A 72089-nucleotide genomic window follows, 5' to 3' on the forward strand; every position below is an offset into this window, starting at 1 on the left:
AGGCATAAGGTGTTATCTCAGAGTTGTTTTGATTTGCATTTCCCTGATGATTAGGGATGTTGAGCAATTCCTTAAATGTCTTTCAGACATTTGAGTTTCCTCTGTTGAGAATTCTCTGTTTAGTTCTATAGCCCGTTTCTTAATTGGACTGTTGGTCTTTTTGATGTCTAATTTCTTGAGTTCCTTATATATTCTGGATATCAGTCCTCTGTCACATGTGGGGTTGGTGAAGATCTTTTCCCATTCTGTAGGCTGTCGCTTTGCCTTGTTGACTGTATCCTTTGCTCTACAAAAGCTTCTCATTTTCAAGAGGTCCCATTGATTGATTGTTTCTCTCAGTGCCTGTGCTACTGGTGTTATATTTAGGAAGTGATCTCCTATGCCAATGTGTTCAAGACTACTTCCTACTTTCTCTTCTAGCAGGTTCAGAGTAGCTGGGTTTATGTTGAGGTCCTTGACCCACTTAGACTTAAGTTTTGTGCACAGTGACAGATAGGGATCTATTTGCACCTTCTACACGTTGATATCCAGTTATGCCAGCACCATTTGTTGAAGATGCATTCTTTTTTCCATTGTACACTTTTGGCTTCTTTGTCAAAAATTATATGTTCATAGGTGTGTGGGTTAATGTCAGGGTCTTCAATTCAATTCCATTGGTCCACATGTCAGTTTTTATGCCAATACCAAGCTGTTTTTATTACTGTAGCTCTATAGTAGAGCTTGAAGTCAGGGATTGTGATGCCTCCAGAGGTTGTTTTATTGTACAGGATTCTTTTGGCTATCCTGGGTTTTTTGTTTTTCCATATGAATTTGAGTATTATTCTTTCCAGGTCTGTGAAGAATTGTGTTGGTATTTTGATGGGGATTGCATTGAATCTGTAGATTGCTTTTGGTAAGATTGCCATTTTTACTATGTTGGTACTGCCTATCCATGAGCATGGGAGATCTTTCCATTTTCTGACATCATCTTCAATTTCTTTTTTTTAGTGACTTAAAGTTCTTGTCATATAGGTCCTTCACTTGCTTGGTTAGTGTTACCCCAAGCTATTTTATGTCATTTGTGGCTATTGTAAAGGGTGATGTGTCTCTGATTTCCTTCTCAGCTTCTTTGTCCATTGTATATAGGAGGGCTACTGATTTTTTTGAGTTGATCTTGTATCCTGCTATGTTGCTGAAGGTGTTTATGAGCTTTATCAGTTCCTGGGTGGAATCTTTGGGGTCACTCAAGTATACTATCATGTCATCTGCAAATAGGGAAAGCTTGACTTCTTCCTTTCCAATTTGTATCCCCTTAATCTCCTTATGTTGTCTTATTGCTCTGGCTAGAACTTCAAGTACTATATTGAATAAGTAAGGGGAGAGTGGACAGCCTTGCCTCGTTCCTGATTTTAGTGGAATTGCTTTGAGTTTTTCTCCATTTAATTAGATGTTGGCTGTTGGCTTGCTGTAAATTGCCTTCATTATGTTTAGGTATGTTCCCTGTATTCCTGATCACTCCAAGACTTTTATCATGAAGGGGTGTTGGATTTTGTCAAATGCCTTTTCTGCATCTAGTGAAATGATCATGTGGTTTTTTTCTTTGAGTTTGTTTATATGGTGTATTACATTGACAGACTTTCGTATGTTGAATCACCCTTGCATCCCTGGGATGAAGCCTACTTGATCATGGTGGATAATTGTTCTGATGTGTTCTTGGAGTCTGTTTGCCAGTATTTTATTGAGTATTTTTGCATCAATGTTCATGAGGGAGATCAGTCTGTAGTTCTCTTTCTTTGTTGTATCCTTGTTTGGTTTGGGAATCAGGGTTATTGTAGCCTCATAGAAGGAGTTTGGTATTGTGCCTTCTGTTTCTATTATGTGGAACAATTTAGAGAGTATTGGTATTAACTCTTCTTGTATGATCTGGTAGAATTCTGTGCTGAAACCATCTGGTCCTGGGCTTTTTTTGGTTGGGAGACTTTTAATGACTGTTTCTATTTCCTTAGGGGTTACTGGACTATTTAAATAGTTCATATGGTGTTGATTTAACTTAGGTATGTGGTACCTATCCAGAAAATTGTCCATTTCTTTTAGGTTTTCCAGTTTTGTGGAGTAGAGGTTTTTGAAATATGACCTGATAATTCTCTGGATTTCCTCAATGTCTGTTGTTATGTCCCCCTTTTCATTTCTGATTTTGTTGATTTGGATTCTCTCTCTCTGTCTTTTGGTTAGTTTGAATAAGGGCTTGTCTATCTTGTTAATTTTCTCAAAGAACCAACTCTTTGTTTCATTAATTTTTTTGTGTTATTCTCTTAGTTTCTATTTTATTAATTTCACCTCTCACTTTGATAATTTCCTGGTGTCTATTCCTCCTGGGAGACTTTGCTTCTTCTTGTTCTAGAGCTTTCAGGTGTGCTGTTAAGTCACTAGTGTGAGATTTCTCCAACTTCTTTATGTGGGAATTTAGTGCTATGAATTTCCCTCTTAGCCCTGCTTTCATAGTGTCCCATAAACTTGGGTATGTGGTGTCTTCATTTTCATTGATCTCTAGGAAGTCTTTAATTTCTTTTTTTATTTCTTCCTTAACCCATTGGTGATTCAGTTGAGCATTATTCAGTTTCCATGAGATTGTAGGTTTTCTGTAGTTTTTGTTGTTGTTGAAATCTAACTTTAAACCATGGTGGTCTGATAGAACACAGGAGGTTATTCCAATTGTTTTGTATCTGTTGAGATTTGCTTTGTGGCCAAGTATGTGGTCAGTTTTAGAGAAAGTTCCATGGGGTGCTGAGAAGAAGGTATATTCTTTTTTGTTAGGATAGAATGTTCTGTAGATATCTATTAGGTCCAATTGGGTCATGACATCAGTTAAGTCATTTATTTCTCTGTTAAGTTTCGATTTGGGAGATCTGTCCAGTGGTGAAAGTGGGGTGTTGAGATCTCCCACTATTAATGTGTGGGGTTTTACATGTGGTTTAAGCTTTAGTAATGTTTCTTTTACATATGTGGGTGCCCTTGTGTTTGGGGCATAAATGTTCAGAATTGAAACTTCATCTTGGTGGATCTTTCCTGTGATGAGTATGTAATGCCCTTCTTGATCTCTTTTGACTGATTTTAGTTTGAAGTCTATTTTGTTGGATATCAGGATGGCTACCCCTGCTTGTTTCTTAAGACCATTTGATTGGAAAGTCTTTCCCCAGCCTTTTGTTCTTAGGTAGTGTCTGTCTTTGAATTTGATATGTGTTTCTTGTATTCAGCAGAAAGATGGGATCTGCTTTCGTATCCATTCTGTAAGCCTATGTCTTTTTATAGGTGGATTAAGTCCATTGATATTAAGGGATATTAATGACCAGTAATTGTTCATCCCTGTTATTTTGGGTGGTAGCGTGCGTGTACTTCTCTTCTTTGGGGTTTACTGCTGTGGCTTTAATTATTGCCTGTGTTTTCGATTGTGTATCTGACTTCCTTTGGTTGGAATTTTCCTTCTAGTGCTTTCTGTAGGGCTGGGTTTGTGGATAAGTATTTTTTGAATCTGGCTTTGTCTGGGAATGTCTTGTTCACTCCATCTATGATAACTGAAAGTTTTGCTGGGTATATTAGTCTGGGCTGACATCCATGGTCTCTTAGTGTCTGCATTACATCTGTCTAGGTCCTTCTGGCTTTCAAAGTCTCCATTGAGAAATCAGCTGTTATTCTGATGGGTTTGCCTTTATAGGTCACTTGGCCTTTTTCCTTGGCTGCTCTTAATATTCTTTCTTTATTCTGTACATTTAGTTGTTTAATTATTATGTGTCGAGGGGACTTTTTTGGGGGGTCTAGTCTGTTTGGTGTTCTATAGGCTCCTTGTATCTTCATAGGCATTTCCTTCTTTAAGTTGGGAAAGTTTTCTTCTATGATTTTGTTGAACATATTTTCTGTGCCTTTGAGTTGGTATTCTTCACCTTCTTCTATCCCTATAATTCATAGGTTTGGTCTTTTCACGGTGTCCCAAATTTCGTGGACATTTTGGTTCATGACTTTGTTGACTTTAGTGTTTCCTTCGACTGATGAAACTATTTCTTCTACTGTATCCTCAGTGTCAGAGATCCTCTCTTCCATCTCTTGTATTCTGTTGGTTATACTTGCATCTGAAGTTCCCGATCTTTCACTCAGATTTTCTATTTCCAGCATTCCCTCTGTTTGTGTCTTCTTCATTTTTTCTATTTCCCTTTTCAGGTCTTGGACTGTTTCCTTTGTTTGTTCCATTGCTTTTTCATGATTTTCTTTCAGTGCTTTATTGTTTTCTTGCAGGACTTTATTGTTTTCTTCCAGGACTTTATTGTTTTCTTCTAATTTGTTTGCCCTTTCCTCTAGTTGTTTACAGTGTTAATCCCATTTTTTTTGTCTTTTCCTCTACACAAGCCTCTAACTTCTTCATCATGTTATTCATAAGGCTGTTTTTTTTCTGCTTCTTCCAATTTCTGATGTTCAGATCTAGATGTTGGAGGCGGGCTAGGTTCTGGTGATGCTGTATTGCTCTTCATTTTGTTGTATGTACTTTTGCCTTGATGTCTGCCCATCTCCTTGTGGTTCATTCTTGGCCTTATCTGTGCACTTGTTTCAGACAGAGCTGACAGATTCAGGAATTCTCTCTCTTGTCCAGATGGGAGCTCCCTTGTCCAAATGGGAACTCTGGGGCAGGATGGAAGCTCTTATCTGGATGGGAAACTGGGGCAGGATGGGAGCTTTTGTCCAGACAGGATGTCAGTGGTAGGATGGGTACTCTTATCCTGAAGGGAAGTCCAGGCAGGATGTGCGTTCTTGTCCAGAAGGGAAGTCCAGGTCAGGATGTGAGCTCTTGTCCAGATGGGAAGTCCCGGGCAGGATGGGAGCCCTCTCTGGTCTCTGGTCCAGAAGGGAAGTCGGGGGCAGGATCGGGTTAGATTCTTAGAAATAAAAAATTAAAAAAGAATATACAAATATTAGCACTCTTTTTAATTTTTCCTTTTAAAAAAACAAAAGAGAGAAGGTATTTAATTGGTTCATTAAATCATAATATTATAAAAAGACCTTGATATTACGCAGAGGTTTTAAAATATGTGACTGAAATCATAAAACTAATCTTAAGATTTGTTATCTTTGTATCCGACACATTGAAAATAACATCATTACAAACTGGCTTAGTTATTTATTTTTCCTTCAATTGTTTTGTTCACTTGTAGGCAGTAAAAGTAAAACAAAATAATTTAAATATGTTCCTGCTCAAAAGAAACAGTGAAGAAACATATGTTGATATACTACTGCTGGCAGGATGGATTCATTTGAATTATAATGGAATCTTGTATGCATGTGTAGGGTCCTGGCTTAACCACTCAGCCTTCGCTCAAGCTGGACAAATTCTCAGCCAACTTGATATATTTCCATGCTGTCATGACCTCAGTAGAGAGTTATTTACAGACCTGTCATAGAATTCAAGGCAAAATGATGAAGTATATGTCATCCTATTCTTCTTAATAATTATGGCTGAAAAATATTGAAAAAAAATTAAGCCCATCATGTCAAGGCTAAAAAAAGTTAGCAAAAGAAAGTTGAGTGGCCTTGGATTTGAGACATGAAAAATAGTGAGTTTCCTGTGGTTGTTTTTGCCATCAATATGTCTCAGCCTTCTTCACACCAAGAGAATCCTATGACTCAAACTCCTGAGTGTGCTGGGAACTGAGTGAAGGAAAGCCTTCACTCTCTTACCAAAGTACCAGAAACAGTGCAGACTTTGGATTAAATCCACCCACTTGAGGACAATGCCAGAAAGAAAGCAAGGCCTCTTCCCATGCATGTGCAGAGTGCTAGAGAGACCTGGGGGCTCAGCTCTTCTTTGTTCTTGCCAATGCCTTCTGTGTGGTGTTCTGGAGATCTTCTCACAGGCCTGACTCTTTTTAATAACTTTATCCCATACTAATTTTTTTCTTCCTTGCTTATGCCTTCAGTTCTCTTATAGTTCTTTTATTCTCATGTTTTCACTTATATTGAAATTTAATATATATATCACATAATTATGTTATGAAATAAAAACCAGTGCCTCTAAACCTCTAAACTCACCACACACTTAAAATACAAAATTCTTCCTGATTTTCCTGAAGTACCTAATATACTTTTATGGCCATCCTGGTCCCCATCTCTTCACTACCCTCAATCATTCATGTCTTCAGTAATGGAACCTATAGGATCTTTAACTGAGCTTTTGACACTAGAAGTCACTTATTTTAGAAAGAAGCCTGAGACATTCTAACGCTCTGTTAAAGTTGAGTATCAATTAGAGTAATGTTTCAGACTTCCACATGAATGATTTCCATCGATCAAAATTTCTCTCAAAATGTTTTTGTACTTTTTCCATTGTTAACACAGCATCTAATTAGAAATTAAAAGAAAAATAATTCCTCAATGTTTCCAAATTACTCTGCGACTAGCAGTTAAATATAAACTCTTTAGATGACATGCTTTACATAATTTGTGATCTTAATGTGGATAGAAGAAATGTATCGGAACATATATTCCAGCTTCATTAAGACATGAGTGGTATTCTTTCATTTTTAAGTTTCACAGTTGCCATGGCAACCAACCATCTGTATTTATAGTACTACTCTTGCTGCATCTAGCAGCATGTAGTATCTCACTTTCTCCTACACAGTCTATTCCTCTGGTTTTTTCTTTCTCTTCATCCTTCTTTCCTTTGCTCCATTTTTTTCTCAATAGTGGAGTCTAGGCACAACTGTTTAACTGTTCTGAATTATTCAAACTCAGGCAATGGGCTGCATGATAGCTCTACCTGTGAAGGTGTTTGCTGCCAAGCCAGGCAACCCCCGTTGCATTTCAAGGATCCAAATGATGAGAGAAGTAAGCACTGCAACTTGTTCTCTGATGTTCATAAGCACACCATGGCATGTGAATGCACACACACATGCATACACAGACATGCATACATTTTTAAATGTAATAAATAAAGCATGTGGCATAAATGGGCCAGCACTCCCAGGATTCTCCTAATGGTATGGGATGCTGTGAGATTACCAAGAAATACACAGGTAGGCATTAGGAAGAATTTGGAAGATCAAAACCTTGGCAAAGTTATGAAAGGTTAAGATCATAACAGCAAACATTTAGTAGTTACTGTTCATCAGTTATTGATAATAACTTACTTGTTTTATGTGGTATGCTAACAACAACCTGACATTGTGGAATCTATTTGAAGTTTACCCCAAATGAATAAGAATTAACACAGTGGAAAATTGTGAGTGGGGTAACAGACTTTGTAAGAGACTATAACAAGAACCAGGATCTTAGAAAACTTAGGATTAGTAAATAGAGCTATATACTGCTATATGTATAATGCAAATTCAGAAGGATATCTGGAATTGGGGTAAAGGGGAAGCCAGGAGCTACATCATAGTCATTATCTGGACTGGAAATGTGGCTCACAAATTAAGAGTGAATTCTGTTCTTACAGATGACTGGAGTTGGGTTACCTGCATATATGTTAGGCATTTCATAACTGCCTGTATCTATATCTCCAAATTCATGAGATACAACATCTCCTTCTTGTCTCTCTCAGTACTTGCACAAATGTGAACATAAACACACAAGAAATATATTTCTTAAGTAAAAATTAACAAATAAATAGACATTATCAGGAAATTATAAAGCATTACATTATTAGGATTTTTTTTCAGAGTTTGAAAGAATAACCTTTAATAAATTATGAAAATAAAAGACAAAATACAGGAGACAGAGTAATTTTTTTTTCATTTGGCAAATGTTCATCTTCTTTCAGTCCAAAACTACAATGTTTGCATTTCTTTGCTACTAAGCTTGGGACACTCAGAGTGTATTTCTGATTTTCCAGCTGGTTGCTCGTTAGGCTTGCTTGCACAGAAGGAGAGATTGGCAGGCTGAAGGAGGTTGAAAGGGGCTTGTTACTTCCTGCTTTGATCTTTCTGTATCCTCATCTCTCCCATGGCCCTTTACCCCAACACAGGCAGTTGATGATATTCTGCAGTTTTGTAATTCTGCTCCAAACCAGGCTCTTCATAAAGAAAATAAAATCAACAAAAGCAATAGTCAGTGTCAACTTTTAGGTAAAAATTATACCATTTCTCTTATAGTTTATTAAGAAAAGCAGCTAAGTTGTGTTGACTAGCATTTAAAATATATACATATATAGCATTTATTATAATAGCTTACAGGTTATGGTCCAACTATTTCAACATTGGCTATCTCCCAGTAGAAAGGCCAAAAATCCAATAGTTTTCAGTCCATGATGCTGAACCGTCTTAGCTGATCTTCAGTATGTGCCAGAATCCTAAAGTAGGCTCTAATGCCAGTGAAGGAAGACTAGACTTGTCATTGAGAGTGAGAGCAAGCAGGTAAAGAGCAAGAACTTTCTTCCTCTATGTCTTTTGTATAGGCAGACACCAAAAGGTGTGGCCCATATTTAAGATGTATCCTCCTACCAAAAAGATCTGGATTTCGGGTGAGTCTTCTCACTTCAAATGATTCAATCAAGAAAAAATCCCTCACAGGTGTATCTAGCTGCTTGGATTTTAGTTAATTCCAAATGTAGTCAGGTTGACAACAAAGAATAGACAGCACAGAGTGTGACCTGAGAGTTGTAAGCTGAATTAAACCCTTTTCCTAAGTTGCTTTGGGTTACATTGATTCATCTCAGCAACAGAAACCTTAATGCAGTTGCATAGGACATTGGAAGATAATTGGTTCCATGCTTGGACTTGTAACTCAGCAAGATCATTAAAATTCCTGCACTTGTAGTTTTTAGTTCCACCAGTCTTTGGTAAATTGGTCGTTGGTACTATCATGTGCCTACTGTGGCTGCACGGTGGGTCCCACACCTAAACACAACACATCGCCATAGCAAAGCAGGCAGCAGAAACAAAAACGGGGCCAGAAATGTAAGTCGGCATCTAAGGCTACTGAAAAGATGAATGTCTATAAATTTATGTCAGTATTTTTGTATGCGTATTTTAATATTGAGTGCATACACAGAAATATGTTTAAATTATCCTTTATCAATTTTCAGATAATTTATGTGATTCTTGGTCAACCATTGCCTGACAATTTTTCCCTCTAAAAGTTCATGTAAACAGTTGCTGAATCAGAGAATGGGCTATCTATAACTCTGAAAGACATGAGCACTGTACTATTCTCAGTATACAAGCTAGAAAATTTGACCAAGCCCCACATCCAACAACCCTCTTTCATGTAGAAGCTATTAACTGTAGGAGGCATGGTATCTACAGAAACATGGCTGTCTAATTTTGATTATCTGGATAACCTTGAATTACCAGGCTTAATATTTTTAGAAATGGGCATAGCCAGTCACTCTAGGGTTTTGTGTAATTTAATCACTAAATAATAAGTATAACTTCTTGAGATCTGTAAGCAAAGGATTTTAAGCAGATGCAAAATGTCATTATCAATAGAATCTTAACATCTCACTGAGCTATTAAAAAATGGCATCACAGAGGCCCTTTAAACACCCACAAGAATATACCTATACAGCAATGGTAGAATTTGTAGAGTATTTCATCATTTGGTGGAAAAAATATAAGGGCAAATAATTGAGGTGTCTGTATTACTAGCAGTATTAATTACTTCTGTTATAAAATTATAAAACAAAAATAATTTGTGGAAGAGAGGATACTTTTTATCTTACTGTTCCAGAGGGATAGAGTTTATCAGTAGTAAGAAAAGAAAGAAAATATATTACATTTCATCCACATGCATGGAGTAGAGGAAGGGAACAGGAAGCAGGGCAAGGCTATGAACTGCCTAGGCCCATCCAGGTGATACACTTCCTCTAGCAAGGCTATACCTCATGAAGTTTGTAAACCCTCTCCAAATAGCATCAACAACTGAGAACCAAGTATTCAAGAACATGAGCCTTTGGGGGACATTTCTCAATTTATCCACCATAGTATTGATTTCATTTTTCCTAATAATACAATTCAACTTTTGTTCTGGCAGTGGGTAATTTAAAAACATTTTGAATGTAGCGTTTATTTAGAAATAGCCTCATGGACACCAGTAATTCATTGAAAATATTGAAAAACACTGGGACATGTCCAGTTTGAATTACATTAGTTTTTATATATAAGCCTCTACATAAAATTGCATTTGTATTTATCTATACATATATGTCAGAATTATGAAAAGGTATTTATTAAGCTTCAACTTTATACACTTGAAAAATAAAAGGCTATAGTCTATTTTAATTGTTAGAATAGTCTAGCAAGTATTTTTCCATGGAAATTCTTAAAAGAAACCTCATAGTGGGGGAAGTGAGAATCTTTGTGGGAAGGGAAAGAAAATCTGTTGAATGGCGGCAGCTCCTTTTCCTGGCCGCAGACCAAATTGCTTCCTTGATCGCTATCAGCATTCATAATAATTCCTGTAGCCTTTGAAATCTTAAAAAGCAAGACTACAACCATATTTCTTGCCTATAGTGAGTAAGTAGTTTTATGTACACAGATGATTACAAATATATCTTTTCTAACCTCTATTTCCAGAGAAAAATATAACTTTCTCCCTGGCAATTTGAGGAGCTGTGTTGTGTAGTATCTTACAGTGAATTACAATAAAAAACAGAAGTACAAAAACATATCTCTTACTAATGTTCCCATGAACCATGGTGCTTCACAGTGAGTGTTTGACATTTATGTATCTATGGTACATAGATATTCTATATGCCTAGACACTAGGGAGAAATATACCCAGTGAGTGTGCATGTATATTCTCTATTCTGTTTATAAACAGAGACAACACATTACATGTTGCCATGGTATTCTTGGAAATACATATTCAGATCAGAATGTTCTGTTATGACCATCATTTGAAGATATAAACTGGCCAATTTTTTTGAGATAGAATTTCTCTATGTAACCATTGTTGTTCTGGAACTCGCTCTACAGACTAGGCTGGCCTCCCATCTCTGTCTCCTGAGTGCTGGGATCAAAGGCATGCCACCACCACCTGGCAACCTGTCAAATTTGGTTGATTCATTCGTAATGTATACATTACCTCATGTATCATGCACTGTGCAGACCTTGGGGGACTCAGGACAGTTAAGCTCAGAAAGCTTGCAATTTTCTGTAAAGAAAAATAATTCATTAGTTATTCATTGACACGTAAGGAATAGCCAAGGAAATGAGGGAAAGATACCAGGAATTTCAAAAGAATGAAAAAATATCAATATTTATGTATTTCTAAAATCATACCTCTCTATGAAATAAAGAAAATTTGTCCATCTGAGCACTATGCAAAACTCTTTCAACCAGAGAAAATGCTTCAAAGAAACATATAAGCTCATTACATGGGTCTATTTCACATGCTTTGCATCAGACTTCACATAACTTTTACCATTGAATTGCAGCTAGACCATCAGCATGCCTGGTTTCTTTTGCACTTCATTGTATAGCAATAGGAACTTTTCTCTTATTTACCAATAACAATCATCTAAAAGTATAACTTCAAGCTTCACTTCTCGGGCCAACTAAGCCAATATTTGCTATATCTCAATCTGATTGTATAGAATGCAACTGTCATGCACTTCTTGACATTATAAGAGCATCTACAGTCCTGTGCAGTGCATATTACCCTCCAACCCATAGCCTGATTCCTTCTACTCTTATATATGGGTTTTAGGGATACTAGAATTTGGGGCTTCTCATTTATAGGAATTGGAAACTGTTCCCTAGTTTTTCTCTCTGTTCCTTTCAACCCATGATCATTCACAAATAATAGGTGCAGTTATATCACAAGTTAAATTTTTATCAACTGGACACTGAAATTGAAATTTCATATAATTTTCATGTGACTCAAGATACTTCATTATTTGTAACCATTTGAAAATGTAAAAGTACATTATTTTTAAGATTTTATATTGATATCCTATAAGATTCTTCTGTTGAAACTCCAATAACCAAAGCAACTGTACTTAGAGGCAGATATTTGGGGAGGTAATTAAAGTTAAGAACACAGTGGTTCAAGAGGAGAAATACTGTCTTTCAAGGTAGAAAGAGATGCTCGCCAGAATCTGAATCATCCAGCACTTTGATCTTGAGCATCTAACATCCAGCATTACAATAAAGTATCTTGTATTGCTGCAGCCATCCAGTTTGTGTGATTTTGCTCAGGGAAGACACTGACAGCTCAGTGACCATAATAAAACAAGTGGTAGACTGATTTTGACATTCTCTTGATCCACATACTCATATTCTGTTTATATTACTGGGACCCATAAGAAGTAGTAATGGCCTCATTCTAATTTGAATTTAGAAAGTCAAATTTATCTAATGGTGTATATAGTCATAGTCATTGTGGAGCTGTGAGTGTGTGTGTGTGTGTGTGTGTGTGTGTGCGTGAGAGAGAGAGAGAGAGAGAGAGAGAGAGATAGAGAGAGACAGAGAGAGACAGAGAGACAGAGAGACAGAGAGAGACAGAGAGAGAGTGAACATTCAGATCTTTTTCCCCCTGAGAGCTCTAATTCTGTGGGTCATAACACACAACTTGAAAAATGAATAGGAAACTGTACAATCAGTGAAGTTGTTAAATGTTGTGTGGAAGATAAATGGACACAGAATCCTTACTAATACATAATTTTCAATCTTCTCATTCTCCTCCATCCCTTCTCCTCCAATCGCCATTTCAAGATATTTAGTTATTTCCCAGAGAAAAGACTTTTAAATCAATAATTCAACAAGATTCCCTTTGAAAATATGAACCATATTAGAAGACTGTCCACACATATTGCTACGTTTGGATTCCCTGAAAGCCTAGCCTTTACTGTTATTATTTCACCCACTTGCCCTGTGTGTGGGCATACATTGTTTGTTCCATCCTATATATGTAATAATCCTAGTTGAAGTGACCTGCTTACTATGGAATGCTTCTCTCTGGACGCCAGATTAGGCACAGACCACACCCAAACACCAGTTTCCAAACACAAACAGATCTCTTATTAAACAAGGCAAAGAGACAAGGTGACTGAATCTGAATAGGGCAGAAACAGCAGCAAATAGCTTTGTAAGTATTAATTTTATGAAGGAAAATGGGAAGTCTGTGTTAGAATGAGCTAGGGTGGGTTGGTAAGTTTTGATTGGGTGTGTTAGTTAATTAGGGTAGCCAAATGGAAATTTTTGATGTTGGACCTTGATGTTGTGTTACTTGGACCTTGATGATCAGTCTCAGGAATGAGGCTGTCATAAGAAAGTGTCCAAGTGAAGGAATAGACCTTGGTGGCTAGCTTTAGGAATGTAATCTATTGGTTTAGCAAGGGGGATGGAAAGGTAAGACCTGCCAGCACCATGTTTGCCATGCTCAGGACTGCTGGAGCTTTTCACTAGTCCCTGGACATAACCACTGGGAACCCTTCAGTGCTCTGTTCTTTTAATGAAACTCACTTAACAACACATCCTGCTTAATGATTAGGAAGACACCAACCAAGCTAGGCTCTTTGGTATGGTGTCATCAGTTTGCCCTTTAAACGGCACATCTGCTGTGTCACCAAGGAAATCATGCTTTCTTCAGTTTTGTTGTCATTATTACAAAGAATGATGTATTATGTGACTCTTTCACTTAGTACCCATAACCAATACCAATGGCCGGCAAACAAAACAACACAAAACTTAAAAAGGAATTCTTTTTGAAGTTTTATCTTTTAGCCTGCATTGAACCAGCTGGCCTGTCTAGTTTTCATAGGCAACCAGAAGGGATGAAATGTCCACTTCACTCATTAGCTCTGCTGTGTTGTTTTAACATTTGTAGAGGAATAGATTTCTTTTATCTTTCTCTCTTCCTAAGCACCACACCTCTTCATTCCCATGGGAGGAAAAAAAAAAGAACCTTTGTTAATTACAAAGTGACTAGCTTTGTCAGACTGTGAAAGCAGTTACATCATAATGGATATGAACCTCTTTGAAAGCAGTTATGTCACAATGAGAAAAATAATGAATTTTTATTTAAAACAAAAACAAATGAAAAACTTACAAAAATTTTCAAAGGCTACTTGTATGGCATCCTAGAATAGCCTCCTGTATGTGGACTCAGCTCATGTGTGACTCAAAGAAGAAACCAGAAAGCTGCTTTCAATAAAACACTCCAGGGTTAATTTCACTATAGTTGCTCAGAATTCTATGAAGTCTGCTCCAATTGTAAGAAGGTGGGCTACAGTTGAATGCAAAGGAACAGAATTGGTAGAATGGACTGCACTTGAAGATTAGAAATTGAGACTATGAGAAACACATTCGTATTGGTGAAGTGGAGCCTTACCCAGGTTTGTTTCATCAGAGTCTGTTCCCTTGAGAAACTTGCATTCAACACAGAAAGATTGCTTTCGTTCTGTCTCAAGACTGTTGCTTCCAACAGAAGCCTGTGGACATTGAAAAAAAAAAGATTTTCTCAAGTCTCTAATTAGCTGGTCCAGGAGAACTATAATACCTGTTCTGAATTCTTTGCAAACACCTAAACTATAGATGGCACAGAGTAACGAGAAATGATGGCCAATGAGTTATAACATCTTTGCCCATCAATACAAAAAGAATCATAAGCCATGTGCAGTCAGCTGAAGTAACACAGGAACAAAGAGAAGCTATATGGATGGATGGAGTGTTAAGAAAATTAAAGCAATAAATACATGACAAGATGAAATCAAGTGTGTATGATAGAATCCCATTTACTCATACACATGCTATTTTATATAAATACATATGAATGTATTTAAGTATATTCAATTGTGTAAGTATATATTTAAATAGTAATTCCATAATATAATTGATGAAAATCCACATGTACTCAATGATATAAACACAAATATTTGTATTGACAAGCTAATATCATACATATACAAGCGAGTTTTTGTGTGTAATGTAGATCACAATTGGTTGTTTAGAAGAAACAGGAGTGGAAAAGAGTCTGAAAAGAGACTTGCCTTTGAGACAGTGTTGAGACAGGATGGAGTAGCAAAGACAGATTCTTTTTCCACCTTATAGACTTGTGGGTTGTTTAATTTTTAGCTCAAATATGGATTTCGTTGGCAGTAAAGCCTCCTCCCAAGGTTTAAAACCACGAACAGTAGCTATTGCTCGTGTGCTGTTTAAAAAAACAGTGAATTCAAAGATACCCCCACAATAGACTGCTGGCAATGGTCGAGAGACAGCCCGAACTGACCTACTCTATTGATGGGATGGCCAAACACCCTAATTGTCGTGCTAGAAACCCCATCCAATGACTGAGGTATTTGGATGCAGAGATCCACGGCTAGGCCCTGGGTGGAGCTCTGGGAGTCTAATTATCGAGAAAGGGGAGGGTTTATATGAGTAAAAATTGTTGATACCAAGGTTGGATAAAGCACAGGGACAAATAGCCAAATGAATGGAAACACATGAACTATGAACCAATAGCCGAGGGGCCCCCAACTGGATCAGGCCCTCTGAATGGGTAAGATAGTCAATTGGCTTGATCTGTTTGGGAGGCATCCAGGCAGTCGGACCGGGTCCTGTACTCATTGCATGAGTTGGCTGTTTGAAAACTGGGGCTTATGCAGGGAGGGTCCCTTGGCTCAACCTGGGAGGAGGGAACTGGACCTGTCTGGACTGAGTCTACCAGGTTGATCTCAGTCCTCGGGGGAGGCTTTGCCCTGGAGGAGGTGGGAATGGGGGGTAGACTTCGGGGGAGGAGAGGGAGGAGGTGGGAATAGGGTGTAGGCTGGGGGAAAGGGGAGGGGGGCGGGAGAAGGGAAAACAAGGGAATCCGTGGCTGATATGTAGAACTGAATTGTATTGTAAAATAAAATTAAAAAAATAAAACAAATAAAAACAAAACAAAACAACAACAGTGAATTCCCAGCTGGAATGAACAGCCCCTAAATCTGAGTCACTTTGGGTCACTTCCTTAAGAGTTACAGAAGTGGCATTTGTTAATCCCCAGGGATGCTCTCTGTTCCTGGAACACAATGCTGTCCACCCTCTTGATCTGAGGTATCTGTCAAGTAACTATGTATTTTGCATGTGTAGTATTTGCTTATGTGTGGGTACGCATATGTGCAGGTGCACATGCGTGTGTGTCCATGTGTGTATGTATAGGTCAGGGCTTCATGTGAGGCGTATTCCTGATCACTCTCTACTGTATCATTGTGGGAAGGGTCTCTCAAGGAAACTTGAGCTTACCAATTCAGGCTAGTCCAGTTAGCTGGTTTACAGCAGATTTGCAACATTAAGATTATGAGATGACACCTCCTCAAGCTTTTCATGTGAGTATATGGGATCTGAAATTTGGTTCTCAAGTTTTTGCAACAAGTCCTTTATCACTGAGACACCTTCCCAGCTCCAATTAGGAATTTGAATGTGTATTCATTACATAGTAATTAAAATTAATTAATTATTAATTAAATTAAAATATACATTTAAGCTGTGTAATTTCCTTGAGAAGTAACCTACTTGCCCAAGTATCCACCTCAAATATATCTAAGCATGCTGAGTTTAAAAAAATAACATTTAAATTCTTACTGTGTGGTAAAACTCATAATGTGCAAAACAACAGTCTGCATTCTTTGAGCAAAGTAAGATCTCTATGGGGTTTTGTTTTCTTTGTCTTTTCACAAAGCCAGATAATTGTCTTTTCAATTTTCATGTGTGTGGGTTAGAAAAATATAAACCCATTCAAACCTGTTAAATTTGAAATTAATTATTAATGATTCAACCACAGCAATGGCAAACTGGGGTGGAAAGCATCCTTCATGATAGTGGATTAGACTGCCATAGCCTAACTAAATTGTAAATCTTAATCTCCCATTCCCAAGGCTGAAACTGACACAGAACTTTTGCAGATCTCCCAGCAATTGCAGCTAAATTCCTGAATCATATTTTTTCTCAGCTTAAGAATCAAAACTTTTTAAATGCCAAACTTAGCCTAGTATATGATAATTATTCAACCATCGAATGATAACTAGACATTTCTTAACTATGTTTTTAAAATGCACTTAGGCCTTTTAGTTATGACTGTGAGGTGTGATTTATCAAAAGCACAATGAAAGGTTATCAAACTCTCATTTTGGTTAAAGAAAGAGGAACATTACCCCCAAGAGATAAATCTTTCAGTAAACTTTACAAAGACCTTAAGCAGACTCTACCCCATTTATCATTCCCAGTTTACAGAATGCACCAGCTGCTTGGGTTTAGAAAGAAACATAGGGAATGCAGCTAAAATTGAGGTTGATGACTCGTGGAGTGGTTGAAACTTCTGTTCCACCTTTATATATTCACTCACCTTAGAAACTACTTTTAAAACTAGCCATGTTTGGGGCTAAAATTTGATGCTGTGTTGAACTATTGAATAAATAAGTAATATGATGTTTTTAACTTCAGGACTACTTCTCTATCATAAGACAAAAGCAAATTTCTTATATTATCTTAAAAAGTACATCTTGTCTGATGTCAGCATATTCTTCCTTTTTACTCCCACTGTATGCAGAAGCAAAAATTTACATTTGCTTATAACCAAAAGGCTGAGAAGCAATGAGCTATTTTTATTGTTTAATTAGTTTTGCTTTTTTCAGACATCATTTCACTGTGTTGATAGAGCTAGCCTGAAACTCACTATGTACTCCAGGCTTGCCTTAAATTTATGGTGATCATCTTTTGTTTGTTTTGTGAGTGCTGGGATTAAAAGCATAAGCTGTCATACCTGACCAAACCCTAGGCCACCACCACCATTACTCAAGGCTATATTCTTTGGATTAATCATTGGTCCTGTGTTACATTCTTTCACCTAGCATTGTGGTACATGCCTACAATACCAGTATTCAGGAGATAGAGATGGGAAAACCAATAGTTCAAGGTTATATTCTGCTATGTACCGAACTCAAAGTCAGCCTGGGCTACATGAAGTCTTGTTTCATAGAAAGAAGCAAATCTAGCGAAGTGGCGTGGTAAGAGATATTTGCTGTGTGAACATGGGGACCTGAGTCCAGATCCCCAGAAACCATGGAAGAAGGTGGGCATGACACCGTGTGGTCGTGCAGATGCTGGATATAGGGTGAGAGCAGGGACAGAAGAATTTCCGAAGCTCATTGGCCAACCAGTCTATCTATCTCAATAAACTTCAATTTGAGTAATAGAGCTTGTCTCAAAAATAAAAGTGGAAGGATAGATATCCAACGTTTGGCCTTCATACACACGTGCACGTGCAACCAACCACATGCAGATAGGCAGATTCATATACCATACAAATATAATACAGCACAAACATATTTTAATTGAAATTATTCTGTTTTCTATATCCTGGGATTCATAATCATTTCCCCCTTTAGAATATAAGGTTACTGAGAGCAGGGACTTCATCCTGTCTAATTCATCGTTACATTCTGAGCACCTAACGGAATGCATGGGTATTAACAGATATCTATCTCTGGGACCAAATACCTGATGTAAACAACTTCTTAGGAATAAAATTTTAAGTGGCTCATAGTTCCAGAGGTTCCTATTCATGTTGCACAGCTTTATGGCCTTGCATGCAAGATGTCACAGTGTATTGTAGTGAGGCATGTGGCAGAGAAAATCACACTTCATGTTGGCCAGGAATCAAAGAGAAAGAGAACCAGACCTATGGTTATAATATTCCCTGTCAGAGCATGCTCCCAGTGATCTGGCTTCCATCCATTGGACTCTATCACTTAGAGGTCCCACTTCCTCCTAGTAATGTCACACCCTGGCCAGAGCTTTAACATATGGGCTATTGAAGTCTAAGAACATAATGTATTTGGCCTGTGTGGAGCATTTAAGATTCAAACCATAAGCCCGGTGCATAGTATACATTCAACATAGATTTTTCAATAAATGAATGAATGCTTAGATGGATGAGTGGGTAAAATGCTTTAACTGCAATAGTTTCAAATACTGATTTATTGTTTTTATATGGTTTTTATAGCCAAGACAATAAATCATTCAAATCTGGGGATGTTTTTATGGATTTTTATTTCAAGGGTCATAAAATAAAAAATTAAGTACATATTGGATATTAAATTAGAAGTAGCACTCATTTTATTATTTTTACATGCTGAATTTATTTATTGAAGTTTTAAATAATTTCTGTAACTTTGGATTTTATTCTTTCCATTATCATTCAGAAACCTTATTCAGTATGAATATTTCACTAGTAGTAATTGCATTAGATACTAAAGTCCAAGATGGAAAAAAGTCTATGATCATACATCTAAGAGTTTCACTGAAGGATGGGGTAAAATACATGCAAAAAATCGCAAATGACTGAGATGTAGTGTTCAGACAATGGCAGATAAAGTGTGTTATTGGACATATGAGATAGAATATCACGAGTCCTTTGGTGGACCATTCTGGATTTTCCTGGGTCTTCCTATGAAAGCTATGATCAACAGTGCCATCGTCACTGTACCCTGTCTTTTATATCATTTCTGTGGAGAGTGAAATGGATGCTGCATGTGGGTGACATGATAATGACTGCTTTCAAGAGAAGCAAGTGGGAGCCAAGAGGGAAGGTCTGTCCTGCAGTAGTAATTTGACACTGAAAAGATAGGACATTTATTTACACTGGAGATAATGCAGGAGCTATAATAAACAATAAAGATGAAATGTTATGACATCATACAGTAGTAAAGGATTGTGTAGACTGGCAGCCTTTGCAGCCCAGGATTGCATTGAATACAGGAAACACCGCATGAGTCCACAGTGCACTTATAAAACACGATACACCTATAAATACCTATAAAGAGTGCTGTTAATAGTTTGGCTACTTTCCTTCCTGAATATTCAGTTTTTTTATTATTACTTAATTTATTTATTTTTACATCCTAACCACAGATTCCTATCTCTCCTTTCTTTACATTCCCTCCACCCACCTCCCCTTTGCCATGCCCTAATCCACTTCTCTGTTTTCTGTTCAGGAGGGCCAGACCTCTCATGGTCATCCACAAAACATGGAATATCAAGTTAAAGTCAGACTAAGCACTTCCCCTTGATTCCAATTGGGCAAGGCAAGCCAGTATGGGGAAAGAGCCAGACAAAGCATTAGGGACAGCTACTGCTCCCATGTCTAGGAGTCCTACAAGTAGACTAAGCTATACAACTGTCACATATATGTAGTGGGCCTAGGTCAGTCCTATGCGTGCTCCTTGGCTGCTGGTTCAAACTCTGCGAGTTCCTATGAACCAGGTTAGCTGTTTCTGTGGGTTGTTTTTTTTTTTTTTTTTTTTTTTTTTTTTTTTTTTTTTTTTTTTTTTTTTTTTTTTTTTTTTTTTTTTTTTTTTTTTTTTTTTTTTTTTTTTTTTTTTTTTTTTTAATGTCCTTGACTCCTCTGGCTCATGCAGTCCTTCTTAACCTCTCTTCAGCAGGAAAAAAGAGCGGGGAAGATTTCATGTCCTGGACTGATTTCCTTGTTCATTAGTGAACAAGTGAGTTCCAGAAACTATAAAAGGAAAAAGCTGGAGATATTTCTGCAAGAGGGGTTTTTAATTCCTTTTAATCTGGTTAATTTATATAATCAAATTTAAAGTGAAAAGAAATTTAAAGCAACAGCCTAGAAATTAGAGTGGCTTATCAAACAAAAACACCAAAAACCTGTTATATAAGGAAAATTATCATAAATATATGATTTTCTCTTCCATGTACATTGCATAAAATTAAAACAAACTGACTAAAGTCAGTACAGGTTATAAATTCAATAACTTAATTTTCTCCTTGCTATTTGTTCAATACTGGATTAATGTTTTGCTAATGTCTGTAACCCCTTTAATCGTCACTTTCTTTTTAAATATATTGAGAACATGTCATGCTTTGAAGCCCTCTCTGGCCCAGTTAAGACTCAAATTTACAGCAATCCCCCTTCCCTTATCTCCTGAATGCTGGGATTGCAGGCATGCTCCACACACCCAGCCTTTGTTTTTCAAGACAGTGTTTCTCTGTGTAGCTTTGAGTCTCAGGGGAGCCCTTGGACTTTTTTTTTTTTTTTTTTTTTTTTTGAGACAGGGTTTCTCATTGTAGCTATAGCTGTCCTGGAACTCACTCTGAAGCCCACGCTGGCCTTGAACTCACAGATATCCGCCTGCCTCTGCCTCCTGAGTGCTGGGATTAAAGGCATGTGCCACCACCGCCTGGCTTCACACCCAGCCTTTGAACTGAATTCTGTGAGCTGAGTTTTCTTATTCTTCACCTCTATCACTATTAGTGAAGAACTGAGGCTTCTAGGCACAGTTGGATACAAATGTGTATTTGAAATTGACATGGAAAGATTCTTTAATGGCATGATAGTTTCAGCAGTATTAAACAATGTAATTAAATTTGGTTTGAATGTTAACACAAAAATACGCCGAAGGCAAAAGGAGAAAGGATTTATAAACCTAGGATGATCTTGCTCCACAGATCTGCTCACAAACTAAGAGTGATGGCAATACTGAGACACCCCCAGTTCTTACTTGATTTCACCTCAGATTGTACTCAGACATTTGATCCGTTTCAACAATTAACACTATTTCTGCCATGCATAAACACATGTATAGTTAAAATTAGATGGCTCACTGGGTAAAGGGGTTAGCCACCAAGCCTGCTGATGTGAGTTCAACCCTCAGAACCCCCATGGTGGAAGAGAGGAACCAACTCTGACCTGCACATTCACACTTTAGCATACACACACCTAAACACACACACACACACACACACACACACACACACACACACACACACCTGACATTTACAAGTATTTCTAAATATCACCAAATTTTTAAAATAAACACAGAAAAATCAATATAATTAAAAAGCATGTAAGACAATATACTTTCCCAATTTTCCTCTTGGTGCACCCTGAAAAGTGACCAATAGAATCATTTTCACATGCCCAGTTTACCAGTCTTTGTATACACAGACATGAGATGTGTGTGTGTGTATGTGTCTGTATGATCTCAAAGATCATGCCACATATTTCACTCTGAAACATGCCTTTAGCACCAAATAGTGTTTCATTAAAAACTTTTGTCATATTTGATGTTAGTGGGCTGAACACAGACTTAGAAGGATCATAAATATTCAATCTTTGTGACTTGGATTTTTAAAAAAAATCAAGCATGCATTGTGGTTTGATCTATCTACTCTCCTCTTTTCAATTCTTTCATGTTGTCTCATATTCTGGATCTTCTGGCTGGAACACAACATTAAAGTTAGTTGATGAGAGAAATTTGGTCAAAGTATCTTAATCCTAAAGGGCTAATAAGATTGAAAATGGTTATTTTTTCTCTAGTGGGCAGACAGTCTTGCATTTACAAAGTGGGGTACAGCCTGCTTAGCTTTACTATAAATAAGAAGAGAAACGTCTATTAAATATGATTCTGTTATGTCTATTTGAGTAAAGGACAGACAAGTTATTGCCATGTAATAAACATAACTGTGCCAAAGAATCCTGTGAATTAATCTTGCTTATTGGACTGTGGCTACCAAAGAGCAATGACTATCAAATCCTCTCATGGAAAGTCATCAATATTTGTGCAGTGATTCAGCCGTTGTCTCTTCTGTCAGATATCATTCATGGATCATGTCATTTTCCCCTTATTTTTAATCAAAGCTCACAGTCCTCTCAAGATAGCCCTCTGAACAGCTGGAATCACTCAGCTGGAGTCTCACAGGAGATGGAATCCATTTTCCACACCCGGATCATTTGGTATCTTCTAAAGTGGCCAACATTTCCTTCCAACATTGTGTACACTCGTCCCTGGTTTAATGAGTTGCACTGAAGTGAAACAAAGAAAACTCAATACAATTACAGAAACTTTATAGCATCAAAAAAGAAGATATTCAGTACTCAAACATGTTTTTCTCAAGCCCAGTAATAAGAAGCCCATGTGGTTTGAATATAAATCCATAATTTGTAACTACACACTTTTATTCTGTTGCAAAGATCGTATTTGCCTCTTGAACCAAAGCAAAGAGATCAAGCTTGCCTATGCAAAGGTTGTTACCTAGGGCAGATTCACAAGTCTAGAAGAATAGAAAAGAGTATCAGTCACACTGCTCCATCAGTACTTAATTTAATGTTCTTTTCAAGACCTGCAAGAGACCGGACTTTACACAAATTGAAACTTAAAGAAGCATGGAAGAGCAACAACTTCATTTCCTTTCTTCAAAAAAGAGTCTGGCTTTTTTTTCTTTTTGGCTGCCAGCACTACTGACTTGTGTAGTGTATTCTTCCTCTGTGTGTGTGTGTGTGTGTGTGTGTATGCATTCATGAGTGCACATGTGTGCATTTGTATATGTATGTTTCAGGATTTTGAAAATAAAGAGTTGTCAGCGCTGTAAGGTAACAAGAGTAGCCCTTTGTAGGAATACCTACGTGAAATTTGTTTTGTACCTGCTTGATTTATAATAACGTTGTGTAGCATGAATCTTAAAAGTTCTTATTAATAAAAACAAATCCAGAACCAGGTATTGGGGTGAATGCTGGAAAATCAGAGAAGCAGAACAAGCCACAGCCACCTGACCTTGCCGATTCCTCAGCTGATCCTGTTTCCTCCGAGTCCTCATCCAGAATGAATCTCAGCTGAACTGTTGCTCAAAGCCTAAAAGTTTAACCAGCCTAGTTCCTGGTTTTCACACCTTATATACCTTTCTGCCTTCTGCCATTACTTCCTGGGATTAAAGGCAAGAGTCACCATGCCTGGCTGTTTTCAGTGTGTCTTTGAACTCACAGAGATCCATATGGATCTCTACCTCTGGAATGCTAGGATTAAAGGCATAAGTGCCACCATTTCCTGGCCTCTATGTCTGTCTAGTGTCTGTTCTGTTCTCTGAATCCAGATAAATTTATTAGGGTGCATGATATATTGGGGAACACAATATCACCACAACGCTGTTTATTATGTTCCATATACTATTCTTTTTACATATTGTGTTTAATTTAAAAGTTTATTTTATCTTTGTTGTAGATTATTATAGTCTTGTTTTGATTATATGTTATTATTCTATTACCAGCCTCTTTTACTCAGCATTGTATTTGTGTCAGGCAATGAGTTGAAAACATCAGAATTTTTTTTTATTTCTTGGTTCACAAATGGATATTTTATAAGTGATGATTTTCAGACTGTTGCAATACCACAAAGGTAAAGTGAGCATAAGAAAGCATTCTATTTTTTTCTTTAAGAAATTTTTTGTTCATTTACATACCAACCACAAATCCCCCTCTCATCCCTCCTCCCCTCCCCCAAAGCCACCCACCCCCATCCCCTTCTCCAAAAGAGGAAAACCTCCTATGGGGAGTCAGCAAAGTCTGGTACATTCAGTTGAGGCAGGACCAACACCCCCCACCCCCATCAAGGCTGAGCAAGGTGTTCTACCATAGGTAATGGGCTCCAAAAAGCCAGCTCAAGCACCAGGGATAGATCTTGATCCCACCTCCATGGTCCCCTCAAACAAACCAAGCTACACAATTGTCTCCTGTATGCAGAGGGCCTAGTCCGGTCCCATGTAGGTTCCACAGCTGTCGGTCTAAAGTTCACCCCAGCTTAGACTACTAGCAATAGTGGAGATGGTGCCTGAACTGGCCTACCCTGGTAACAGATTGGTGAATACCCTAACTGTCATCATAGAGCCTTCATACAGTAACTGATGGACGCAGATGCAGAGATCCACAGCCAAACACCAGGCTGATCTCTAGGAGTTCAGCTGAAGAGAGGGAAGAGGGATTATATGAGCAAGGTGGGAGGTTGGCAGTCAAGATCATGATGGGGAAATCTACAGAGACAACTGAACCAAGCTCATGGGAACTCAAGCATTCTTATAGAGTTTATATTCTGGTGGGGTAATAAAAATCGAGAACGGACAGTATGGTTTGAGTATATTCTCCAATGTATTATTTATCCTTTGGAAACTTGGTCTTAAGGTTGAAATTTTAAAGTGGGCTTAGTGGAAGGTTTTCCACTGGGAGTGTGACCCTAGAAGGCATTAATGTAGTGCTTATAGGGCCTTCTCATAAGAAACTCTTTGGCTTCTTAAATTGTGATGGGATCATTCCCTTTGGTATATCATATTGTGTGGGTCTCCCTTTTCCTCGTAGGTCATTGGCCACTGGTTCATGAGAGCAAAGGGAGCAGAAATTGTGAGCAGGGTTCAGACAGCTGTGAGCATGGTGGAAAGCACTTCCCAGAGTCCGCTTCAGAGATACAGCTCAGTTTATTGAAGCACTATATATAGCTTGAGTCGGGGAGAGGGAGGGCAAATGAACAAGGGAGGGAATACACCTAATTTGCATACACAGACCCAATTAAGGACAGACAAATATTAATGACACACCAATTCAAATACCAGACAGTGCTTGCAGGAATAAAGACAGAAACTTCGGTGCAGAGTAATACAGCCTTTGCAGGGAGCTCTGTGCAGAGTCATCTTCCAAATAAGGTCCTGCATCTGAGCTTAGAGACACACTCCAAATAAGGCTAGGCAGAAAAGGAGAGTTTTGATGAAAAACTTTTTGTTGCCAAGCTCACAGAGCTATGCAGACGTAGTGAACTACACCTTAAATGTAGGGTTCTCCAACAGTATTGTTGCCTCATTTTTATCTGGAGTACTCACTGTATCCAAACTAACACCTTGAATCTCAAGAAATGTCACACACATAAGACTCTTTTTATAACTAATCCAGATTTGTGTATTTTGTTACAATAAAGGAAAGCAAACTAATAAAATACACAAGAGATGAAAGTGATTTTTATAGGTAATGAGCAGGATAACAAAAAGGTAGACAGTTGAGATAGTTGAGATGGAAAGTAGATGAGCCAGTGTGTGTCCAGAAAAAGCCTCTATAGCGGGAAAGGATTGGTCTGGATGCTGAAGCATAAGTGATGGTGTGTGATTAGCAGAGTATTGGGGGAGCAGCCTGCAATCATATGACAACAGTGTTAGGAACTGAGTTGGAGACTGTGAGCAACAGAACACAGACCAGTGTGATGAATTCTGAATAAAGGCTAATGATAAGGGGTCCAAGATAAAGGAAGGATGTAGACAGTGACAAAATAACTTGAGGCTACGCAAACTGTGAATAAATGTTTTAATTTCAGTCCTTGCATTTTATGTATGCAAGCTGTTTGAAGGGAAGTTGACTGATGTGACTTTCATTTGAAGTGTTTCCTTCAAAGATCAAGGACATAAATGAGGATTAAATAGGAAGCTACTCCATTGAGACCTAAGATGAAGCATTGAACCAGGGTCACAGAAACAGGTGTTAAAAAATCATTGAGATTTAACTTTAGAGACAGAGATACTATCATTTGGATGTGTTAGAAATAAAGACAAATTAAGACAACAATATTGTAATATAAGTAAAAGAAATTAAAGATGGTACAGATATTGGCTTAAACATTTGTAGAAATGGGTATGACCGTCTGCTGACATGGGAAACACACTCAAGAAGTAGACTCTGGAGCTAAACAGTATGTTTTTAGATGTATGAATTCTGATATGCTCAGCATGCAATGGTGCACGTGAGGCTGGAGTCAAAGAGAAGCATCTGAGATACACTCAGAATCAAGAGCATCAAGTAAACATAAGAACGAGGACCTCAAAGGTAGACTCACTAACAAACAGGAGTGCAAGTTATTAAAGCTACATAAAGCTGATGTTGGATGACATCATTTATCAAGCAGAAGAGGACAGAGGACCAGGTCCTAGAGTGCTACAGTTAAATGTGATGGGTCTCCACGTGCCCTGAGAAAATGATGCTTATCACACACAGGTGAGGCACGGCATAAGTATAGGTTTGAAGGAGTCACTGGATCTTTGACCATCTTTTTTGTGACCTTCAAGAAAAGAGTAGAACACTGGCAGGTTGCTCTTCCAAACAACCCAGGTCCAATTTCCAACACCACATGACAGATCACAAACCATCTGTTGCATTGCATATAAATAAATCACCCATACACATAAAAATAAGAGTAAATAAATCCTTTTTAAGTGCCCTTAAAGTGGTCAAGGAGGGGTCCTAAGTTTGTAGTTCTTAAGTTGTTATTTTAAGGATTTTTGCTACATAATGGCACATGCTGTTATTATATAACTTGAGATAGACTTGGGCAAATCCATGGTTTGCTGACCCCTACTGCTACATGACAAGATGTGGTTCTATAGAAAAACCGAGGAGAAGAATCCCCATCTTTCTTGTGAGTCACTTTGGGTCACTACAATTAGTGCTATAATGAGACTATTGACTTACCAGGAGCAAAGGTTTATTTAACTCATAGCTTTTAGGGTTTTTTTTAAAACTGTTATTGATAGACCTTTACTGTTGTTTTGGAACCTTTCACAAGGTGATGATTATAGAGTTAAAAACTGTGCACCTCACATCTGATATGTGAAAGAGATGATAAAGACGATTCCAGAATCTTATTGTTTCCTTCAGAGGCATGGCTACAATAACCTGAAGCTTACCTATTAGACTTTACCCTTAAAATTTCCAAAAGTACCCAATAAAGTATCACTGAAAGTAACAAGGCTTCAACATATGGGCTTTGGTAGGACATTGAAGGTCTACAAATAGAAAAACCTTCACGGAAATGGTAACAAAATACTCAGGGGAAAGGGGGAGTTGTCCTCAGACAGTCACTCCTGACATGTCAAAGGGATGGAAAAGGGTGAGTTTATGACACAGATCTCAGTTACTTGGCAGATTTGGTTGGGGAAGGATGTGAATGTATTCTTCTAGCTTTTTCCTCTTTAGAGAGAAGTTAAATGAATGATTCTAGCTAAAAAAAATGAGTGGGTAGAAGATAGTGAAAGATGAAGAAGACAGAAGGGTTTATAGTGGAATTAATATTGAAGTGGGCAGTGAACTGATTAGGACAGTGTAAAACTTCAAGGTGAGTACTGAAAGCCAAATTGAGAATTTTTTTCAATGAATTTAAGGTGAGACATGTTGGCCTTGTTACTCCACCACTACCACCGCAGTGATTTGAAGCATAGATTTTAAATAACACAATCTTGGATTTGCCAAGAACAATGATGAAAGGTAAAGCCTAAGTGACGGGAGATTACTTGTAAGAAACTAATCATGGTGATTGGTCATGTGTTAGAACAGAAGTGAGACTACTTGGTGGCTCATGCCTGTAATCCCAGTATTTATGAGGCTGAGATAGGAAGATTACTATAAGTTCAAGGCCAACCTGAACTACAGAGAGATACCTGTGTCAGCAAACAAATAAACAAAGGGCATCAGAAGAGAGGTGGTGAGAATGTGATAAGACTAGTGGATGAAAAGTCAAAAGGTGCAAGAATGCCTAATTGGATGTCACTAGAGATGGAGAATATATGAAGCAAGGATTCCATAGTGATGAAATTAAAAGACAAGAGATAGTTTATTGGGAGAGGAATGTCTGAAATACAGATTAAAGAGCTTTGAAGTGTTTTTATTGTTAATGACAATACAAGTGGATAGTGAAGTGTGCAGCATGGAATTTCTGGGTCTAAATAGTTTAAGGAGCAGATAGAGGATTTGCAGAGACTAAGGCATTGGAATCTTCATCTATGTAAATGTCAAAGTCGGTAATGAGTGTGATGAAAGGGAATGATGGGACAGGAGGGAAAGCTGTCTTCTTCAAAGATTGAAGGCAGCTAAGTCTTAAAGGATTGCTCACTCAAGCACTTAACTTGAATGATAAATGGTAGTCACATAGTAAATGAAGCTCATATCTGTCACCACCAGAACATGCTTCTTCCCAAAAAGCTATGTATAGATGGCATAGCTTACAAATAGGGGAAAGGCAGAATATGTCTATTTAATACCAAACACCAGAGTATTTCCATTCAGTCACCCTACTTTGGTGTCACTTTGTGTACTGCGCCCAGCCATCCAGGGGTTAATCCTACTTCCTGACTACATTCTTTGTCACACATTAGCTCTTGAGCTTAGTTATTATTTTCCTGGAATTCGGACAATGCTTTGTTCTATCATCATCATCACAATCTGGCTCCTTCTCTCCTTCTCCCCACTCCTTGATTAATAAGGTTTCAAACATTTTAAAACATTTTGTTGTTTTCTAAACATGTTGTAAATAAATAACTCTTACCTTTCCAAGTATACTTCATGTTCTTTAGGGTCAATAATACTATTATTTTATTTCTATGACCAATTTGAATTGCCCAAAGATTTTAACTATGCAATCAAAAAATTCAACTTTTTGATTGATTAAGTTTGTCAGCAGGCCATGGGAGAGTAAAAAAATTTTCAATTATACCCTGAATTCTCTAAACCATAACTGACATCTAAAAATCTATTATGTCAATAAATAATAAATTTCAGAGCAGGCATAAAACACAGGAAATATTAAGAAGCTTTCATAGCAGGCATTTGGTATTTGGTAAAAATCATCTTAATCATGAGTCTTTGAATTCATATGGGATGCACTATTATACTTTTAGGGAAATGTTCATACTGTAATCTATGTTATTATTTAAGGGGAACTCTTAAATGCCAAAATCTTGTGAAGTTCAATAATTAAAGCCAAGAAAATGTTCTTTCTTGTTATTGAGGCAATTGGAATTTGAAGGTAATTTCACAAAATGGAATATTAACAATAAGAGAGGAGAAATGAAAAGACAAGAACTCATGTGGCTACTTCTAAGAGGTTTTTAAATATTTGGAGTTCAGGTTGTTTTTGTCCCACTGGCCTGTATCTTTATCTTGTTTCATATTGTCACTAATAAGGGTGGATGGCTATAGATGCATCATGGGAAATTGGGGAATAAAAACAAACTTTTGTCTTTAGGTCCAGTCTAAATCAGTCCCTGTCTCATGGTGTTTTCTTCATCGAATGAGACCCTAATGATGAACTTTTAAATGGATCTATATTCCTTTCTTTCCACACAAAGTTCTCAAATTGTAGTTATGTGATTAATGGATGCTGTCATAAGTTATATGGAATTATATTTTTTTCAGATTTTACTTTTTCCCTCCATTTAATAGTCTGATTCATTTTAATGGCTATAATGTATTCTGGCAAAATCCATTTAATTTTGCATTATCTATATTGAATGCCTCTAATAAAAGTATTAATCAAAAAAGCATGGAAGACTATCCTGAAAGTGATAAATGAAGCTTAGTGTTTGTTTTATGAATCAGCCTCATTTTAATAATTTTGCAAATTTATATGTGTTAGATAAGAAACCTGAGACAGTCGAATGCCCTTGAATAAAACCACACCAACCCAAATGGTTCTGAGGAAGAAAAATACTTCTTTATATTTTTGGTATATTCTCCTTTTGGTTGTAGCTATAGGAAATAGATATTGAAAATGTTAGCACAGAATTTCCTTCTAAGCAATGGATATTATTTAAACAAAAGTAGGTAAATGCTAAAATACATTAATTTTTAATGGGAGAAAATAAAATTTTCCATTGGTTCACAGCTGATCTTTTACACATAATGTGGTTTTGTTCTCTTTGCTTCTGTTTAAGTTGATCAAAGGATCTGAAGTTAATAATAAGGTTTTAAAATGGCAACAGCAAGTAAGTACTTATATTGCACCTCCTAAGGAGCCTGTCATATTGTAAAAACTTTAAAGCCAATGAGTGTCCACACCCAAACGTTGAGTGCCAGTATTCCCATTAAGATGGATAAAGGCCAATCTGGTACTTTCTCCTAATGCCCACAGCATGCATTAGCATCCCTTAGCACTGATGTTCTAATAGTATCTGTAAGGCTATTTTGATATATCCAGTCCTGTGGATTATAGTCAGCACAATGACAATAGAAAAAAAAATGTTAATCACCAATTACTTTACAATTTTAAATATATTTATTTTAAAATAATTACATTTATATGTGTGTGTATCTGTGTGATACACACACACAGGGTGTGTGGGGGGAGGTCAGAGGACAATATGCTGAAATCTATTCTCTTCTTGCACAATATGGGTTCGGGGCTTTAACTTATTTTTGAGGCTTGAATGCAAGGACCTTTAGCCACTAAGACATTTCACTATTTTTAATAGTTATATTCTTCAGTAGACACACTTATTGAGAATAACCTTAGAGATCAGCAATATTTCCTTAAATAAATATGCAATATACATACTATGTTTGCCTAAGTGCTACAAAGGCCTTAACACACTGTCACTCCACATTATCAATCTTGAACAGTCTTCCCTTATAATTTTTGAGTGTACTTGTTTTCACCCACCATTTTATGTTATCTCTAAAACAATCTGTAATAAAACCTATTTGGATGATTAAAAGTGGTTGGTTAGCTGGTTGTGGTAGTGTGCCTGTGGTTTCCAGTGCTTTAATCCCAGGACTTGAGAAAGGTTGATCTCTATGAGTTCAAGGTCAACCTGGTCTACATAGTTTGTTCCTGATGTACATAGTGAGATCCAGGATACCCTGACCAAAGGGAAAAAAAAGGGTGGCTAGCTGTTCAAAAGGCTTCACTTGTCCTACCCATCAGTAACACACACTGTGCAAAGAAACCAAGTTTTGTAACAAAGGAAAAGTCTTCACAAAATAGGAAGCAATCTCAAATGTGAATGAACATGGTATTTCTAGATTTGCCTGGATTCACTTCCTAAATGGATTTAGAGAGTTCTGTAGGATAACAGCAAAAATAATATTTAAAAATCTCAGCATAGCATGCCCAGATGGCAAATATCACAAATGTTTTATCCACTTCTGCTAAAGCACAAGGACACCTAAGTCACTGATAAATCTCTCCCAGTCTCCCACAACTCTCCCAGTCTCTGATGAATGCTTTTCTAGTTTCAATTTTATTAAAATACAATATAATTATGTATAATCATGTACAGGAAAATGCCATGGTAGCCAATGTCCATTAACAATTACCATGGGTCAGTTAAAAATCAAATAAAAAAATCAAAAATAAGATATTTCCTTTTTATTTCTTTTTTTTGTTTTTGCTTTTTTCTTTTATTGAAAATGGGTATTTTTTACATACAATATACCCTGGTTATAGTTTCCCTTCCCTCTACTCTTTGTTTTTCCCCATGTCCCTTTTCCTCTGGATCCACCCCCTTTCTGTCTCTCATTGGAAAAGAGCAGGCTTCTAACAGATAACAACCAAACATGACAAAGTAAAATATAATAAAATGAACCAAAAACTATTATACTGAAACTGGATATGGCAACACAAGAGGAAGAAAAGAGTCTCATGAGCAGGCACAAGAGTCAGAAACCCACTCATTCTCAGTCAGGAGTCCCATAAAAATACTAATCTATGCAAAAAACCTTGTGTAGACCTAAGATACCCTGTGTTTGCTTTTTCAGTTTCTGTGAGCTTATATGAACCTTGCTTAGTGAATTCAGAGGACCTGTTCCCTTAGTGTGCTCCATATCCTCTGGCTCTTAAAATCTTTTCATTTCCTCTTCATGGGATTCCCTGAGCTTCATAAGAAGAGATTTAATGGAGAACTCCCACTTAGACTATCTCTCTGTATAAATGTCTGGCTGTGGGTCTGCATCTGTTCCCTTCTGCAGCCAGAGGAATCCTCTCTGATGATGACTATATAAGGTACTGATATATGAGTACAGTAGAATATCATTAGAAGTCACTTTATTGATACTTTTTAAATTTTTTAAAGACAATTAGTATTTGGTTTTACCCTAGGTCTTTGAACTATCTAGCCTCTGGTTCATGGTTATCCAAGCAGTGTTGGATATGGTTTCCTCCTTGGGGAGTGGCCTTAAGTAAAATCAGACATTGGTTGGATACTCACACAAGTTCTCTGCCACCATTGCCCTGGTATATTTTGCAGGCAGGACAAATTGTAGGTCAAAGGTTTGGTGTGGCTGAGTTGGTGTCCACATTTCTCTTTCAATAGCCAGCAGAGTACCTTCCTACACCAAAGATACAAGAAAATAGGTATGAAGGCTCCATGTAGTCACCAGCTCAACTTCTCCAAAGTCAATGGCTTGTATGAATGTTGTCCTCAGCAATGGTGCCCCTGCTGTCAGTTTGTGGAGATGGACCCTTTTGTCTTAGCAACAGCTGTGGTGGTATTCTAATTGTACTGAAATGTGATTTTGATTGTATGTTAATAAATAAAGTTGCCTGGGGGTCAGAGCTATTAGAACGATAGACAGAGTGTGGCCGTGGTGGCACACGCCTTTAATCCCATAGATCTCTGTGTGTTCAGGGATACAGCCAGCATTGGAGACATATGCCTTTAAGACCTAGGGGGCTGTACATTCAGACAGTGACAAGGCAGTCACGTGTTTGGGTTTACAACCAATGAGAAGGCAGAGCAATAATACTATAAAAAAGACGTACAGACAGGAAGTAGCTCTTTTTCGGGAAGCTGGGACACCGCAGGCGGAAGGGTGAGATTTTAGCTCTGAGCTCTGACCTCTCGGCTTTCTCTTTTACATTGTTTCTGTGTTTCTTATTTAATAAGACTGTTGATTACATCAATAAACAGCCTGTGTTGTTTTGGGATTCCCATGGGACGGACCCCCTTGGTCAACAACCCAATCCTCCCACAGGAAACCTCACCTGGCAACAAGAGATGGCCAGTTAAGACTGCATATCCCCATTACTAGGAGTCCTCATTAGGATCACCCTCATAGATTCCAGGAAGTTTCCACATGACTCATAAATGCCCCCCAATTTCAGTGTATTTCCCCTCATTCTCTCCCTCTATTTCACTGCCCACCTGATCCCCAACTCCAGTACCCACCTGCCCCAAGTCAACCCAGGCTGTTATTTAGTGTGTTTTTGCATTGATATCTAGACCTTTGGGATTGGGTGAATTATAGGCCTAGGCACTGATTTCTGGATTTGTCTTTGTTGGATGAATATTTACTCCTTGGTTTCTGTTTTCTCTCTAGATTTTCAGAGAGTTTGATACCTGTGTGCTACATGGTAAGGACTTCTCTTTGGACCTGATAGTTGTGGCCACTGGGAGTTCTTGTAAAAATGTGTTTCTGTGCATTGGGGGCTGCCAACTTAGGAATGGGGATAGGCTAGGGGCCTAAAGGGTCCAAAGGAGGGAGGAGATCAGAGTGTTCATCAAGGATATGCTTGTTTCCTCTTCTTCAAATGGGGTAGAGAGTGAAGAGGAGTCACCCCAGAGCGTCTACTATAGTTCTGGGGATGAGCCTATAGGGGTTTGATCTAGAGGAAGAAAAGGATGGGAAAAGATCTACAGACAGCCTGCCTGCTTTCTTGGAAGGAGTGGTCTGTGGGTTAGCAGGGAATGCCTACTGAATTTGTTGGCTGGGATAAAGCAACAAGTAGGGTGAGGGGAGGTTAGGAGGAGGAGATCTGTGGGATCCACTGGAGATATGGGCAGAGGGGAAAGGAAGGCTACAGAATGTGTTCTGTGTCAGATACTGGCATGGGATCTGGTGAACAGAGGGAGAAATGAAACCTGTAAACCGCTTACCTGGTTTTCTGTTAGGCATGGCTATTGGTTAACTGGGAGTGTCTGCTGTTGTTGGGGGTTGGGATAAGGAATCAAGTTAAGGGAGGGAGGTTATTAGGGGAAGATCTGAGGGACCAACAGAAGATGGGATCAGAGGTGCAGGGAAGTCTGCCACGGGAGTTCTACTGTAGAACTAGGCATCAGACTGGGACTTGGAGGGGAGGAGAGAGTGATGAAGATATTCACTTAGCTTACCTGTCTCCCTGGCTTTGCTTAGGTAGTGTGTTCACAGTGAATGCCTGCTTATATTGGAGGCTGGGATACTGGGGTGAGTTCGGGAAATGAAGGTTGAAGGAGAAGATCTTTGTGGTACATGGGGATGGGGTCATAGAGGAAAGGGAGATCATAGCAGGTTTCATACTATAGAGCTGGGGATGAGACTGGGGGATTGGATCTGGAGGAAAGGAAGAAGAGACGTGGATCAGCTGTCAGCCTACTTGTTGCCCTGACTGGAGGGCCTCTTGGTTTAGCAGGGGGCATTTTCTGGGATTGGGGTCTCAGCCAAAGCAGCATGTGAAGGGAGAGTGGTCAGAAGAGGAAGATCTGTGGCATCTATAGATTGGAATAGGGTGGAGGGACAGGGAAGGCTGTCACAAGTATTCTGCTGCAGAGCTAGGGATAAGACTGTGGTATTGGTTCTGGGGAAACAGATGGAAAAGAGAGGATCTGCAGGCAGTCTACCTAGATTTCTGGCAGTTATGGCTCATAGATTGGCCTGCTGTGGCTAGGGGCTAGGATGAAGTTCTACTTCAGAGATGGGTATGAGACTGGGGCGTTAGACCTGGGGAAACAGATGGAGAAGAGAGCTGGAAATAAAATATTATTATTATTATTATTATTATTATTATTGTTGTTGTTGTTATTTGTGGCTTTCACATTATGCATCTCAATTCCATTCATCTCCTCATCCCTTTGTATCCACTCTCTGCCCTTGCACCCTCCCCTGAAAATAAAATAAAATACAATTTAAAAGAAAAAAGAGAGAGAAAAGTAAGAAAGAAAAATCTCATTGTGGAAGCTGTAGTATGACACACGGGATAGTTGTCGAGTTTGTCAGCCCACCAATTTTCCCCCATCCTCACCACCAGGGGGAGCTCTCTAGAGCTGCCCCCACCCCTGTTCACCCCCTATGCAGTAAGAGGTAAGGGACACACTGATTCTCTTGCTTTCATGACCCTGGGGTTGGCTCACCAGGGCCTAGACCACCAGGGCCAACTCCGATGTGTTGCCCAGATGAGGTTCAGGGGCCAGTCTCCTGAGTGCCATAGCTGGTGAGGAACAGGGACAGGTCTTCCACTCTTATGACCTCAGGGCCAGCTCTCGCAGCTAATCAGAGGTGGTGAGTGGTTGGGGGAGCATCTCTTTCTCACTACCATATGGCAGATGAGGGGCAGGACTAGATCTCCCACACTCATGTTCCAGGAGACTGTCTCATTCTTGGGGGATGGCTCACACACACCCTCCCTGCAACACAGTCAGCTCTCCTACCCAGCCAGGGAAGGTGCAGGGCCCACTGTCCCAGTTCTGTAGCTGGTAAGGGGAGGATCAGCAATCTTACCTGCTGTAGATGGTAGGGGCGGGGGAGGGGAGGTTTTCTCTCCCTCACCCATGTTGCCACGTGACAGGACAGATAACAGACAAGTAGTGGGGCTGGCTCACCTGCATCCTCACCAACAGTGTTAGTACTAGTGGGTTTCCCAGCCAAGGTGCAGGGCCTGCTTTCCTGAGTGCCGCAGCTGGTAGGAGGCAGAGTTGGCTCTCCCACTCTCATCTCAGGGCATGCTCTCCCACCTGTCACATCTGGTGAGGGGTGGGGGGCAGACATCTTTCCCCCTCCCACACCAATGTGTTGTAGATGAGGGGAGGGATCAAATCTCCCAGCTCATGTTCTCTGGGCTGGCTCACCCAAACCCCTATCTACAAAGTCAGCGCTACTGGGATACCTAGGAGAGGTGCAGGGGCCGTTCTGTTCTACTAAGTGCTGTAGCTGCTTGGCGAGGTCAGCTTTCCCACTTGCTGCAGGTGCAGGTGGTGAGGGCAAGGAGGGGACGGCCTCTTTCCTTAGCATACCACCACATTGCAGACGAGGCAGGCAGGACTGCTCTCCTTGTCTCATGCCCCTCAGGGGCAGCTCCTCCACACCCTTAAAAACATGGCCAGCTCTATTGTGCTGCCCAGGTGACGTGTAGGACCTGCTCTCCAAGTGCTGCAGCTGGTTAGGGGCAGGTCCAGGTCTCCCAAATGTTGCAGCCACTGAGGAGCTGGGCCAACTCTGTGCAGCCCTATTTATTCTCTTGGCCTTTGGTGGTATCAGGAGCCATGGACATCAACACAGATCACATCTGCAGCAGGGCTATGGACCCTGGCAGCAGCCCAGTCCCAAGCATCACGATGGCCCCAGGTGGCAAGTAAGCCATCCACCTCAGCCACTTTTGCCTCTTCAGTTCTGCCCCTTTCCACAGGACATGAACCATTCTGTCTCTTTCTCTCCCATATCACACCATACATTTGCTTACTCCAGGCATGTGTGAGGGTCTCCTTGTCCTGCCCAGTCAAAATGGCTGTGCTTTTTCCTGGGTGCCCAACGAAGATCCAGGAATATAATATTTAATCATTAGAAATGAATTTTGAAGATGTTCCCACTGAGAAAGGTCAAATGTGTTAGCAAAAATACTCCGGTTTTTTCTAAAACAAAAACCTACTTTATTTACCTGTTTATTTATTTATTCTGTTTATATAGCATGACTCTTTATTTATAAGTATCAATGCCTTAGCTGAGATATTTTTCCTAACATTTTTTTTCAGGATTTTACCATTTACTTAATTGATGGCCAATTAAAGTGCTAAATTTTTATAGAAAATTCTCTCACATACTAAAACATATGGGCTCAGTTATACACACTAGAATTGGTGAAATTCTGAAGAAAAATATTCCTCTTATACAATATTTTTCTTAAATAGTCACCATATTATACTTTAGGGAAGTTTTGTTCTCTTCATATTTCTTTGATTTGAATAAAAACTGGTCAAATCTTTCCTAGATAATCTCTCATTCCTTAAGGGAAGAAAACATTAGGTCCAAGGCTTTCACATATTAAAAAATGACTTTGCTTTGACTGGCTCAGTTGACAGCCAGTTAGTTTAGTGAACTACTAAATGAACTGTTTATTTGAAGTTGTAAAGTCCTCAAAATTCAATAGCTATGTTTGCATCCCCCAAGATTATATTCCCAGTCCAACTCACCACTTATTTTTGACCTTTGGACAAACCTGTCTGTTCAACAAACTCCAACTGAAATGTCAAATACTATGTTGGACTCTAGGGACAAAAAAAATGTGTCAATCAAGTTTTCTATCAGTGTTAAGGGAACTAAGTTCAAGTTTGGGCAGATACTCAGAGTCCTCTTAGCCTGAAGCTTTCTCATTCACATTTCTGTGTCTGGCAGAGTCACACACAAAAGGTTAATGGCATAGTAGACCTTATGCCATATTTTAGGGGCAGCAGAGACTCTGGCCTTGGTGAACCATGGGATCCATCTTAAGTAACAACATTTGCTCAAATTCAGGGCATCACCTTGGAAGCATCTGCTAACAAACTGGAAGTTTTTCAAGAGAAACTGAAGTTGCAAGCCTTTCTGTAAGACCCATTTATTCCTAAATATTGGTAAGCAATTTAAAGGTTATCAAAATACAGGCTGGTAAGCTGACAAGCATGAGGATGCAAGTTCAAATCCCCAACATCCATGTGAAGCCCAGGCGTGGCAACTTGAGCCTGCAATCACAGCTCCTAGCATTAGATCCACACTGATCCCAGGGACTGACTGGTTGATCTAGCTAAAAATTGCTTGCTCCAGATTCAGAACAAATTTTGTCTTACAACATAAGGTGGAGGGCTGGTGGGATGGCTCAGAGGATAAATACATCTGATGTCATGCCTGAAAACTTGAGTTTGATCTCTGGGATCCATACAATAGAAGGAGAGAACTGATTCTCACATATTGTCTTTGACCTTTACCTATATGCATTCCGTGGTGTGGGTCAATAACATGCACAAATAACTAACTATAAATAAATAAATATATAAATACACACACCCAGAGAAACTATACAACTTGACATTGACTTCTGACTTCCAAACATACAGCACACATGTACATATATGATAGCTATATTTTGGGGGCGAAACTATCACCTTCAGTATTCTCCATCCTCTTGATTTCTAGAAATAATGCAACCAGATAACTGTTTCTTAATTTGTATCAGTTACATGTACGCAGCTCCCAATGAAGTTGTTAGAAATTATTTCCTTGTCTCTAGCTTATTTTCTGAGTCTTGCCTCTGTAGATACATTAACAGCAAATGTTTGCAAGAGTTGCAGAAAAGTTAATTCAACCTACTGGGAATTCTTGAAGTGCAAGAAGTTCATTTGCTGTTGCTTTTTGATAGATAAGTTACTGGATTTTACAACTCTTAATGGGGAGTTTCTGGCTTAGACTTCACACACACACACACACACACACACACACACACACACACACAACTACTTTAATGTCTACTTATTATGAGTCTTAAATTGTCCAAGCAACACTCTTCATTCTTGTAAGGACTTCTGATTCAAGGTTGCAGTTTTTGAGTTTATTTGAGAACTATTAAAGTACCTTAATATTATCCTTGCTGAATGAAGATCTAATAATACAAAGTTATACAACATTTCACCATCATTACATGGACATATATGAGTGACCCTAAGAGATAAAGACCTAGAGTAGATTTATTAAAAATCATTTTAATTTCAACCATTTTAATTATATAGTTCTATTGCACTGTAGATAGCAGTGACCCATGTCAGGCCCGCAGCCTATTTATCATGCATGTGACAAGACAGGTTTCAAGAGAGGTACACATTCATATTCTTCTCCAATCCTAATAGCAGAGACTGAGGTTGACCATAATTAGGCTAATTGAACAGTGAGTGGGTGCTATATAATTCAATTAGAGCATAAAATAAGCAGAGATTGCCGACTGCTAGCATTTGTTTTCCACTAGAATTTGTGTGGAACTTAATTATAATTCTACATTGATTATATTTTGTTTTCAGAGTGTTTGAAATTACCTTAGAAAATAAAAAGGTATTCTTCTCAGGCAAGCTGGAAATCCAACGTGGAAGAAACTTGCAGTTGTTTCAGGAATAGGCCCAGCAGGAGCTGAAACTCTACTCCTTGACTATATATGCACATCAATTTTGTGACTGACCACACAGACTCTTAAGTCAGTGAGCCTGCAGTCACACACCATCTGATGATTCTGCTGTCTCCTCTAAATAACTCAACTGCCCCAACTTCAGATCCCCAAACTTAAAATAGAAAACTAGTGCCTTATTTCATAGAGGCTTATTTAGAAAATAAAAGAACACATGCTAATCATTATACCTAGTGCATGCACAAATATACCCACATATAGATATTCAAAACTTTTAATCCCTCTGTCATTTACCTATCTATTATCTACTATCTGCTTATCAGTTAGCTAGAGAGCTATCATCTATATCAGTCCATCATCCATTTATCACTATCTGTACCATCTACACATGTATTCATCATGTAGCTGTCACTATCACCTATCGCTACCTATATGTTCATCATCTAATATCTATCATCTATCATCTATTTCACGGGTTGTGGATCTATCAATCACCTATTAACATTTTCCTTCTATCATCTATAAATTTATCATCTATCACTCTATATGCATGTATTATGTATCTGTCTGCAGCATATCTATCTACCTGTTATCTATGTATGTATCAGTGTAGCTATCTATGTATCTATCAGTCATCTATTTATTATCCATGTACTGTACTATAGCCATCATTTATCAATCATCTATCATCTATAAATATATCTGTCTGTCTGTCTACCTATGTACTTACCCATCTATTCACATATCCCTTAATCTTCCTCTTCAACATCTCATCATTTGTGGTTTTGGACAAAAGAGGTATTTTTATAAAAACTATGATTATTTAAATGTTTTCATTACTTCAACTTCCCTGAAATTTTTGGCATTTTCTTATATTTAAAAAACATTTTTAAAAATAGTTTTGACAATGTTTTAAAAGTAATAAACTCTTATTGTAATAAATGTAATCAAATACTTCCAAATGAGTTAGTTATAGGCTTTTTTATTCAATAATGCAATTTTTAAGCCTAACAGGAACTTCCCTGATTTTAGATATTTTTTAAAGAATTAGTGCTTTCAGAAACTTACAATAATTAAATAATTTCCATCAATGACATTGAGGGAACATTATACAAAGAGAGCATATTTGAACACAATGGTAAATGCCTTTAATCTCAGAATTTAGGAAGCTGCGATGGAAAGATTGTGAGTTTGAGAAAAGCGTGAGCTACATTTTCAGACTCTGATTTAAAAAAAAAAAATCATATGTCCAGCAACCACCAAAATCATTTTATGTGTTAAGTTCTAAAACAGAATGGATTGATTGTTGAACATATTTCAGAAACAAATGGCCCCTTTTCTGTTTAAGTTCTTCTGTGAGTTGCGTGTCTGCCCTTGTGGTTCTCTGTGTAGTATCATGGCCCTGGCAGGGCCAAGTATCTTTCAAAATACAACAAAAGAAATCCAAGAAGAAAGAATTTCATCTATTTTCTAAGAAACATTTTCAAATATTGAACACAATATAAGAAATGCTGGGAAAATAATACAAGAATTCAAGAAACTACAATTGAATCGGATGGCCTTGAAGATCATGCATTTGAAGTGAGTTTTGTTAATCTGCAAAATGATGAAATTGCATTTAGAAACTTTGATCTAACTATTAAGAATTTTCATGTTAAGCACAAACACATTAAGTTCAATGGCATAAAAGTTATCCAGGACAAAACATCTGTTGCTGACCATAGTTAAAGCTCCTGTTGATCCCAGTACTGTTTTGGGTGATTATTTACTTTATATGCTCAGAGTTGTTTTGAGTACACTATAAAATAACATGGCAGACAAGCTCTCCCACACTACATACCAACATATTTGTGAAATCTTGAAGATGATGGAAGTCATGACCAGAGAAGTCAAAATGACTCCAAAGTAGATAACATTGAGGGAAGAAAAAAAAGGGGGCTCATTTTCTCTATAGTGTCTCTGGTAGAAAAGAGAAAATTTAGAAGAAACCCCAGTTTGAAGCAGGACAATGTAGAGACCTTCACAGGGAAGATAATGGGTCTGGGAGAGGTGCTGGTCATGAGAGAGGTGCTAAAATCAAGTGAGCTGAGCTGCTGTAAATGAACCATGAATCCAAGAATCTGTCCATAACTTAGACCTTTAATAGAGGTGAATAAAGCCCTATTAGTAGTAGAGGATGAAGGCAGGCAGGGAGTGGGGAGTGAGAAAGGGAGGGAGAAAGGGAGGATTGAATTTTCTACATCAAGACTATAAGTATGATCTCATTTAAAGAAATATTCTATATTTGGGAGAGTCATAGAAAAATTGTAGTTAGTAAATTATTATGTTTGATTATTACTGAGACTGTAGTACTTTTTTAATGAAAAAGCCAAAGATAACTTCTATGTATTGACCTATAGGCTATTTACAGGCTAAGCAAATACCCACGGGCACAAATCTCAGATTTTACACATCCAAGTATACACAATAGTTTTGAAAAGACGTTTTAATCATTTAGAGTGTTTCTATTTTGCAAATGTTGTTAAACTTTATCTCACTCATAAGATACAGCCTTGTAGCTAGAAGACTCCCAAGTCATTAGTAGGAGAGCACTCTAAAACAGACTTCAGGCAATGCTGCAAAATGCATCACTTAGAGACAAGTCTGTTTCCATGAACTACTCAACACCTTGTCTGTCTTTTTGTAGTCCTCTCCAAGCCAGACTTAGGACTGTCTTATTCTTGGAAAAGTGTCTATTATCATGTAATACTGTCTTTGTTAGGGTTACTATTGCTGTGATGAAACACTGGGACAAAAAGTAACTTGATTGGGGAAAGGGTTATTTGGTTACATATCCTGAGATATGTAACAGTCCATTGAGAAAAGTCAAAGCAAGAACTCAAACCAAATGGGAACCTAGAGGCAGGAGCTGATTCAGTGATCATGTAGGAGTGCTGTCCCTGGGCTTGCTCAAACAGCCCAGGAGCACCACATTACTCACAATGGACTGGGCCCTCCCCCATCAATCACTAAGAAAATGTTCATACAGGTTTGCCAGATCTACGGAGGGTTTTTTCTCAATTGAGGGTCATTCTCCTTAGACACCTAGCTTGTGTTGAGTTTACATTAAAACTAGCCAGCACATGGTGTTCAAGAAAACATATAAAATTTGTATTATTGACTAGTGTGATCTTATCTTTTTCCACAATCGGTCCCCAATATCTGGAATGTTTTTCAACTATGTGCCAACCTGTATATAAATCAATGAGGTATGAAAGTTAATAAAATGTAATACTTGATCTTGAATAGTATTTCATATAATTAGGAGCAATAGCTTTTTGAATCATTTTACATAATATTCTACATTATATTAAAGAAATAAGTTTAAAGGCATAAAAAATGTGGGCTACTTTGAGGCTGGTAAGAAAAGGAATGTTAAAGTAGGTAAAGTCTCAGCTGTATATTCAAGAATAAACAAAATTTTGGTAAGGCAGAACAAAGAACATTTATAAAGAGTGTAAAAACAGACTCATAAGTAATAAAGATTTAAATTTTATCTTATGGGTACTTGGTCTTCGTGCATGTTTATGTACCACATGCATGACTGAGTCTGTGGAGACCAGAGAAGGATACCAGATCACCTGAAACTGTCATTACTGACAGGTTTGAGTTGTCATATAAGTGCTGGGAATGGAACCAGGTCTTCTGGAACAGCAGCAAATGCTCTTAACCACCGAGCCTTCCCTCCAGTCCCAATCATAAAGACCTCTCTGTTGTCATCCTCTGCTCCATCACTCTCCCCATCATTATTGCTAAACTAAAACTCATTAATTAAAAGATTATCTGAATACTATACAAAAACTAACTTATTTAATTCTTCTAATAAGCCATAAAGGGTCATGTTATTAGTCCTACTTTTGATACAAGGAAATATGCTTAGAAGATTAATTTTCCAAGATCAAAACTTTCTATAATATTTGATTAACCTTCCAAGTCTAGTGTTGTCTCTGCTGGAAAGCTATATTCAGTGTCCTCTGAATACTACTGTTCTCTTAGAATGGTACTGAGTTATTTTATATTTGTAGCATTCTGTGATCATTCTCCAGAATGAAATGTTCACCATGTACATGTATCTTATGTTTTATATGTTAGAGGGCTGCTAAATCTCTGATTACAAATTAGGATTTTTCCTCAATGTATGAAGCAGAAAAATTATAAAAAAAAGTAAATTGGAATGTTATGTGAATAGATTTTAATCAATAGCCTGCTAAGCAGATTAATCACTCTTGCAGGACTAGAAGCATAGACTGATGTGGTTTAGAATTTGGGGATGAATGTGTGTATAGAAATACTTGAGAAGGAAGAGGGGCAGATAGAATCCCTATCAAAGTTTGTTGGGGGTGAAAATTTAAACTTCAACGTTTTATTCATAACAGTAAGGAAACTTGGTGAATGCAAAGGATTCATACACAAAGTAAAATATGTTAAGGGCAAGTGGACAGCATCTGTTCAATGGATTCTTTGTGTCAAGGTTTTTAGTCATTATGGAATACCTGAGACCACATGCTAGCTAATTGAAAATGGACTAACTTGCCTGAAAAAAAAAAAAAGCACAGTCTCTAGAATTGTGACCTAAGAAGTTCTGAAAACTAGTCACTGCTTATTATTTACTTTTCACATTTCATTCCACTCCTAAAGGTATCTCCATGGAGTAATAAGGCATGTCAACTCTTTATGATTCAGTAAGACCTAGGAAACTCTCTTAAAGCAGTATACAGAGAAAGAGGGCACCCTAAGAAGCTAGATCAAAAATACTCCCTAATAAAGGGAGTATTATATGTGAAATCTTCATGGTCAAGAGTGACAGGGTCCAGAAGCAATTTCTACTAAAAATGGAGCTGCACTGTTGCAGAAATTCTACTTAAAAACAATAGAAATTTTACCTTGAAGATGAAAGCTAATAACATGAAAATACCGTCTTACATGTCTTATCTATATTGTGATATTCTATATTGTACTTTATAGCATTCATTCTATGCAAATTCTTATATAATATATAATACTTCATATTAGTCATTAGTGCTTATCTATTTTAACTTTCATGGATGTTATTTCACAATATGTGGGTGAAAGTGGCAGCTGAACTCTTTTTTTTAAGAAATTTTTTTCATTCATTTTACACACCAATCAAAGAATTCCCCCTCCCCTCCAACCCCCCCCCCCAGCCTCCACCTCCCAACCCACTCCCCATTTCCACCCACAAGGAGGGAAGGACTTCCCGTGGGGAGGCACATCCAGAAGAGGCAAGTCCAAGCCCTTCCCCCTGCCTGAAGGCTGCATGTGGTGTAAAAACTGGCATGTGGACCAATGGAATTGAATTAAAGACCCTGACATTAACCCACGCACCTATGAATACCTGATTTTTGACAAAGAAGCAAAAAACTGTACAATGAAAAAACAGGGTGGCTGAACTCTTAAAGCAAAAAGCAAAATTTGGGTAAAATTTTTACCTTTTTTTCCTCTAGAATATTTTGGTATGGAAATTTTGATAGCATAAAAGAGTATCCTTCATTTTTTTATGTTTATGACAAATAATATGCCAAAGTAACATTTTAAACTGTATTCAAAGACTTCTAAGGTTTCCCAAAGCCTCTTTGAATCATTTTATACTTAAATTTTGCCTTTTGAAATGATGATTGTGTTATCATTTCTGAGAATAAATGAATATTTAATCATTAATAATTCTATATGGTTTTGTTTATGCATGACTTAGAGATTAAATAAATTCTTCATTATAACTCTCATTAACTTCAAGGTATCCTTTATTGTTCTCCAGATTACAATGTCACATTTAAAATTACCTTTTTTTAAGTGTGGCTATGGATAGGAGATTACATAAAGATATAATCGACTACTAAATGAGTAGGATCTTTGAGTGGAGATTCATTCTACATAATCATTTGGAGAACAAGAATCATTTCTTTGAGGAAAATTCTTTTCTCAACTTCACAGCTACATCTTGAATAGGCAGAGAAATACAACCTCTTGATTTTGTGTTCTGTTTATCTCAGGCAATTCTGAGATGACTGCCCAGAGTGTTAAGTGCTAATTTCATATTCTATTTCTGATTATTTTATTTATTTATTAAGCTCTGAACTAAGTTATTTTAGCTGCTCCTCTAAAAGACATAATTTTCTTTTTAAAAGATTTTTAAATTATCTGTGTTTGGGTATGAATTCACATAGTTTTTATCTCTGTACATTAATGTCTATGTCTGTGTGAATGTATGTGTATATGTGAATGCTTAGAGAGACCAGAAGAGGGCAGTATCATGACCGTACTTTGCAACTTGATTGACATGGGTGCTGGAACCTGAATCCCATCTTCATGACTGAGCAGTAAGCACTCTTAACTGCTGAGCCAACTCTCTAGTCCTGATGCATCTCACATTTCACTTGTGACATTCATTGTCACCACCACAATTTCACAATTTAAGAAATCTAGAAATAGCAATTTGAATTCTATTCATCATATAGATTATAACCTGCTTTGGAGATCTTAATTTTCTTGGTAGCAAACATACATCTTTACAAGTCATCAATTGTTAATGTCTAAAAATATTTGTTACTGTAGAAGTTGTTTTATCTTGCTCATTTTGAAATATAAGCTACATGCAGAGAGGATATTGTTGTCCTGAGCAGTTAGCAGAGTGAAAATTGTTCTTGAATCTGCCTCTTGCCTGAGAAAGAGGAATATATGCAGGCTGTGGATAAACCCATTCTCACTGTGAGCTCTTGATTTTGAATCTGACACCAGCATGCATTCTTGGGCCTAATCACAAGGGCAGCAATGAAGATTGTAATAAAGGAAGAACTGGCTTTTCACCCTTTACGAACTATACAGCAAACAATTATCCTATAGTTTTTAAAAGAAGGCTCTCTTTTGTGTTTTCCTATTCTTTCAAAGGCACATGTTTCACTTTCTCTTTCCTCACCAGCATATGCCATGTAAGCCTTAAAGTGAGTGTCACGGCTACAAAGACCACCCTCTGTGTCTAATACATTTTCATTCCAGGGATACCTTCATCTCCTCCTTCTCTCTCTTCTCCAATCACCCACAGGTAGACTGAGTTTTAAAAATGTTATCATATTCATAACAAACATGTGCACACTGCTCTTTAAAGTTCACATTTACTTTTTTTCACTTCCCACCACATCCTTTTACTGCTGTTCATTTGCTCATTGGGTATTTTTTTTTTCTGAGTGCCTATATGTTGCTTTGCATCACCGTTCCCCAGAGGCAGTAAACATACAATAAATGCTTAGCTGTATCATGGGGGAATTAGATAAGGCATGCTAATATATAAATATACACATTTCAAACAAACATACCATTCACAATGAACATGTATTATACTTTAAAGCAAATGTGTAGTTCTATTAAAGAGAGAGAGAGAGGGAGGGAGGGAGAGGAGAGGGAGAGGGAGAGGGAGAGGGAGAGGGAGAGGGAGAGGGAGAGGGAGAGGGAGAGAGAGAGAGAGAGAGAGAGAGAGAGAGAGAGAGAGAGAGAGAGAGAGAGAGAGATTGGGAACCTACATCTGTGTTCAGGAGCTCAATAAAATTTCCTCTAAATGCTATCTTTTGTGATGACAAATGAATAAATAATATTTATCCAGGTGAAAGTTGAGGACAGCTAGTGTAGACTCAAGGAAAAGGGGGGCTATTATTACTATTTATGTTTGGAGAAGTCTGTGGTTTGAATAAATTAATGTATGTGGGACCTATCTAGAAGCAGCAACCCAATTTTCAACCCCTGGTATATTTACATATTGACATAGTCCATTTTTATGGCTTTAATAGAATATATCCCTCATGGGTTCAAGGGTTAAAAACTTGGTGCTCAGCTGGGGCACTCTTTTTAGGAGATTTAAATATTTTAAGAGGTAGGGGCTGAGCTGGAATAAGTAGGACTCTAGGACTAGATCTTTTTGGGTTTTTTGTTTGTTTGTTTGTTTTTTGAAACAGCGTTTCTCTGTGTAGTTTTGGTGCTTGTCCTGGATCTCGCTCTGTAGACCAGGCTGGCCTTGAACTCACAGAGATCCACCTGGCTCTGCCTCCTGAGTGCTGGGATTAAAGGCGTGCACCACTACTGCCTGATGTAGAACTAGATCTTTAGTGACATTCTTTTTAAAAAAATAATTTTGGGGTTCTTTTTCTTTATTAAGAAATTTTTTATTCATTTTACATACCAACCACAGATCCCCTCTCATCCCTCCTCCCACTCCCCCCAAGCCTTCCTCCCCCAAGCTACTTCCCCCATCCCCTCCTCTAAAAAGATAAACCCTCTGTGATATTCTCTCCATGGTTCTTTTTTTGTTGGTTTCCTGTTTTCCTGCTTCCTGGCAGTCATGAGGTATAAAATCACTCTGCCATATGTTCCTGCCAGTATGTTGTTCTGCTCAAGAGTGTGAGGACAAGGAACAGTGGACTGAAACCCTTGAAAATGGGAACCAAAGTAAAGCATCCTCCTGCAAGTTGTTCACATGATAGCAACACTAAAGTATCTAAATTGTTTTATGTGGAAGATGGCCACCCAGACAAACTGAAAAATGGTGAACTCACATTGGTGAGAGACCCTGTCTCACAGGAATAAGGTAGAGGGCGATAAAGGAAGATGGGTAATATCCTCCTCTAGACTCCACACATGCACCTGGACATACACATTTATTTATACATGTAGGCACACACAATAAGTGTTTCTTCATATTAATAAAGATGTTATAAGTGCAGCTATGATTTCACTCTATACATGCTGTTTACTCAGGTCTGAGGTCTTCATTTGCAGTAATTTATATTTTGCTGTGCAAGAATGAAGACTTCTGTGGAAAACAGAGCTCAGCCATGTGACGTTTTAGATTTATTATGGTAATATGTTAGTTTCAGCTGTGGATTGGGACTTTGCACAGCTGCCCCTTGGCTAGCCACTTAATCGAGATCTGTTTAACCTAATAAATACCTGGCAAATGCCTTCTGATTGGTTTGAGACCTGCAGACACCCCTAGGAGGGAACAGCATGGCAGAAGAGTTAATGGTATTTTAGGAAGCTTCTCCATTCTTCTCAAAGACAATTTGCCCTTTCTCACAAAATAACAAATGGAAATGCTCATCATCAGGTGTTGGTAAGTTAGAGTCCCTGGGCCAAATCCAACTGCCCCCCGACGACTTTATGTGGCCTTTGAGAAGACAATGGTTTCCACAACCTTAAGTGGTTAAAAGAAAATGAGAGATAACATTTCTCAATATTTAAAACATTAAATGAAATCCCAATCACAACTGAGGTTTTGATAGAAAACTCACCCTTCCCCCTATACATCCCATCCTTGACTCTCTTCTTCTTACACTACAGTAGCAAAGTTGAATAGCTGCAATAGAGAACTTATAGTCCACAAAGACTGAAATCCTGTTTTTTACACAACTCTATCTGTGGAACCATCTGAAGAGGTATCAGAGAAGAAGGCAGGATTCACCTGCCCTATTAATTCCACATTTTTTTGGGAGAGATACAAATACATGCATCCATAATGCTTTGTCAGATGGTGATGAGTTATATGTAGAAAGTGTAACAGGGTTTTGCATGGAAAATCTCTAAGGGGAGGGGCAAAACAAAGCCATAGGGCAGATGTTTAATAGAACCACTGAATATAGCAAAGAGGCAGCCATGGAAAGAGGAATAGTCAGAAAGTAGAGACTGATGATCCTGACACTGCAGAGATTAAACAACCCTGGGTCAGTGGTTCTCAACCTTCCTTATACTGTGATCCTTTATCACAGTTCCTCATGTTGTGGTGGGCCCCAACTATAAAATTATTCTTGTTGCTACTTCATACATGTAATTTGCCACTATTATGAACCATGATGTAAATATCTGATATGCAGAATATTTGATATACTACCCCCGTGAAAGGGTTGTTTGATGTCCTGTAGTTGGAAGTTTTCCTGTGTCCCAGCTGGCTGGCAGTAGGGACAAATCTCTCCCACTCACGTCCCCCAAGTAAACACACAAATGTTTATATTAATTAAAACTGCTAGGCCATTAGCTCAGGCTTACTACTGACTAGCTCTTACACTTAAACTCAGCCCATTTCTGTTCATCTGTATGTGGCCATGTTTTATGTGGCTTTACCTGTGTGCCATTACATGCTGTTCCCTGGATGGTGGGCTGGTGTATCCTTCATTCTCTTTCTCCTTCCTCCTCTCTAGTTAGAATGTCCCACCTAACCCTATCCTGCCTCACTATTGGTCAAACAGCTTTATTTATCAACCAATCAGAGCAACATATTTTCACAGCATACAAAAAGACATTCCTCCATCAATGACCAAAGGAAACATGACCCACAGGTTGAGCACCACTGTCCTGGAAGAGAGGAAAGGCAAGACTGTCATAGATGAAGATGAATCATAGTAGATGATGAAAGAAATGAGATTGTTCTGTGTGTATTCTTCTGAGCCTTTCATTCCTAGCCATACTGACTTGAGCAATTTGACATGTAGTCTTAAGCTCTAACTATTTTGCATTTCTCTGGGTTGTTTAGTGGTGCTCCTGGATTTGGAGAACCACAAACTTATGACCTTAAGAAGTGTGCAATGAAATGAGTTTCATCTTAGTTTGAGTTCCAGGAGAGGCCACTGGAAGAATGTGGGCTATAATGTAAAATGAGCAATTCCATTTTAAAACTTGTCCTTTGACTATCAAGATGAAAGAGTGGAGATCAGGATGCTAAGAGGATGTTGTCCTCAGCAGTGGCCCAGGTAAGAAACATACAGAGCAAAAAAGCTGAAAGAATTCACAGATCAACTTGAAAACAAGATCTAAGAAAATATAACCATCAATGAAATTCTGTGAGACTTTAACAAAATACTTGAGTCTGCATAACTTATAAAGGTAAGAGGCTTATTTGTCTCATGATTCCTTAGGGAAACAGTCCAAACAGTATGCTACTGATATTCTGATGAAGCATCCCTGCCTATGTCAAAACATGTCAGATCAGGGAAACCACATGAGGAAGTGGCCAAGCACATGGTATGGCCTTGATTTGCTGAGGACAAAGATACAGGACTAGCTTTATTCTCTTCCAAGGGTGACAATGATCTAGCCATCATCTGGTGGGCTTCACCTCTTAAAGATTCTCTTGTCTCAATACTGATACATTAAGGTTAATTCTTATGACACATGAGCCCCCAGAAAACAAACCCTATCCAACTTCTAGCAGCTAATGAAGTTAAAAAATGAAGGAGAAAGCAGCTTTGGAGGTACAAGATAGAAACCAAAAGTCTTATCTTACACAAATTCAAGTACAGAAACAGCGGATGACCTGTTCCATCACTCAACAACATCCCCAAACAAATACCAACTGTATACAAGTCACCATTTGGGGGACTAGAAATTAGTTTTAAAAAATAATAAAAGGTTGGGGCTGGAGATATAACAATGGCTGAAAGATCTTGCTGTCTGTCTGGAGGACCTGTGAGTTTGGTTCCCAGGACTCACATTAGGCAGATCAGAATGACATGGAACTCCAACTCCAAGGGACATAATGCTTTCTTCTGGCCTACACAGGCACCAGCACACATATAGCATTCTCTCTGTCTCTGTCTGTCCGTCTGTCTCTCTGTGTGTCTCTGTCTCTCTGTCTCTCTCTCTGTCTCTCTCTCTGTCTCTCTCTTTCTCTCTCTCTCTCTCTCTCTCTCTCTCTCTCTCTCACACACACACACACACACACACACACACAAATAAAAATAACCAACAGAAAATAAAGGTAAGGGCTTTAGATTTGATGGTATTTACCTCCCATGCCTGGTGCTCTAGGTTCAGTCCTTAGTACTGACTGAATTGAATTAATAGCACAGAGGAAATGTTCTGCCCTGGTAGGTAAATAGCAGAGGAGTGTAGTCTGAAGCTCAGCTGGAGGCCATGCTGAAGTACAAAGAATTACAAGTCCTTTGAATGCAGATTCCTTGCCTTTGGTTTTTATTTTTCTTTTCTGTTTTTTTCTTTCTTCCTTTCTTTTTTTTTCTTTTGAGTGTATGTGTGTGCTTAACACCTAACTAATGCCTTACAAATGTCACATGACATCTATAGATAATACAGCTCCCGACTCTTCTCTGGGAAAGCACTCTGATAAGAACAAGCCTGTTACCAGTTTCTGCTTCCTTCCTCCATGCTCTAGGCAGAGCTATGTTTGAATTGGCGAGTTTGCATTCTGATTCTTCTCCCAAGAACCATATGGGGTGATTTTATTTTTATTTTAGTTGGGCTGAGTGCTGCGTTCAAAAGGAAAAAGAGGTACCTCAATATCAGTGTGGAAAAACCAATACAGCACTAAGTGAATTGAAAAAGAAAGGCCCCCTAAGCAGCTTTCCCTCTTACTGCTGATCCATCACACTTCGAGGCTGATGGAGCACTAAGGCCTGCAGAAACCTACAGTGCCTACAGTGCTGAGCATGAGTCATAATATCACAGTACTTTGCATTTATATAGCATGCTTACGGTAGGAGTGGGACAGCAACCCAGCAAGGTGGGCTGATCAGATGCCGTTATCTGTGTTTGACAAAAATACTTCCCAGAGGCAAGAGCTTGTGCAAAGAACTGAATGAATGCAAATGCAAGAAGATGAGGCTAATGAGGCTTGGGTGTAAGGCAGAAAATGCGGATGTGCAGAGGGAAAGAAGCTGCGGGAAATAGCTGTGGTTTGGTTTGGTGGCTTCCTGTTACTTGTGTTATTCATCTTATTTTCTACATTAATTACCTTTAGAGGTTTATAATGAATATGCTTGCCTCTGATAGATACCTCAAATTCAAATGTCTGGGAAGCTTATCAGGAGACAGGAATGAGTGAGGGGAGGGTGGGTAAGAGGGTAGTTTCCTGGACTGCCTGCCTCCCTGTGAGGGACCACCTGACAAAGGCGATTGTCAGCAGAGTGGAGTAAAGGTGTTCTGCGGAATGCTAACATTCCTCAGTAGAAGCTAAGAAACGAAGATGGTGTGCTGGGTGGGATCTCTGCTTTTTAGTATTTATGGCGAATTTCAAAGGTATACAAAATTCCCAAAGGCTAAGGAAAATTCCTTTGGAAGTGCATGTGGCATGCAGGCTGCCATTTCTCAGAGGTCCTCATGGGAATTCAAAACTATCTAACAGCCCCCCAGTTAAGAAAATATCGGGCTGGGTACATACGAAGGCTCACACCTGTCATCTAGCACTTGGGAGGCTGAGGAGGAAAAACACTGGAGCTCAGGAGTCAGGAAGAGAAGGGAGAGGGAGGGCGAGGGAGGGAGGGGAGGGGAAGACTGAAAGGCAAGGAGAGAGAATCTCACATAAGAAAAACCTAATAATCTGGTTCCAGAGTTATTTTTTCCCAGTTTCAGTGATGACTTCTTTGACAGGAAGTGGGGTGGTCCCTTTGAGAATCTTTAGGGTCTTAAGGGAGAGGCAGAAGCTTTTTATATCTCTTGTTCTAATTTTTAAATATAGTGTTTCCAAGGATGGCCTGTAACACTAAAAATTAGAAGGACATAAATAGAATGTGTGAACTCTTCCTATAAATGTGCCACTATGGGAACAAAGTGACACTGTCATTCTCATGTCAATAGGTTTTCCTTTAATTTTATGGGCATATAAATTCAAGTGCCCACGGAACTGAAGGCAGTAGAAATAATTTTATACATAGTTCAGTGAAAAGGAGCGTTAGACCTGATTTAGCCAGTGAGCTAAATCTAATGCATTATGAAGGCACTCATTTTTCAACATTTCCACTATGTGGGAATTTGGTGAAGGGCAAAAAGTATAAATTTTGAGTTATCATTAACAACCCCAAACTATACAGTCCTGCAAGATAGTGGAGGAGCAGATACCTGGGTGAATCCTCTGAGCCAACAAAGTGTTAGGATATGGAGAAGTCAAGATAGTTTATTTTGCAATAGGAAAACTTAGGCACAGAAAAGCAGGATGTGTTTATCTCAACTTCACAGAGATAATGGCATGTAAGGACAGTCAGGATCCTTAAATATCCAGTTGCAGTCTCTAGGAAAACAGAAAAATATGTTCTAGATCCAAAGCATGAACACACACACACACACACACACACACACACACACACACACACACACTTTATATAGGTCCAATAATTTTGTATTAGGTCTGTAAGAGTCTTTCCTTCACTTTTACTTCCTTTTTTTTTCTGTCCATCCATATTATTTTCTTTTCAATTTTGAGTCGCTCCAAATTTAAGTATGGAAATGATATCTTTAGGATGCCTGGTAGAAAACATCATAGTTCAGCCCATTAGTATCCAGGGATGCAATTGGATATTAAGAATGAAAACAATGAAATCATTTGAAAATGTTTATTTCTTTGGTGGAAGACAATTAATCTCACCATTTATCCAAGAAATATTCCTCCCTGGAAGAAGACAAGCTAACAGAGTTAAGGAAGAAAGCAAAGAAAATCAGGATCCCCAGCATACAGAAAGAGCTTCTTTCTGCATATCTGTGTGTAGTATGTACTCTTTCTCATGAGAATGAATGTGTTTACAGAAACTGATTCCAAACATGCATGATTCTCTCAGTCAATGATTTTTACTTTTGACTGTGAGTTGTGACCAATTAGTAGATTAGAGAAACAATTAGTGGGTCCTGACTAGCATTAAAATAATTCATTTACATGGACTATAAAGCAAGAGAATAGGTAGACTAAGGTAAATAGTGGTTCAGTTTTATGTCTGTAAATGCATCTGAGCATAGAGTAGTAAGCAATTTCCTAACATTGTGAAAAATGCTAGAAAACCAATGCTCTACCCTGCTTTTCCCACCTTTTAATATTATGAAAGTGAACTGTGTATGGTGGAACATGCCTTTAATTCCAGCATACAGGAAGCAAAGGGAAAGGAATCTCTGTTAGTTTGAGAACAGTCTGGTCTACATAGTGAGTTTCAGGTCATCTAGGGCTACATAGTAAGAAAAAAATTATGCTACTGTTTACATTTTAACACATACTAGCATATATGGTCATCATGAATCCTTCCTGGATATTGCAATTGATCAACCCTCTGTTGTTGAATAGTATATTAATTCTGTTTTAATTTTCACAGATATTTGCAACAGTATCACAAATCTTGACTTACCCTTCTAGTTATTTCAGTAGACTGACAGGGGTGACAGAGAACCCAGTATTTCCTCCACCTATGAATGTTTAAGAACTCAACAGTGTGATGATTTTCAGGAAACTATGCAATCTTAAAGTATTGCTCTCTCTAATAGGAAGAGAACTGGTCCTTAGCCTGGAGAATGTGACAACTGCCTTTGGAAGCTCGTATTCTAACGTCACCTGGCAGAATTCATACATCAACTTTGATCACTATGGAAAATGGTTCTCAATCCATGACATTATTGCATACAGTGAAGCTAGTTTCCTGCTGCCTGAATGCAGCGACAGCATAAGAGGCACTAGGTGTTCAGGCTTCTCCATCCTGAGCAATGCTCACCTTGAGATGATTTTGTCTTCATGTGTTTGTTATTGATACAAGATGGTTCATGAATACAGAAGGTACTTTTCCCAGTTCTCTTGTGCTTTTAGTTGGATTAGTGATGAATAGTTTCTTACATGCAGCCTCTCTTATGGATATTGAATTTGCTATAGGCATAGGTATACAAGAAGAAGATCTCTTTGGAAGCTGAGGGTTGGTAAGGTGAGGTTGGCTTTGGCTTGTCCTATTCCTCTGATCTTTCAGAATTTACCCCTGTTCTGGCTCTGGGTTTTTATTAATAAGACCATTTAGTAATTCATCCTACAATGCATTTGCACTGATTTTGAAAACAGAAATAATGACAAGTTCAAAGGTAATAGACATATTTCCGGTCTTCTTGGGGCCACATTTTCAATTTAACTTCCCAGAGTTCCTGCACTTTGTCCATGATCATTCTTAATATATGGCAGGATAATCTGAGCCACTTTAGAGAATTAACTTTCAAAGATGAGTTTACTACTGGGATGAATTCCTTTCAACGTAGGGATAGTGGTCACAGATCCTGTTCCATGTTGGCTTTTTTCAGTTCAAGAACTATCTTGGTTACCGTCTCATGGCTGTACTAAGACACACTGACAAAGCAACATGAAGCAGAAAGGGTTTGTTTTGACTTACAATCCCACAAAGTCACAGTCCATGGTGGCAGAAAGGTCACAGCAGTGATGGGGATGTATGACAAAAACAAGAAGCAGGCTGGTTACACGTCATCCACACTCAGGAAGCAGAGATGAATGCATGCTCCTGCTCCATCCCCTTTCTGCATTTTAAACAGTCTAGGATCCCCTACTCAGGGAATGGCCCCACCCACAATTAAGGGAAGGCCAAACATACATAAAAGTCTAGAACCTTGTCTCTCTGGTTATTTTAGATTCTGTCAAGCTGACAATTAACACTAGCCATCACAAATGCCTTGTTCAATGTTCACCAACTCTATCTTGGACCAACATATGGTACTAAAAGTTACAAAGAGGGTTGCAGGATTACTAAAACTTTGTGGCATTTTAATTTTATACTTTAAGACTCAAATTATAGAAAAGCATTTGTGTGTTCACTGGCAACAGTCTCGAAATTTCTCTGTGTCCATATGCATCCATAACTCATTATGTTAAAATTACACACTAACAAGTGTGTATAACTGCAATGCACTTAGATTAAACTCCTGAGATTTATTTGCCATGATGAATAAAGTAAGTGTATATAAAGACCACAAAGTTTTCTGTGTAGACTGATTATGAAATTGTTCTTTTGAATTAAACTCTTTGTATTTCTTTTATGATTTGATATGAGGAAGAATGAAATTGCCTCTCCTTGAAATTATTTCCAGGTGATAAAATTCCAAGGGGTTCCTACAAGCTAAAAGGACCATACCAGCATGTGCTCGCTATCTTTAACGACTTTTATGTTTTCTATCCTTTCTCAGAAGCACAGAAACTTTTAAACAAACCCTGAAAACATGGGGGCAAAACTCACATACTTTTATGCAAATAAAACTGACCCTGCAGTATCAGTCTGAATGCATGTTCCCCTCTCAGGCACCTTTCTCTTCTGTTAGGGTCAGGCATGGATACCTATCATATACACGGCAGAAAAATTTGCCCGGCTTCCACATGCAGGCAAGAAATTCAAAATATATAAATTGAATTTCATTGCAGGAATTGGAAATAATTCAGGTTAGAGAGACCTCTAGTGGACATTTATGGTCACGTCTGAATGAAGATCACACACAAACAAAATGATGCAAAATGTGTTCTGAACATCAGGGCTATATAAAATATTATTTTCTAAGAATAAATAAAATACTTCGGAGATGAAAATATAGCATAGCTGAAGTAGCCACTTAAGAACAAAGGGTTAAGTAAAAGTGCATATCCACAAACATCTGCTGAGTATTTCTTCCTTCACCACTCTGCAAAATCAAACTATAAATATCAAACTATAAAAGCCAGTACGACGTGAAATGTGTTTTTATCTATTTTATTTCTGATTATGTAAAAATCCTACTTTAAATTAATTAAAGTATAACCTGCACATAAGTCACTACTTTATTGTCATTCATAATCAAAACTGAACTCGCTGACGGCATGGAAAATGCTGGAAATAAGCAACAACCAATCAATCAAAACTCTTTTCCATCACACCCTTTACTCTATGTTTTCCAAGACACTCTCAGACATAATAAAATTAGCAGACTGAGCAGTCATAAAAATCCAAGTCAGAGAATTAAATCCTTGCCTTGCCCACAAAAAAAAAAAAAAAAAAAAAAAAAAAAAACTAGAAGTAAATGGAGTAAAATACAATGCATCTCCCATACCTGGCTGTACCCTTGGCAGACATTTCTTTCCCCCAAAAGTGCTGTGCTCTATACATCATGTTTATAGTCATGAAGGAGCCTGGAGAGTTTTTAATCTATAAGGACATTACAAAATCGAATGTCCATTTATTTCTGTATGTTTATTAAAAGTACAGTTCCCATGTTTTTCATGTTGCAATACTGTCTACACAGTTTAGTGTTTTTTTTTTTTTTTTGTTTTTTTTTTTTTTGAGACAGGGTTTCTCTGTGTAGCTTTGCGCCTTTCCTGGAGCTCACTTGGTAGCCCAGGCTGGCCTCGAACTCACAGAGATCTGCCTGGCTCTGCCTCCCGAGTGCTGTGATTAAAGGCGTGCGCCACCACCGCCCGGCTCAGTTTAGTTCTTAATTACTTAGTAATTGCCTATCCATGACTAATCACAGTCCCTTACCAATTGCAAGCTCTTTGAAAACACAGAAAACATCTTGCTGACTTTCTATACCTCTCTATTAATGTTCTGCACCCTTCTCCCTATGTTGTGCAATTTTAGTATTTCCTTACATGAGCCTGACCTCCTCTCCTTCTTGACTTCCTTCTAAGACTCCATGGCAAGGTTTCCAAAGTGGTGGCCTCAAGAATAGATAAAACAGCAAGCTGTGCTGTGAACTCTTGAGTCCTGGGTCTTAATTCTGACTTATTACCATCTTTCTCTGAATGCCTGTGTTTTCCTTTCACTCTGCTTCTCCTCTTCGGCTATGCAAATTTCAGCCAATTTCATCTGTGAATAAGAACTACTTCCCAGAGCCAATGATCTCAATCCAGTTATTTACTTGGGCCAAAAAAGTTGAATGCAATCATAAATAAATTCATTCATTCAGATTTATGCACCAGGCTGATATTTTCTTCCATTAAGAATGAAGCAAAAACATAGAGTAGTGAGTGATATTGATTTTTGTTACCACCCACAGGAATTAACATTTCCATTTCGTGTTTTAACTGTGATTCCTTCTTCTGATAGCACCATTTCATTATCATAATCATTGGAATTGCTACTAAATATTAGTATTTTGAATGAAAGGAAAAGAGGCGGAGTGGGGGCTAACAAGGGGGAACTTGTGGATAAAAGGAGATGAAGTGGGAGGAGAAGCTAAGAGAAAACACATTTGTTTTGAAAATGTCAAAATGGTATGTGATTTCTTGTATGCTAATTTTTTAAAAATTGAGAACTTTTTAAAGCTCACATCATCTATAAATTGTTTTCCTTTTGATATACTGATGTTATATCAATGTTTGGACTTAGTTTTCCATGTTTGCACATAATCTGAGAAAGGGCTACTGAGGCTCCTTCAGAAAGCACTAGGTGAAGTTAAAGAGAATAGTTTGACTCCTTTCATATTCTAAAGGGATACATGGCCTGAGGCCTAACTCAGCTTCTTCCTAGCCAAGCAGCCTTATGCTTCTCAGCTTCTGTTTCTCTTCTGAAACAAGGAGAGTGGTTTTGAGAGTTTCCTTCTGACACTAGGAATTCACGGAAACCTAGCTGACCCAGAGTTATAGCAAACAAACTCTGCTTTGAGGATACTTACTTCTCAAGTTTTCTATATTTCTTCTTGGTGTATCTTCCATACAAGAAAAACTTCATACATTTTTTAAATTTTTATTTACAGGCTGATGATTATACACTGACACTCCCTCCCATATAGTGACTTTCAAAATTGAAGCTACAGAAAATTCATGGAAACTTGTAAGAACCCTGTGTCTATTCCCCACCCAGTTATTCTTCTTCTCTTCAAGACAACTCCACTGACATCTCTCAGCTCAGTTTACTTTTGCCTGATGTACTTTATAGAAATGAAATCAAACAAAAAGCATCTCTTGTATCTAGCCTCCTTCAGTGAGCACTCTGTTTATAACAATCAAATAAATATGTGTGTGAGTAGTTTATTCTATTTCAGTCCTGTGTCGTGTTCTGTGGCTATATCCCCATTGATTTATCAATTCTGCTGTGATATGTAGTTTTCTTCTCTCCATTATTGATGAATATGCTATGAACATATTTGTGTATATGTTCTGATAGACATATGCATGCATTTTGCTGTAGTTCAGAGTACATACAATTTTTACTGATGTGAGTTTGGAAAAATGATTTCCTAAAGTCACTGTGCATATTTAGCTAGGTGTATGCCATTATCCTCATCTCTAATACCCAGTGTTTTCAACCTTTCTGTTCCCTTCCATCCAGTGGATGCACAACAGACTGTCATGGTGGCTTTAATTTTCATCTCTCTTGTGCATACTGATACACAAAGAATAATTGGGAAAATAAAATAATTGGGAAAATAAAACCAGCTGCCACTGTCCTTGATGTATTTAGTTTATGTCCATATTTTTAAAGTGCCAACAGGGCTGGAGAGATGGCTTAACCATTAAAAGCCAGGCTCACAACCAAAACAAGAAAAGTATCAATGAATTAAACATATAACATATAATTGACAAATTTTAATTCAGGGCTTTGAAGAAGTCTCTTGCTCAATAGATACACACAATTAAATTAAGTCTTAGATGATGGTGAAATGTTAGAAACTTTCAATAGTTTTGAGTGATGTCTGTAATTAATGCACAGGATGGGAAGTGATGGCTGTTTTAATTGATTGTTGTAATCATTACACAATGTACACATTTATGAAGGCTTTGGATTGTGCTTGTTGAATATATAAAGCTTTTATTTGTCAAATATTTTCAAATTTACAAAGAACATAGCATTGAAAAATGTCTCTTCTCTAGACGTGACAGGACCACTGTACTCATGAACTCTCCACCTGTGGTCGACTGGAGAAAGCTTCACAAGATCAAGTAATCAACATTTCAACATGGCTCCCACAGCTGAGGAGCTATTAACAGTTGATGGCCACAAGTTTTCTTAGGAGTTTGTTTCTGATATTTTGAACATACTCTAGTTGATGGCCCTACACCTGAGAGTATACAGCAGCAGTGATTAGTCTCAGTGGGTTATTAAAAACTAATCAAAGCAAAAGACATGAAATTATGATATAGATATAAGGAAAATTCAGGTGGGTGGAGATTCAGATGGATTCAGATGGAGAGAGGAAATGGGCATAAATCTGGCTGAAATGCATTATATGCAGTATGAAATTCTCAAAAAGATATCAAAATTGTATTAAAGGAAAAATGAGGATTATAACTTTTGAAGTAAGTACAATAGTAAATTCTAAAACATCAAATATTAAATATATGTGTAGATACAACAAATATTTTTTTAAAGTGGGACTGGTAGAGCTGGAGAGATGGCTCAACAGTTAAGAGCACTGGCTGCTTTTCCAGAAAACTCAGCATCAATGTGAGAACCCAGATGGCAACTCACAACCATCTTTAGCTCTAGTCCCAGAGTGTCCAACACCTTTCTCTGGCCTCCACAGGCAATGGACACAAATCATACACACACATTCAAGTAGGAAAAATATTCATACACATAATAAAAGAAAGTAAAATAAAAACAAAAAACAGATCACAATTAGATTCTATCAAAACTATTTCAATGAAATGGCTGTCCTCTTACCTTACAGCCTACTATCTTGGTTCACATCACAGGATGCAGACACCTACATTCTTCAATTTAGGAAGTAATTCCTTGGTGGTGATTAACTGTGACTGGGGAGAAGATATTCATATAAAAGAATTGTCTGTGTAAATTTGTTTCCTTCGTTTTAGACCCATGGCACCAAGTCTCTTTGGAAAGGTGACTATTCTCTGCCATGATTGTTCTTCCTCGGTAAGTCCTGAGTGTCTACCCCCTCTGCAAGCCATCATTATTATATCAAGTACTAACAGACCAGCAGTTCTTGAGTGATTAAATATACTCTCTTGCTCTGGCACCAGTCAAGGACATTTCCATTGCTTGCTGCCAAATATTAGTCAGCTTTTTTTAGGTTTGAGGGCCTATCTGCCAGCTGAAGTGGTTAGCAGTAGAAGAAATCAAATCTAAATTAAATGTGGGCATATTTTTGGAAATCCACATTTCTATATGAATGTGCAGCCTGACAGACTTATGCAAGAAAAAAATAAATATAAACTGAAATATGGATGGCAAACCTGCTGGTGATGATACTTAGAGCTATTCAAATGATAATTGCTTTTTTTTAACAATCACATAATGTTTTATCACCATTAAACCATTTATTTCTCTTCATTGAATGAAAGTTTCTATAACAACGCCTATGATAAATTGGCATGGGACTAATGCATCTCTAAAAACATTGTTTCAGTTCACATTATCCATGCCCTTGTTTGTCTGCAATGATTGTGTCTGTACAGTGATTATTAATTGAAACACTTCTAAATTACCAAGATGTAATGCAGTGAGTACCTACTCTATCATTTATGCCAAGCAAAAAATTCTTTGTGCATATACAGTCTACACAAAATAGCCTCTGTCTCTATGATAACAGTTTGAACCACTGTGTTCTGTTCAATTAAAAACACCATCCATTTTAATAAACAGATGTCTTAGGACATAAAAACTATAAATCTCTAGTTAGCATAAATTGATAAGCTATTTTAAGTTTACATCTTGAAAATTTAAGATGCTCATGTCAAAGTTAGAAGGTGACAGTTCTTCTGGGCTATGTTATATAGCATTAAAATAAAAATATGGAAATCAATTAGTGGCCCAAATATAAAAGAATTTTTCACAAGCCTTCACACAAAAACACATTTCCGTATTATTGATACATAGTGTATATATATATATATATATATATATATATATATATATATTATACATATATATAATTTAATGTAATACACTGATATATACAGACATAGTAGAAGAAGGAAATATTCTAACTAATGTGGTGATATTTTATTTGTGCTGAAATGTGGTGATATTTTATTTGTGCTTTAATAAAGCTTGCCTAGAGATCAGGTGGAAAAGGCCAGACAATTTAAGTAAACAAAGAAGTCAGACAGCACATACCCTTAATCCAATCACTTAGCAGACAGGGTCTCTGTGTGTTCAAGGACATACTAGGGAACAGAGCCAAGCATGGTGACACACGTCTTTAGTTCCAGTACCAACCATAGAGACCTGGAGGTCTGTACAGACAGACAGTGACAAGGAAGTGAAGTAGCTGGGCTAAGAGCCCATGAGAGGGCAGAAAAGCAAGGCATATAAAGGCGTGGGTATACAGGAAGTAACTCACTTTTGGAAGCTGCAGAGTTGGTGAGGTAAGGTTGGATGGTGGCTTCCCCTATTTCCCTGATCTCTCTAAGGCTTTCACCCCTATATTTGGCTCTGTATTTTTTATTTAATAAGACCGATTAGAAATTCATCTACAAACTGAATGTTACTTGCTATAATCGTTTCTGTTCTTGAATAATTAGGTGGTCCTTATGACATCTAACCCTGATTTTGGCTGGCAACAGTCCAGGACTCAGTGGCATGTCCATCCATCTATCAGCACTAAGGACTATGGAAGTCCTTCCTTGCTGTGTCTTCAGTGTCTGCTTTCCCCATCTGCAAGTGAGAAGTGTATCAAGGACTAACAGACAGCAATTCATTAGTATTTAAAAATACCCACTTGATCTGGTAGGAGTCAAGAGTGCTTCCATTATAGCTGGGCAGTGGTGGCATGCCTTTAATTCCAGCACTCAGGAGGCAGAGACAGAGGCAGGCAGATCTTTGTGAGTTCGAGGCCAGCCTGGTCTACAGAGCGAAATCCAAGAAAGGCGCAAAGCTACACAGAGAAACCCTGTCTCGAAAAACAAAACAAAAAAAAAAAAAAAAGAAAAAAAAAAGAAAAAGAAAAAGAAAAAAAAAATAGTGCTTCCATTACCTCCTCCCAAATATTGGTTGTGTTCCTGGATTACTAGGAGAATTTCGTGGTGTCTTTGGGAACTGGAATAAAACCCACATTTTTTTTCAAGTTTTATTCCCTCTAGCTAACATGATTTAAAAAAAATACCACTTAATTAAGAAAATATATTTATTGCTCTATGTGGTGGCACACACCTGTAATCCCAGTACCAGAGAGGTAGGGGAAGAGAGATTTTGAATTCAAAGCCTGCCTCAATTAAGTAGAGAGACTGTGACAAAGAAGAGGAAATATATTATCTATAGAAACTATTGGAAGAACTGTGAGAAAAAGAAATCTACATGAACTGTCTAAGGAAAACATCATGAAGTTATACCTGGCAGTCAGATAAAAATCTTGTTACTTTCAGCTCTATATTTGTGCAAGAAACTCACTAGATATTAAGAAGAGAATTGTTGAATTGTTTATGTTTAGAATTAGCAGTCTATAACTTGTAGGGTATCCCTAATTGTTATAAAGACATATTGAAGTTAAATTTTTGTAAGTCTGCAAGTGGGGAGAAAACCAAAGACCTGTTAGTCAGGACTAGGAGATTATGCTTTCGACCCAGGCATCTATGGCCTTAAATGCTGATTCTGTGTTTACTAGAAGTTAATCAGAACCATTTTCTTTGAGTCCTTTCCATCTCTTATTTTCCTCCCACATCTCTCCATGAATCCATACTTTGCCTCTTGTCACCTGTTCAGCAGATATTCTCACTCTTTACTTTATTCTATTGCCTGAATCATTGTTTTTCAACCCATCCAGTTTCTGTCTTCATAGGTGATTTTCTAAAAAGAAAAAAAAAAAATAAGGCAAGAGTGGGGAAGCAAGCTGGAGAAATTGCTCGGTGATTAAGGGTATTAGCTGTCCTCCTAGAGGACCCGAGTTCAGTTCCCAGAACCCATATTGGGCTGCTCACAACCACCTGTAACTCCAGCTCTAAGGGATCAGTTCCAGTGGATCTGTATATTATGTTTCTATTGGACAAGAGGACTAACACCTTTGGAATTCCAAAGTTATCTAATATGCAGACAGCTGTGTGCCATGGGAGTCGTAATCAGATCATATGGAAGTCGAGGAAAGGAAATTTGCTGAAGGAAGGAGGGAAGGAGAAGCTGGTATGTCAGTGGAGCCTGAAAGAGTAAGCAAATGTCCCAAAGAGTCAGATGAAGGAAGGATGGACGGGCATCAATCCAAAGTCAAATTTTAATAGGTATTATTGTAGAAAAATTTATTTGGTAAAGATGAATAAAACAGTGTCAATAGCAATTGTAAAAGGTAGCTGGAGAGATGTTTAAGTGGTAAAGAGTACTTGCTGCTCTTCCAAGAGACTGCAGTTCGAATCCTATCACATACCTAAGACAGCTGACAACCACCTGTTTTCCAGCTTCAGGGGATCTGATACCCTCTTCTGGCCTCGAAGGGCATCAACACACATATGGCATATAGGCACACACACACACACACACTCTCTCTCTCTCTCTCTCTCTCTCTCTCTCTCTCTCACACACACACACACACACACACACACACACACACACACACAAAACAAATCTTTGAAGATAAAAGTTCTGTGTTGCAAACAGAAAATGAAGGAGTGAAAGGAAAGGTCATTCACTAAAACTAGTTAAAAAAAAAATCAGCCATACAGAGAAGCTCATAGCTGATGAGAGCAATTTTACAGAGAGATGCCATGAGAGGGGACACACTGACTGCATTTTTTTCTCCCCTTCTACAATTGTGTTTACTAAAAGGAAGGCACACAATAAAGGAAACCTTTGAGATTATGTACACAGGTAAGCCCTCTGAGACAAAGAGGTACAAAAAGACACAGAATGACTATTGAAGGGCAAATAGGACACATCTGGCAGAGGGGGACAATTATTTTATACAGTGCTAAATCTTCCAGGACAGCACTTAATTTCTGTACATATGGTGTCAGCCCCTCATGCATGCAGGTACTGAGCAAAAATATCCATATCTGCGTGTCTTACTTCTGAATGAGCTCACAACATTGGAATGTGAGTCCATATTTTATGGCAGCTAATAATAATAAAGTCACAATCCATGTCAAACACAGTTCATATCATCTCCCCAAGCCTTGGACTGACTCCCCCATCCATAATAGCTGTGGGGCAAATGTGTTGATTCCATAAGTAACTGCAAATGAAAAGGCTCTCCTTGGCTGACTTTCTACAAGGCTCCTTTGCTGTTCATGAGCAGCTGTACACGTGTTTTTCCCATATAAATTCTCTGAAGAGTCATAGTTAGATGCCCCTGTCCCTACTCCAGTTGAGAAACTGCTAGAACACCCTGAAGCCGTAAGCGGCCAGCACAAAGACATATTGCAAACTGCTACCAGGGTGGTGATTCGAATTTCAAGTTCCTGACTTAGGCTTGGGCAGATTGACTTCATCCAGTCTCTGGAGAGAGATCACAGCTGGACTGCAGAATGAAACCAGACCTGGCACAACCTCAGCTTCCTGAAGGGTTTCCCATGGGAATCCAGCACTCCCAGAAGAGGGAGCCTCTGACTGGGCTAATTACCCAGATCCAGCCCAAGCATCTGGCAGCAGAGTCACCTTCCCAGGAGATAACCCAGTGCTTTGCTTCATTTCTGCTTCCTTTGCTTCTATTTCTTGGATAAAGTCACACACAGATCTGCAGCTAAACACATTGCTGTTTAGGGGAGATCACGAATTAATGAATTGTGCAACTGCACTTATTACTACATAGGAAATGTGTTGTACTGGCGAGCAGAAATGCCAAGGTGATTACAGATAATAGAATCAGGGCTCCCCAATGTTTCCCACAAACTGTCCTCATTCCCCTTGTCACAGAATGTTCTGCCATTGAAAACTTCAGAGGCTGGAGAGCCATAGCCTAGTGATACTCAGGAAAGAGCTAATCTCCGTCATTATCTGTCATTATTGCCCCTGGAAATGTCTCCATTTAACATTTGATACCTTTTAACACGAGCCTTGTGATTTCTTTGCTTCTATGTCAAAATAATTTTAAACAAAAGAGTGGAAAAATCCCATCAGGATACTGCCCAGACATCTGTGCCAGTCAGGAGATCAAAGGTGCTGACTTGAACTTTTGAAAGAAAAAAAGAATGAGCAGATGTTAATAGGTGAAGAAAGAAAGCATTTTCCACTAAGAATGAATATATTCACTTTGAACTTACTCAATGAGAGTTGATTCTGACCTTTGAAGAACAGGCACACTTTTAAAACAGCTTCCTGTGTACCTTTATTATTAAATGTAAGAGGAAATTAAGCGAATTTAAAGTCTCAAGCAGGTTGTAGTCTAGTGGGAAAGACCATTCTTGGTCATCAGACTCGTTGCCAACTTATTAACTCCATTCTACATCTTTATGTCTTCTGGCACAGAGTGAGCAAGCACAGACACTACTGTCCAATGGGAATCTTAGAATGTCCTTTAGACCACAGAGGCTAAAGTTACTAAAACAAAGAACACACATTTCCAGGGCAGATGTTATATGGCATGTCCTGGGAAGGCATGAACAAGTATCTATTTACTCCAAATGGAACACAGAGGACAACTAGATGAAATCATCGCACTTAAGTCTAACTTGAAGAACCAATGCGTTATTGGGTTTACTTATAGGAGCATGGGCGACTCAAAGGCAGATTCGTCACCAGAAAACCCAGAATGGATGATGAATTATGAAAGCTGCACCCTTGATACTTGCTACCCAACCTTCAGGTATCTCCACTAGTTAGTCTCCTCCAAGCAATTATTTGTTGCTTTCTGAGAAGAAGCCTTGTGAATCCTGGGACCTCATGAGTTTCCTGAGCCCTGTGTGTTTCATTTCTTTTGCAAGTTTTATGAGCCTTCCTCCTTATAAAAGGAACTATTTCAACTGGAAGGGAATAACTCCAGAATAGTATGTTCCCAAACATGATAGAAACTGGTATCACATCTTTGACTCTTTGGTAAGGACCCAGGAAGTCGACCTTCATCCATTTTCTGTTTCTATAACAAAACACCAAGGCACAGGTAATTCATAAAGACAGGGTTTAATTCTGGATCAAGGTTCTAGAGATCCAAAACTATGGCACCAGCGTCTCTTGGATTTGGGAGAGAGCCTTATGGTGAAAAGGCATAAAGACACATGCAAAGAGAGAAGCACATGTGGGGAAGGAAGCAAGAGTGGGCATAGAATAACTGCCCTGCTTGATAATCCAATCTGGGAATAACTAACCCATTCTTTCAGGAACTGAATGACTTCCTCCATGGAGGCACTGTGAAGTGCTTACTTGTGAAGGTGTCATCACTTTCAAATATGACTGCCTTGTCTCACCAAGAGGTTTATTGGGAAGGGAGCATGTTTAAAGTACAGTGCTACCCACTGCAGTCATAGCATCAGTGCAGTTTATTTAGCATGCATACTACGTCCTGGAGAATAGTGCCCCTCGTTCCCATGGAATTCTTTGATGTTCCTTTTCCCTCGTTGAGTTATTTCATCGCTCATCAAGCGGTGGCTGTAAGAGCATGTGATGGATACAACAGTCATGTGGTTATGACATGCTGCTTCACTGGCAAATGGCTGACGTTAGCTCAATGCACAAATCATAGTTCTCTTTGACAACAGCCAGCATTTTTCTTCTTAGAAGGGAGTTGACTGTTCTTGACTGTGTGCATATATATGTGTAATTTTAAAACCAGTCTGCTCATTAATATACACACATGGACTGCTACAGTCTAAGTAAACTATTTGAATTCATGGATCAATTTTTAAAAAATCAACATCATAACAATATTGAGTTGTCCAGCACATAAGTGTCATACAACTCTTCATTTACTTAGATCTGCAATTTCTCTCAATGTCATTTCTATAGAGGTTTTACACACACACACACACACACACACACACACACACACACACACACATTCATATATAATACTTTGCAGATTCTTTTGTGTTTTGTAAAAATAGGTGTGTGATGTATAGAAAATTTCAATTTTACATCTTTCTTTTTTACACATTTTTTCCTTAAAGTAAGTCCCTGACATGGATCACAGGAACAAGGATGAATGAAAACAGCAAGAATGAAGATATGCATTTTTGTAATATGCTGAAAGGAAGTGCAAATACGTCACCATTAAGTATGATGTTTGCTACAATTTTAAGTTCTGTTTTAATAAAAATCACCATAATGAACTTACAAAGAAAGCCACCCCATTGCTAGACAAAAGTATCCACTCAAAACAAACCTTCGTCTAGTCCCTACTTCTATACATCTCTGTGAACATCCACAGTTAGAGCAGCCATTCTGAAGCTTCACTTAGAGTTTTACACTTTGACTAACAATTACATTTTTATCCACTGTCCCATCAGAAAAATTAAAAAAAGCCACAACTGATTATTTTTATTCTTAATTGAGTACATTTATTTATTTGTTATGTTTGTATGTGAGTGCACATATATGGAGATATGGAGACTACATACAGGCATTGATTCTCTCTTTCCCCCATGTGAGTTCTGGGGGATCGCAATATCATGAATCATGGCAAGAAGCCCCTTTACCCATTAAGTCATCCTTTTGGTTTTCAATCAGAAATTTTAAACATGAACATATGTTAAAATCTTTTCAGGTAGCTTATCCTTTAGAATGTCTTATTAGGTTTTTTTTTCCTACTACTTCTTTTTCATTGAAATATATTGATTTTTAAAATATAGTATAAAAATCTTGGGGGAAGCTTGTCTGAATGTACCATAGGACACAATTATATGAGATTTCTAAGCCTCTAATCTCTCAAATGAATATTAGGATATTTAATATCTGTGAAGGTCATATATAATAAAGAGCAAGAGAATATTCAAACCTGGACCCAATTTTTTATCTTGAACCCTTACACTATGTAGTATTAAATGTTCACATTTTCCTTTTAGTTAACTTCAGTTGTCAACTTGACACAGGAAGAGAGAACCTCTTTTGAGGAATTGCTTTCATAGGACTGGCCTGTGAGCATGTCTGTGGAGCACTTTTTTGATTGTTAACTAATGTAGGAGGTTCCAGCATAATGCGGACAGTGGCATCCTGAGGTGGGTGGGTCTGGGCTATATAGGAATGGTAGCTAAGCAAGACAGGAAAGCAAGCCAGTAAGCAGTATTCCTCTGTTGGGTTCCCACTTGGCTTCCAATGATGACAGATTATAACCTATGAGTTTAAATAAGCCCATTTTTCCTCAAGTTGCTTTTAGTTATTGTGTTTATTCTAGAACCCGAAATCAGACTAGAACATTCCCCGTGTATACAACAGTGGATATTTGCCAACTCCTGCACTTTGGACTTTGACACATAGCTTTGTTAGGTTAGTATAAGGTCATTTATCCTAGCTGGAAGTGAAGTCATACAAATTTTGGTTTTTATGCCTATGGACTTTTACATAACTTTTGGTAAGAATACAAAACCATTTCTTCAGATACAAAGTTGAGAATCAAATCACTGTTATAAGATGTGTAAATATTAAAGTTAATGTCATTTTTCTTGTAGTACACCTATGAAAATGTCTACATCTCATCAGCAAACCCTGGTTTATTTTTCTTCTTAAAATGTATCTGTTAACATTATATTATTCATTAATGCACACAGAGGGAGTTCTAGATTTTTTTGCTATAATAATATAGATAATAGTGCTTTTAACCATCTTGCTTCTCTGTTTTGTACATATGAAAGAATTTTTCTTGGGCATGTGCATACAATGGAAATGATGAGTTATTTAGCTGTATGTATAGTTAAAATCAAATAGTAATGCCACATTGCTTTCTAAGGTGAACTAGCTTTTTATTCTGTACATATTTAGTTTTCTTTTATTTCAATTCAACATTCTGCTATATGACTCTTTATATTTTCCATTCATTCATTGGCATTTAATTTGATTTAAGCAATATTATTGTTATTTGTTTGTTTCTCATTTCCTCATACTTAGGATATTACATGGTACCTAGTGCACACTCAATAAATATTCAACTAAATCAGTACATTAAGCAAATTAAGGAACTCATGGAAAGATTTGAAGAGGAAATGATAATTAATTTTACTTCTAGCATGAGTAAAATGCCAATCTAAACAACTAAGAATTTCAGAGCAAAATCCACACTTTGTTTAAAAACAACAATAAAATAGTTTGCAGAACAAGTTGCTAGAGCCTTTAGTATATAATAAGAATATGTTCTGAGGAAATGGAAAAGCCAGCTTCCCTAGGAGTAACTTCCCAATCCTAGTTATCTATGCAATTGAGGGAGAGCCATCATGTTTATTCTTTTATTTTATTTAAGAAATGATTCCACTCATTCCACATATCAACCACAGATCCCCCTTCCATCCCTCCTCCTGCTCCCCTCTAGTTTCCCCCACAACCCACCCTCCAGCCCTTCCTCCAAAAGGGTAAGGGCTCCTATAGGAAGTTAGCAAAGCCTGGTACATTCAGTTGAGACAGGACCAAGCCCCTCTCCCCTGCATCAAGGCTGAGTAAGGCATCTGACCATAGGGAATGGGCTCCAGAAAGCCAGCTAGACTACTAGCAATAGTGGAGATGGTGCCTGAACTGGCCTACCCTGGTAATCAGAATGGTGAATACCCTAACTGCTGTGGATATCGCTCTGTATGCTGTGAATGTATTGCTCTGATTGGTTAATAGATAAAGTGTTGATAGACCAGTAGCCAGGCAGGAAGTATAGGCAGGACTAAGAGAGAGGAGAATTCTGGGAACAGGAAGGCTGAGTCAGGAGACGCTGCCAGCTGCCACCACAAGAAGCAAGATGTAAAGATACCGGTAAATCACAAGCCCCGTGGCAAGGTAGAGATTTATAGAAATGGGTTAATTTAAGATGTAAGATCTAGCTAGCAAGAAGCTTGAGCCATTAGGCCATACAGTTTTAATTTATATAAGCTTCTGTGTGTTTACTTGGGGGATGATAGTGGGAGAGATTTGTCCCGACTGCTGGCTAGCTGGGACACAGGAAAACTTCAACTACACCTAACTGTCATTATAGAGCCTTCATCCAGTAACTGATGGAAGGAGATACAGACATCTACAGTCAAGATAACAGGCTGAGCTTCTGGATTCCAATGGAAGAGAGGTAAGAGATAATCTATGATCAAGGGTCATCAAGATCATCATGGGGAAACCTACAGAGACAACTGAACCTGGTTCTTAGGAACTCATGAACTTTAGACCAACCAACTGTGAAACTTGCACAGGACAAGACTAGGCCCTCTGCATATGGGAAACAGTTGGATAGTTTGGTCTGTTTGAGGAGCCGCTGGAAGTGGGATTAGGATCTATTCATGCCTGTTCTTGACTGGCTAGTATTTACACATGACTGTAGGTTACAGTTCATTGCTCAGATGCATGCTTCAAATCTAGGCTTCCAGGGAGTTGTTCATCCTGGAAGTAGAAATAAAAACCCTTTAGGACAGTAGTGAGCAGTCTCCCAGAGACACAGAGTAGATGTGTGACATGGAGTAGGCATGTGAGCTGCATTGGTAAATACCTACCAGACTCCAGTCGAAATTTGGGTGCCATATGCCACCTGGGTGTACGTGGGGAGTGAGTGTTTTTTCAGGATCACAGTAATATTTCAGGGCCAAACCAGAGCTTTCCAACAGATAATCTAGCAAGAAGATGATTTACACACACAAGAAATAGCTTGATATTTGTTTCATTATGTATTCTTAACCCATTCATCGCTC

The sequence above is a fragment of the Peromyscus leucopus genome, chromosome 3 (assembly GCF_004664715.2).
Source record: "Peromyscus leucopus breed LL Stock chromosome 3, UCI_PerLeu_2.1, whole genome shotgun sequence".
Lineage (NCBI taxonomy): Eukaryota > Metazoa > Chordata > Mammalia > Rodentia > Cricetidae > Peromyscus > Peromyscus leucopus.